The sequence below is a fragment of the Coloeus monedula genome (genome assembly GCF_965178545.1).
Source record: "Coloeus monedula genome assembly, chromosome: 6".
NCBI classification, from domain to species: domain Eukaryota; kingdom Metazoa; phylum Chordata; class Aves; order Passeriformes; family Corvidae; genus Coloeus; species Coloeus monedula.
The window spans coordinates 61,067,288-61,138,497 of record NC_138786.1 but is presented as its reverse complement, the minus strand read 5'-3'; the positions used below and the strand labels follow the sequence as shown (position 1 = coordinate 61,138,497).

The window sequence follows — 71,210 nt, the reverse complement described above, 5'->3', positions numbered from 1 at the left end:
GAGCTGCCATTCCGGAGTTCACACCCACCACCATCCCACCAGGGCACTGATGGCCACTGGCCAACATCTTGGAGGGCAGTGGCCACAGTGGGAATGCCATGGCTTCAGTGGCACCAAGGTTCTAGAGGTGTCAAGTATTTAATTGGAATTTGCACCCCTGAAGTCTCTGAACTTGTCCAAACACAGTAAATTTCCCAATACAGAAAAGCAGGCAGCGGTGTGACCAGGACCACTGCCCAGCTGGCAGTGCCAGAGCAGCTGCCTCTTTGTTAGCTCTGATTTCTGCCTCCTCTTTGGTTGGTGCTCAGAGCCAGCACTGTCATGGATCTGCAACGCTGCTGTGCCCAAGGCCAGCTCTTGATCAAATTTTCCACATCTCGTCCTGACCTTGGTCACATTCCCTCACTCCTTCCACATCCCCACTTGGCTCCATGTCTTGGACACAGGCACAGCTACAGGAGATAATTCCTGCTGAGTGATATCTCCTCTGATTTGAATTGCTGTTGGTGGCAAAACACCATCTTTTGGAAGTGAAAGAAAGAACCTGCTGAATTGGAGGTATTTCTCCATCCATTTGCGAGATTTCAGGGAGTTAATTCAAATGCATGGCTCCCGTGGCTGCCATGACAAAATCAGAGCCTTGTAGATGGCCAAGGAATTCCCATTTGTAGGGATTTTTGATCCCCTGAGGGATGCTCAGCTGCTGCTAAGGACACAAGCCACGTAAGGGGTTTAGATAGCTGCTCTCTCCTCCTCCAACACCATCAGACTCACAAACTCATTTTCATTTACTTCAAAGTGTTTTCCTACTGTTTTCCCAAAATAACACAGCCCCACAAGGTCTGGGGCTCACTACCCAGCATCCTAGATTTTATTTTTAATTTTTTTTCTCTTCCTTCTTTGGTGACTTTGCTCATGGACTGGTGCACGATGTTTGCCTGGCTTAACAGTTATGTCCTGAAGATATCTGAAGGCAAAAGGGTCTTTTCATTCTGAAAACTGAGCCTCTTGAGTGAAAGTCCCTGTTGCTTGATTTTTGTGGTGCTGGAATAGTAGGCCAAAGGACCTGCAGCAGCTCGAGGCTGCTGTGTTGAAAGCAGCATTACAACTTATGTCCATACCAGGAAGGGCTGCCTGAACTGTGTGACAGGGTGGGAAATGCCAAATCATAGAATCACAGTGTCCCAGACTGGTTTGGGTTGGAAGGGCCCTTAAAGATCACCTTGTTCCATCCCCCTGCCGTGCACAGGGACACCTTCCACTAGGCCAGCTTGCTCCAAACCCTGTCCAACCTGGCCTGGAAAGCTTCCAGGGATGGGGCAATCACTTTATTCCACATTTCCCTGAAAGTATGTGAAAATCAAACTTCTGGCACTTTTTCTGATCCATCTGCCTCTTTCTCCACTCTTTCTTCTCTAGGCTTTACACAGCAGATTTAAGCCCTGAATGAAGGAGGCTCTGCCAGACTGAGGGGGCTTTCATGCTCTTTGGGACATTTATCCCCTTTGGGACCTTCATTCCACTTTGCCTTTCCCCACAAAGCACCACCTTCATTTTGGCCCTGGAGCAGAGGCCACACGACCACTCCAAACAGACAAGGCCCTGTGCCACACACCAGCCACCTTTGGGCACCTGCCTGAAAGACCTGTCACAACTTTTGACTATGGAAAGACAGGGAAGGAGGGGAATTGCTTGTCTTTACTGTAGGGACAGTCTGGACCCACTTGGACCTGAATTCCTTCCAGGTCCCCCCCCTTATGGCTTTTCTTCTACTCTTCCTACATGTCCTGCCTGGGTCTTGGACTGTGCCAGCCCTCTCCAATGCCACTGAGATGAGGCTGACGGGGAGTGACTTGCAGTGGTGGTGGAAATGTTTGAACACTGCCCACTCCCTGTCCCCTCAGCAATACATCCCTCCTGCAGGACCCTGGCTATAAGGAACGGAGCGGAAATTCTGCTAATCCCATGCAGCCGTAGAGAGCTTTTCTCCCATTTGCTGGATGTATGAAATCCATATGTCATCAATCTCTTTCTGGTGGCTGGAGCCTGCTCATGAAGCTTAAATCTCTGGCATGTGGCTGGGAGCATGAGGGCCAAGTCCTGGTGCCTGCCAGCGCAAGCTTCCACCTCCCGCTTCTCCTGCTGCCCTCTCGTCTCCCTCCCCTGGCAGCCAGCACCCCCTGCAGCGACTCTTGGATCCATTTCAGGGGAGCCAAATGGTTCCTGTGTAAAGCTGGTGGTGGAGCAGCCCAGATGTGCTGTTGGAGCAAGGAGGAGGCAGAGCTGGGCAGCTGGCTGTGTGCTTTCCCCCGGGAGGGCATCACCAGTGCTCCAAAGTCTGCTTCCCAAATCACCTGGTAGCCCCCAAACCCCCAAATAAGCAATTAAATGAGCTGCAGCAGGGTCAGCTGCCTGGCCTCCACCAGTGTTGGAGAGCTGAGGCTGCTTAAAAATGACGGCTTTGCCAAATTTGGGGGCAAAAAATCAGCCCTTTGTCGATATTGTCTTTGCTTCAGTGCCTGGCTTGGGCTTTCCAAATTCCTCTCCAGAGGATGGGCAAAGGAAATGGGCAAAGGGGGCTGGTCTGGGAAACAGCCCAGCCCTCCACAGCGGGAATGTGTGGCTGAGGAGGTCCTGCAGTTGGCAAGGAGGAGCTGGCAGAGGCTGGGCACCATGGAGAGGTGACAAACCCGCTGGTGGGGACCAGGGTGCCAGGAACGCTGCCCCAGCACTGCCAAGCTGCCCCGGAGCCCCAGCACTGGTCAGGCACAGAGCAGATGTGGGAGGATGGGGAATGCTGCCACAGAGAGGTGCACAAGAACAGGGAATGAAGCCCAGGAACAGCACAGGGTTGGGATGAGGGGAGAATTCACATGGGGTCAGAGCCCTTCTCCCTTTATCTTTGGGAGATTTGGGTAGCTTACTTTATTTTAGTCCCTTGCAATACATTTACATAAAGCTGCTTTGGGCTGAGTGCTTCTTAGTGCTGGTCTCTGCTCTATTTAAACATAAATGTTTTAAAGTGCACAGATAGGTTTTTAACAGGGAAAAAATTGCATGTGAATTACATTTATTTCTTGTTTACCCACACGGCTCCAGCTGACACTTATCGACAGATTAACTTTCACTAAACTTTCTATGTAATATGTTTTAAAAACCCACTTCAAGTACAGATTCTATTAGTTCCTGACCTTATGTTTTAAGAGGAAGAAAGTGGCTTTACACTCCATGAAATGTGTTAATGCATGGATAGAAGTCCTCTTATCCTCCTGCTTACATTAGGTCCAATCAGGAGAATGGATTATGTTTTTAATAATCTGACATTAGTATTAAAAGTAATATTTAAGGCATTAGGATCCATAACTGGTGCAGTGTGTTCAGAGCTTTCTCTTTGTGTGTGTGTGCACACACGGCTGGGCTAAAACATATGTTTATGAAACAATGCATTAGCCCAAAACCTCCCCAAATATATGGGGATAAATTGGGGCAGCAGATTACTGCTGACATCACTTTTTCAATTAGAGGCAGAGGGAAGATTTGATGGCCATTTTAAAACTGATTATGGAGGGCAGGGATTAGAGGCTGTTAGGAACAGGAGGTCTTGCTCTCCTCTCAGCCTTGGCCTCCTGGAGCTCTTGTGGACTTCAGGACTGGGTGCTGCTTTGGGGGGGTGGAATAAGGCCAGAGGCACTGGTGGCACTGGTTTTATGTACAGGTCATCTGTCCATGGGGCTGGACCTCTCTGTCTGTCTTAGTCCCTTGGAAACATTGCATGGGACAGGGGAAGAAATTTGGAGTCTTTATCCCTAAGATGAATGTTTTAGGGGAAAGCCAAGACTTCCCAGCTGGTCTGGGTGGGTAAACATTGAACCCTGCTAGACTGGATCTCTTCTCTCTGTCTTCACTCATGGTTTGAGGGACATTTGAGTCATCTAAAGCCCTGATGTCCCCTGCATCCCCTGGAAAAGACAAAAGGGAGCTGGAAAAGAAACAGGGAACACCAAGAGGAGAAAGTGGTATGTGTGGCCATCACCATGCAGAGGAGTGGACTAGGATCTGCCATCCCACACAGATTTCTCCAGTGTTTAATTCCCTCCACTCAGAACCGTACTTCTAGGTGTAGTTTGTCTAATTGCAGCTTTTAGCACTTCAGGCTCACTTCAGCTTCATCGGCTCAATTAATCATCCTTCCAGTATCAGAAATCTTCTCCTCATGGGGCAGTCACAGCCCACGGCCACGTCACTGCCCACCCTCCTCTCTGCTAAGCTGTAGATTGCTAAATGGAATTACAGAAGGGGGTTTTGCACCCCTACTGGTGCTTACAGCAAATTTTAGACCTCTCCTATGTTTTAAGAAGCCTCCTTGGGAAGCCTAACCTGAACCTAACACTCCAGACAGTGCTGGATGCAGATATAACTCCACAACTGCTATTTCCTGTTGGCAGGAATTTGAGATCAAAGTGCTTCAACTTCCATTCCTCAGCTGCCGGGAGAGCATCCTCCCTTGTTTTCACACACACACACCCCTCTCTTTCTCTCTCACATCTCTTTGGACAGCAGGACTCCCGAATTGCAGGGAGCCTCCAGCTTTTCCCCCTCCAACGGCAAACAAGGCTTTATCTTCGCAACATATGTGCAGCAACTGTTGTTTGGTGGCAGAAGGGAAATCCACAAGCTATCCAGCCACTGCACCTGCCTGCTTGGACCGAATTCCCCTACTCATGTTTGCTCACTGGAGTTAAGCAGGTCCTGGGCTGGGAGACCAGCTGGGAAATCCAGTGATTACAGGCACAAACAAACGAGCGAGGGGCGGGGATGGGCAGCCGCTCCTGTTTGACCACCACCGAGGGAATCTGGCAATGCACCATCCTGACTCTTCCTTTTAATTCCAGTCGGGGGAAATTCGAGCGAGCCAAAGGAGGTGGGAGACGGGGTATCCCCCACCCTCCAATCTGGACTGGTGACACACCTTGTCTGGAGTGCAGGGGGAGCGTGGTGGTTCGAGGTGAAAACCCTGGGGTTCACAGACTGTCCTGCCTTCCTCCTGCTCTGCCACGGCTTTTCTTACTCTGAGCAGGTGTCTGAGCAGAGCCTCTTTGTCTCCAGCTTCCAGACACAACAGCTGTTTCAGAGGGCCCTCCTGGCAGCCTCTCACAGGTGTGGTTTTGGCCAGCACAGGGGTAGAAAGTGGAGGGTGAAGGGATGGGTTATGCAAAGCTCGTGGTGTTTAGCTGAAAACTTCCCTCCCCAGAAATACTGCAACAGCTGGGTCATTTCTGGGTAGATAAGAGATGAGACCCCACAGATGTCTCCATGCTTGGTGTCTCCCAGAAAATAACAGGAGTGACTCCTTGAACTCAGCACCCAACGGATTTCATCCATGTGTACAAAAACTGAATTAATTTTAAAGGTTTTTCTTAGTGTTCCTGGTGTTCTTTCCAGTTGGTCAGCTACAGTGTACAAAATACCAGCCCAGATAAACTGATATTCCTGAATACCGATGGATATTATTCTGCAAAAGCTTTGTTCGGGAAGGTCAAGTTGGACGGCATTATCTCATATTTGTGACTGAAAAAATCCACAAGGTTCCTAAAACACAGGGAAAAAGGCTGCAATTGCCTCCTATATTGCAGAAGAATTATCTGTGCTGATTAAGCTGTCGCTCGTTAGCTCACCAGGCTTATCAAGGCACCAACCCACAAAGCCTTTGACCCCAGCAGGAATGATAGTACAGAACATTTGGACCACCTTGGGCCACCATGCACCCATTTTGCATTTTTTTCCCGCTAATATCATGTGTAAATATATGCACAGCTGACCCTGCTGGAGAGAGAGTCCCCTGTCCCCTGCAAGAGGCTTCAGTTCCCCTGTGCTTCCCTTTGCAGTGTAAGTTCAGCCAGATTTGTGGAAAGCAGGAGATTTTGTTTGCGCCTAAATCTTTGTGTAGTATTTTCCTTAAAGGCCCTAATGCCGTGGAAAAACATCGAGAGGCAAATTCTGCTTTGGGTTACACCAAAAGGGGAGTAAATCAGCTGAAGGTGGTGAGGGAAGCTGGATTTATCCCAGGGAAGGCAGAAGCAGAGCTCAGCCCCTTGCACTTTGCTATTTTCTGCACCAGCAGTTCTGGCCTTTGAAAAATGAGATGCATTTTTCTTGTAGCTAGAGAGGAGCCTGCAAATGCCAGGTGACAGAAAGCAGAGGAGAAGTCTGAGGCTCCTAAATTAGAAGCTGTGGCAACTTCAGGCACTGTTCTATAGAAGCTGCCCTTGGCTGTATGTTAAATGTTGTTTTCTTGTGATTGCCAGCATTTGGTGTTAAAAAGATGCTCAGGGAAGGCTCATTCTACCTCAAATCCATGAGGTAGTGCAGTGCCAGATTGGAAGATTTCTCTATTTATGGGATGGGGTTTGGATCAGCTTGGCCTAGTGGAAGGTGTCCCTGCCCCTGGCAGAGGGTGGAACGAGATGGGATTTAAGGTGTCTTCCAACCCAAACCATTCCCTGATGATTTTGGGGTCCTTCCCACAACATTTCCCACAAGGCAGCTGGTTTGGGCATGGACTTCTCATGGAGTGCTCTGCCCACATGGGTGCTGAGCAACCGGTGATGTGAACAGGCAAGCCAGGTCTGGGAATACGCCAGGATTTAATCTGGATTTAATGTAATCCATTTAATCTGTTTCCTAGCCCGGCCTTCCACAGGAAATGGGAGATGGAGCCAAAGCATCCTGATTCTGTTTTTGTGCTTGCTGACCTCTAAGGAGAACAACTGCAGGACCTGTGCAGACCTTGAAACAAGGGGATGCAGCATGTTCAGGAGATTTGCCTGAATGTGTGGAGGGTAAAATTCCATCTGAGCTCTGGGGATGCTGCTGAGCTGGGACATGCTCCTGTCAGCCACCAGCACGCTGAAGGAAACGTGCCTGAGGCTTGGCAAAGACAAGTTTTTTGAAGCTATGGAGAATCCCACTGTCCCAGCCTGAGTTTTATGTGAGGTTTATGCCTAAATGGTTCAGCCATTACTGCAAGTGCAAGAGAAGAATATTGTGTTCTGTTCCTGTGTAATAAAAATGCCAGCTCTGGGACTGCCACCCACTGGGACAGGGACTAAGGGGGCTGAGCCACAGATCAGCCTGGGAAAAGCAAACCAGCCCACTCAGCCTAACTCAAATCCAACTCAATTCCATGGATTAACCTCCCAACTCCCTCCCCTCCAAAACTTGGATTTATTACTCTGGAGCTCTCCAGGTAACATGAACCATCCACAAAATGGAATGTCCTGTGTGCTGGCACACCTCTAGCAGAGGTTAGAGGGCCATCAGCAGGGCTGCTTGGATACAGGGAAATGGGAATCATGGAGTCACAGAATAGTTTGGGTTGGAAGGGACCTTAAAGATCATCTTTTTCCACCCCATGCCATGGCAGGGACACCTTCCACTATCCCAGGTTGCTCCAAGCCTTTTCCAACCTGGACTTGGACACTTCCAGGGATGGGGCAAGTCTACTATCTCTCCTCTGTTCCAACACTGCCTGCTGCTCAGCATCTTCACCAGTTCATTTTGGCCATGTATCAACCACAGTCCTTGTCTGTAACCTCATCTGTGCCGAACAGCTTGGAGGAGAAAAGGTTCCTATTATAATCTTACCAGAGTGAGATGAACGCAAAAACCTTGTGGGAGAACACAGGTTTTTGGACTGACTCTGGAGCTGCATCAATTTCCAACTGGAATAAAAGACAATGTGGGGTAGCTTAACCACCAGTAGCAGCACCAAGGACTTATTCAATGGAGGAACACAACAAAGTATGGCAGGGGCAGGTAGTAAAACACAGGTTAAACCAGGTAAAGAGAGCAATTTTGGAGGGTACAATTCCTGTCCTGCTTGACAACCTTTGTGCAAATTCCCCGAGCAGCATCCTCAGCTGACACAATTCTGATTGAAGCTTAAAAAAATAGGAGTGAAACAGAGACAACTGATGGAATGTGAACAATTCTTACCTAAATGAGTTCCTTGATGAGTTTTACTGGGCCTCTGAGCACAGGTGAAGAAACGAGAGTTTTAAACCCTAGAGGCCCCTGAACTGCTGGTGCAGATTTTCAGCCAAGTGCTGTGTGAAGGCATTTCTTGGGCCAGGCTGGGAGTTTGGCCACCAAGGTATGAGCTGGAAATTCATGTCCTACACTTCTAATTAAAAGAAAGATGAAAATGTGTAAATTGGTAAAAAATGTTCCGTTTTTCCAAACGCTTACCAGAGAGTAATGGAGAAGCCCAGGGATGAAGGGAACAAGGCCCTGACGTGGTACAGCAGCCAGAGAAGATGGTCTGTGAGATGGTGGTGGAGACACTGTGCAGATCAGACACCAGACCTGAGTCTGCCAATAAGGCATGAGGATAAATAAATAACATTAGTCTATGGAAATCAAGTGTGAAAACATAGAGACGATTGTCAGAGTTCTGGGAAAACCAGCTGAGACAAATGGGATCTGTGACTGCTCAGTGTGACAGAAAATCAGCTGGGAGGCCACTGAGACTGGGGGAGGAAAGATTGGAGTCTTCTACAAGTCAATAAAGCCTTCCTGACAAAGGTGAAAAACTGTGGGAAGCAAGATCTGCATGGGGCAATTAGCTCAGTCCATTTTCCTATTTGGGGAATAAAACAAAGCCGAGCTCTGAAATAAAGAGCAAGCTGTCCTGACAGCAGTGGAACCAAGTCTCTTTTCCCATGGAACTGAGCCCCTGTACTCTCCCAGACCTCTGACCCCTTCTCACCTGGGAGATCTTTACCTTTCTTTTGAATTTTGAGGGGTTCACAAGGCGGATGTGCAGTGTGTGAATCCCTTGGATGGCCAGTGAGAGCACAAGGAGCCAGCACAGAGGTCCCCACGTGCTTTGGGTGACCAGCTACATTCAAGCATGTCCTTGATGGCTGGATGTACCTTGAAAATGTGCTTTTGCAGGATGGGGCAGAGGGAAACCCATGGCCAAGCAGAACAGGATGCTCCCTGGGCTGGGTGTGCTTTTATTCCACATTATTCCCTGTGGAAGCTCCCTCTGCACCACATCTACTGCAGCCATGTTGCTGTAACTGGGATATGGGAGCCTGGTCTTGCCCTCCTCAACAAGCAAGTCACAAAAAGCAGCTTATTCAAGCAACTTAAGAACAAATAAAAGCAGCATAACCTCTTTTCTTGTGCTTTGTGGGCAGCCATGTATATACATATATATATATATATATATACATATATATATAATCAGTGGAAATTCTGCCAAACTTCTTGTTTAAATATTGGAGCTGTGCTTATTTGTATTGTTGGTGGTCCCCACAAGGACCTGCTCTCCTTGCACGGGGATATTGTTTAGAATGAAGCCCAGGCTGGCTACTTTGCCATTAAAATTCTGTGCCAGCCTAGAGCTGACAGTATTGAAGCTTTGCTAAATGTGTGTACGTGTAAGTTCATTAAATGGGTGCTGACTGTTGTTACACAAGTACAGCAGTTGAGTGCTTTCTGTATTAACCTTATCACCTGATGGGCAAAAGAAAAGGTTTAACTAAAGCTTAGGACTAATTGAACAGTATTTCAGCATTTTCTTATGTAAAACTGGTTCTGGTCTATTGTTTTTATTTATTTGCAATAACTGTGCTCATTCAAGTTTGTAATGACACTGCCATGGGTGAATAGAATTTGCTTTAAGTATTATTCTCCCTTTTCCTATCTCCTGCCTTCTCTAAACTGTGTCTCTCAGGAGAAAATCTGCAACAGAGCCTGGTAAAAAGACAACTCTCTAAGTACACAGTCATTTTGGGGAGATACGTTCCCAAGCTGTGTTTTTAAAATTACTTTCAGCAGTTCCTGTTTATTTTCTCGGCCTGCCTTGGGTATTTCCTGTCGGGATGAGCACTGAGCGTGGAGCTGGAGGAGATAGGAGAGAAAAAGCCTCCCGAGGAAAGGTGGGAGGCGTCTTATCATCAAGACACGGCACAAACCAGAGCACTTTCTTTGCTCGGTTGCCACTAGAGTATGCTCTCGTGCTACAAGTTCCAGGGATTTTTTAAAAATAAATCACTGTGTAGCACGAGGCCGTCTTTCAGATGCTTTCCACTTGCCCCAGTGTTTTTTTTTTCCTAAGTAATACTTTTTGTTTAATTGCTGTTGAGCACGTACTCAAAGCTTTGAGAAAGCGTGGAGGGTCGCTCTGTGGTGAGGTGAATCTACCTTGGGTTTGGACAACTCCCAGCTTCCAGAGCGTGGGTGAAAACGGCCAAAAAATATCTTACCTGTGTCTAAAAATCCACAAAAAAGGAGGTTTGCACGTCCTTCCTGTCTTGGTTGGACCCCTGGGTCATGGCTGATGAAGAAAGGGGAGGCAAATCTCACGAATTAATAGGTTTCTGCTTACAGAAGAAACATGTAAATTCCCCTTTTCAACATAAAGTGTGCCTGTAATCCCAGCCTTTGAAATGGTGGTAGTTATTCAGTAAGATAAAGGCTGCTGTGAGCCTGCCCTACCACATTACAGCAAAGTACTTTGTCACTGGCACCCTAAAAGTTCCAGTTTCTGCATGACAAAGATATAAAACAACTTGCAGGACAATTAAAGAACAGTTTGTCCTCACCCTATTATTACCAGCCATTCTTCCACGTTTCGATATTTGCCTGTAAATTGCTACCTCCCCCATCAATATAATTGTAATCAGCCATGGTTAACATTTGTCTTTGGATGCCTTTTCCAAGGGAAACACAAAGAAGGAAAAATACGGCAAAGAAAAAAGCCACGCTCCGGATAAAGAGCCTCGCCACCAGCCTGCTTTCACACACAGGCTGCGCACTTTGCTGCTAAAATTACATTTTAGGAGCCCCAACGGGCACGGGAACAATGACCCCGCGCATTTCCATAGTGACAATGGCTGGCGGAGGATTGGAACATGTCTTTTTCCTCTCTCCGATGAACCTCAGCCAACAACGGCAGAAACCCGCCAAGGAGTTGAGTCCGTGGAAGCTCTTGGTCAGCACGGAGCTGGGAGGTTCCCTCAGGGATGGGAGGCAGCTGCTGGGCCCAGCCGTTCTCCAGGTGGTGTTCACACCTTCAAGCACCAGTTCCTTCAGGCAGCCCCAGTGACTTCTGAGTGGGTTGAAACTTCAGCTTTCCTGCACAGCCCGGCTGAGTGCACAGAGCTTCCCTAAATTCATAAAATCGTAGGTGGTTTGGGGTGGAAGGGACCTTAAATCCTGTCTCATTCCACTGCCATGGTTGGGAGACCTTCCACTAGCCCAGGCTGATCAAAGCCCTGTCCAACCTGGCCTTGGACACTTCCAGGGATGGGGCAGCCACAGCTTCTGTGGGCACCCTGTGCCAGGGCTTTTCCACCCTCCCAGGGAAGAACTTCTTCCCAATACCTCACCCAAACCTACTCTCTTTTAGTTTGGAGCCGTTCCCTCTTGTCCTATCACTCCATGCTCCTGTAGAAAGTCCCTCTCCAGCTCCCTTGGAGCCCCTTCAGGTACTGTAAGGCCACAGTGAGGTCACCCCAAAGCCTCCTCTTTTCCAGGCTGAACAACCCCAACTCTCTCAGCCTTTCCTCACAGCACAGGGGCTCCATCCCTCAAATCATCTCCTCTGGACTTGCTTCAACAGGTTGATGGCCCTCCTGTGCTGGGGGCCTCGGAATTCCCTTAATGCCTTCCTTGGTTTCATCTTTCAGGGGTTTTGTGCCGCTGTTTCAGCAGGGCCCTTCGGCAGCAGCTTCTCCAGCCCCCAGAACACGACGTGTGTTTCCTCAGTTGTGTCAGCCCTTAATCCTGCTCTTTTTTCCTTAATAAATGCAAACCTAATTTTCTAACGTCTCCACTTAGATCTAATCCATGAGGCTGTTTATTATCCTCGTTACCCTCTTCTATACCTTTTTCATTTGTATTCAAAACCCTCTCTTTAATCTGTCTCAATTCTCCAGGTATGGCCTCGCCGCTCTTTCGTACAATCCCATAATGATTTCCACGGATGTGTTTTAGTCCTCTATCGATAGGTCTCGGGATGTTATTTGCCTTCCTTAACTACTTCCCGCAGCGGGAATCGCTGCTTTTAATATTCTGTGTGCTGACACCTTCAATCTTTTCCTTCACCAGCATCTTTTGCCACCCCATCCTGGGGTTAAATATTTATTATCTGTGTACGAGCACACTGGGGCTGCGGTGGGGGGCTGCAGCCTGCACCCAGCACTGTCCGAGGAGGGGTTTGATGCGACAGAGAGCGGCCAGAAGGTGCTGATCCTTAAAAAACCTCGTCCAAAGGGACGATCCCAGGAGCGAGGAAGAGGCACGACGCGCTCCGGTCCCCTCCTCCCCCCCGCCTCTCCGCGGTGGTTTCGCCCCGTCCCCCCCCACAGGCGTTGGTCCCGCCCGGCCGCCCGGCCGCACTCACTGTCCGCCACGCCCCCTCCGGCTGTACCAACTCCTTTCATCAGGGGAGGATAGAAGAGAGCGGGAGGCCGCCCTGAATCGCCTCACCGGGGTTGCGGCTCTCTCTGTTCTCTGTCTGAGAGCTGTAGATAAGGAAAGTCCCCAGAAGGCGGTTTGGGGAGAGAGAGGAGGCGAGCGGGACAGGCATGCACCCCCCGCGAGGCGGTGGATGGCACAGCCCGCCCGCCCCGTGCGGCCGAACCCGGAAGGTGGCGGTGCACATGGGCGCAGGGGCCGGGACAGGGACCGGGACCGGGATCGGGATCGGGACCGGGATCGGGATCGGGATAGGAAACGGGGCGGGAGGAGCCGCCGGGGCGCTGGGCACTGCCGTGGCTGCTCTCTACACGGCCACGCTGCCGCCCGCCCTGCCCGGCGGGGATGCGGGTAACGTACCGGGTCGCCCCAGCGGCGAGGGTGGGGACCCTCGGCCCGTAGCGGCCGCTGCATCGCCGTCAGCCTTCGGCGGGCGGGGTGGGGGGATGAGCCCTTAGGGACTGGTGCATTCCTGTCACCCCATGGGGTTGCTGTCACGCCATAGGAACTCGTGCATCAGTGTCACCGCTATAGGGTTGCTCACCCCGGAAGAGCTGGTGCACTGATATCACCCCTGGAGGGTTGGTGTCACGCCATAGGGTTGTCGTCCCAGAGAGTTGCTCACTCCGGAGGGACCGGTGCATTGTTATCACCCCATAGGGTTGCTGTCATCCCATAGGGATGCTTATGCTATAGAGATTGGTGCATTGCTGTCACCCTTGGAGGATTGCTGTCACCCTGTAGGGTTGTTGTTACCCCATAGGGTTGCTCACTCCAGAGGGGCTGGTGCATTGCTGTCACCCCATTAGGTTGGCGGTCATCCCATAGGAATGCTCATCCTGTAGGGGCTGGTACTTCATTGTCACCCCATACGGTTGCTGTTACCCTATAGGGACTGGGGCATCAGTGTCCCTGCAGGGCGTTGCTGTCACCCCGTAAGGATGCTCATCCTATAGGGACTGGTGCATTGCTGTCACCCCCATATGATTGCTGTCACACCTTAGGGTTTCTCCCCCTTAGGGATGGGTGCACTGCTGTCACCCCATAGGGCTGCTGCTCCCATTAAGTCCTCGTAGTCACTGATGCAGTACAGCCACTTTTGGGGTGCTCCCCCCATTGGGGTTGGTGCACTTAAAGCTCCCTGTAGGGGCACTGGCCCCACAGATGGGTGCAGCAGGGACACCCTGCATTGGGATGTGCACCCCTTGGGGCCAGGGCAAGTGCCCAGTGGGGTCAGCACAGCAAGGTCCCCCCTGGGGCTGGTGCCCTTGGGCCACCCCATAATAGTTTGCCTGTATTTGAGCCTTTCAGCAAAGGATTTAGCCGGGGGCCCTGGGGACAGCTGGTGACTTTAGGAGACAGATGTGCCATCCTGCCAGATGTGCTGTCACTGCTTGTGCCATCGCTTTCCCTGGCCTGTGCAGCAGGGAAATCTTTGGATCTGCCTGTCTCGAAGTGCAGCTTCCTGACAGTGTCAGACTCTGAATTTTTGTGTTTGGCACTGCTGATCCCACAGCTGGGACAAAGTTCTCCTGTTTGGTCCTGCTGTGCTTTTACTGGTTTCATCGGTTCTTGCTTAAAAAATACTTTGGTTCTGCGTGTGTGGTTTGGGGATAGGAGGGCTTGGATTTTCTTGGGAACGTGTTGGTAATTTTTTTGGCATGGAACAAGCATCCAGGATACTTGTCATCCCAGAGCAGTGTTCAGTGGCTCTGTTTAACTCTGTGCCTCCTGGCCATCGGTGGTTTCAAGTCCAAGCTGTGCATGAAATTCCTTCTCAATAAACGCCCTTTTAATGAATGCATGTATTTTACAGGCTCAGGATGTGTGGAGAGAGACACTGGCCAGGCTGGGTGTATCAATTAATATGTCATGATTGATATATTTACAGTTGTTACCTTTTGTCTTTTATTATAATTTTTGCCCTTTTTTTGTCTGTGGAAAGTACCCCATGCTCTGAGCTGTTCATGCTGCACAAAGCCTCAGGAACCTGGTTTTTAATTGTGCTTGAGCCTAGGTTTTCCCTCTGGGATGCAACCATTAGCAGCCTTTGCAGAGAGGGATGCAGGTTCTCCTGATGATGTGATGGATGAATGCTGGGATTCACTTTCTGTTTGATGTGGATTATCCCAGTAGTCAGAGCGAGCAACCAAACAGCACATGGGTTCACCCCACTCTCCGTAGGTTATTGAGGTTGTTTTATCCCATTTTGGAAGCAGGGAGGGGGTTGGTCCTTGCTTAATTTCCAAAGGCATCCTTGCTTAATTTCCAAAGGCACCCCTCCTCTGCCAGTGACTTTGGCCAGAGATATTGAGGACACCAGCTGGGGCTGTGCCACAAACGGGGGTGCAAGCGGAGAGAGGCCCCAGGAGTGGGGTCTGGGTGCTTTAACAGGCTCCCAGCAGCCCATGTTAGAGGGAATTCTGTTAGAGGGAATCTCTCAGGACAGTGTCCCCCGACCATCCCTGTGACCTCACTCCTTGTCTCTCCTTATTTATTTATTTTTTGGAAATTTCTTCTAGATCTGCTGCCTGGCTTCCATGTGTTTACTGGCACTGTGCAGAGACAGGCTCATCCCTGCTGTCCCCTTGTGCCTGTCCCAGCCAGCATTGTGTCCCATCACATTGTGTCAGGACTTTTTTTGGCATTATTCCCCTGGTTTCTCATGGCTTTAGCATGGAATGCTCCAGCTGGAGTCTCTGGAATGTCTGTGCATGGCTCTGCTCGAGGTGTTTGATTTGCCTGTGCCTGAGCATGGAGCTCAGACTTGTGCCACCGAAAAACCTGAGACTACTTGTGTGGGTGAAGAGCTGCTTAAGGATTTGCTGTATCTGCTTTCAGGCAGGGAGCCTAGTATTTTATTTTATTTTTTAAGCTATCTGTATTTTTAATTGTTCCTGAAGTTTGCAGTGATCTGAAAGTGTCAAAGGCAGTCGGTATTTCCACTGCCAGCTTGCTCATGTTGCTTAGTGTTAGAATAAAGAAATGATTGAGAGAATAACAGGGGGAGAATGAATTATACGTCAGAAACATCCACAGATGTTAAAACAGCTTAAAAAGGGATCAAATAAAGTTAAAAAAAAAGAAACCAGCCAAATGTTCCCTGTGATGTTTCAAACATCAGCTCTGAATGTTGCTGGGGATAAATTAGAGTTCAGGCAGCATTGGGCCTGTTGCCTGAGCACCTTTGTGAGGGAGTCAGGTTGGGCAGTCAGAAACTTGTTTACATCAGGAGTCGTAGAATAGTCTGAGTTAAAAGGGACCCACGAGGATCACTGAGTCCAACTCCTGGCCCTGTGGAGTTGGAGGGAATGAACTCTTCAGTTGGAGCCAGTGTCTGAAGATGTCACAGGTCATTCTGTCTTACAAGAAATACATTAAAACCAAGTTTCTGGGTGCTGTAGTTCTTCCTCTGTGTGTTTTGTTATTTAATATTGGTGTTCCTCACTCCTCCAGCCCGTGGAGGCTGTAAGGGATGCTCAGGTGTGTGGGTGGGAGATGGAGAATTAACCTTCTCCAGAGCAGTGGGTGTTGTGTACTTATTTTGATTTTCCCAATGGAATTCAACAGGCCTGCACCCTGGGAGCTTACTTTTTGCAGGTCTTTTTGTTTAGTTTTTTTTCCTTAATTCTTACAAGGCAAAGTTGTGCTGGTGTATTTCAGAGCTTGGCAGTGGCCTCCACCAGTGTTTTATTTATATTATTTTTGCAGCTTCCTGTTTGATTTGTGGCTGTATTTCTTTGGGGTTATTCTTGCCCTTGATATGAATGTCACAGCAATGTGAATGAACTTTCATTTTTGCTGTTTTAGATACACATATTTCTGTGTCCCAGAAGGGCTTTAGTGGAGGTGAATCCATGCCTGGCTTGGGAGCAGCATCCCTGGGATGTGATGGGTCATGGGCATCACCAGCTGCTGCACACTGGGGAACCCCCACAATGCCAAATTTAGGGTTTCCTTTATTATCATCGTCCTTTGCTGCATGCAGGAGGATTGGTCCCTTCCCAGCCTCACCATGCCCTGGAAATGTTGGAGCTGCTGAACACTGAAGGGCTCAGAATTGGGATGTGTGGTTTTCTCATTGAATCTGCTGTTGGGGGGCTGCCTTGCAATAGGGTGAAATTTTCCTAAAATAAAAATAGCCAGTGTTTGCAAGTGCAGGAAACTCCATATGTGAGAGATTTTGGTGCAGGAAGTGGCAGGTTTGGTCCCAGTCATTGCCAGGCCACAGCTCTAATTCTGCAGCAGTTGCCATGGGTTGACTTGCATCTTCCTTTTAAAATGCACCATTTACTGGTGGTGTCAGGATTTAAAGGTGCCATTTGTACAACCCCCCTCCTTTGCATGGTGTGGTGAGGACGTGATTGTACAGAAATTTAAAATATTGTTAATTTAGCTTTTAAAGCCACCGGCTCCCTTTGTTTGAGTCTTTCCCATCTAATGATGGGACAAAGCTGCCACGACCTTGGCACTTGCAAAATTAGCAGGACCAGTAAAATTGGATTATGGAATTTGAGGGAAAGAAGGGAAACCAGCTGTAATTTTTAATTTTTGTTCATCCCTGAATGTGTTGTGCTTATTGAATATATTCAATGTATGTTCAGGAGTGGTTGCTGCTAAATGCTCCAGTGTCAAGTGCTCTAAAAATGCCAACTGTTCTGCTAACTGGGTCTTTGTGTGGCAGTTATTTGTCCTGGCATAAAATACAAACAAAATGCAAAATCTAAATGGTGTTTCTAATGGGAACTTGGTGCAGCATTCACTGACAGGTAAAGGAGTTACTTGTGAAGCAGAATTGCTTTAACATCAAGGGAGAGCAGCATTCCCAGATAAATGGATGCAGATTTGCACGATCAGTGATTTTATTTTTCCTCTTTAAAAACGGTAAAGCTCTGGTTTTGTGTTGGGGGTTTTTTTGTTGTTTTTTTTTTGGTTCTTTTTTTTTATGAGAAGCAACTGGGTTGTTGAGCAGACAATGCAGCTTAGGCGTTGCAAACTGCAGTGCTTGAAAGTTATTGAGTCAGATGGTTTTAAATTAAAAATACACACACACAAACGTCTGCATTTTGAATATCTCAGGCCATTCTTTGCCCGAGCCTACCTATATTTTCATTTATCTGTTCATAAAAGTCTCGCGAAAACATACAAAAGATATTTTGTGCAATGACATCAGAGGGAGAAAATATTCTTAGAAAATTTCATGCTGTTAAATCTCCACAGATTTACAGTTTTATCCAGTCAAATTAATGCAAAACCCCAATGCAAGCATTTGGATTTTGAAAACTTTGGAGGAGTGTCATTTCCTAATAGTAATTATTGGTTTTACATTATTTTTTCACAGGGGAGCTGATCACAGCCGCATATGAGCTTGGAGTAAGTATTAGTTTTATTGTTTAATCAATGCTCTCATTAACAGTTTTAGGAATTAAGGAAGTTTAATTAAGCATGGAGTAAAGTAGATTAATTTATTTTCAAACCACAGTTTTTACTAACTTATAAGTACAGCACGCGACAATTTACTTCAAGTTTTAAATCCAATTAAACTAAATTATAAAGCAAAGGCTTTACTGTATATACAGTAGCTGGCTTATTATCAACCCAAATTTTGTATAAGCTGGGGAGAATGAAATAAATCGGGTTAACAATTTTAATAAGTTTTATTATTTAATAAACTTTATTATGGTGCATGATCCCTTTAGGCAAGACCTTAGGACTGTCAGCGCGGTGGTAATCCGATAGCAGTGTGGTCTTTCAACTTGCTAACCAATAAAATAGTTGAGAAGCTGCTTTTTTTTAAAAAAAAAAAAAAAAAGGAAAAAAAAAAATAAAAACAACAGCCTTTTGAATGACCCTAATATACTGTGAACCCAAACAAGGAGCCCTTTAAGGCACGCTAATGAAACGTGGCACCTCCTTTTCCTCGCCGCCTCATTATTATGGGCGAGGCGTGGGGCCAGGTCCACGGAGAAGGAGGAGGAGGAGAAGGAGGAGGAGGAGGAAGAAATCTTTGCGGGGCTGGGATGGGTACCGAGGGTGGCTCGGCGAGAGGAGCCGCTCGGGGCTGCCCCGGCTGCGCTGCTCCTCTCCCATCCCCAGCCTTTTTTCCCCCCTTTCCAACCCCGTCTCGCTCTGTCCGTAGGTCGCCCACCCTCCCGGCTACCCACTGTTCACGCTGCTAGCCAAAGTGGCCACGGGGCTGCCCGGCGGCTCCCCCGCTTTCCGAGTCAATCTCCTCTGCGGCTTGGTGGGAGCAGCTGCCGCCTCTTTGCTTTTTTACACGGTTTTCAGGTAAAGTCCTCGGGGGTGCTTTTTCCTTGGCTTCGTGGTGCTTCCCCGGCGGCTCGGGACGTTCCCGAAGGCTCCCTCTGCTCCCCGCTGGCCTTCGGACCGGCGTTTCCACCCCCCCCTTCCCTAATTAGTTCCTCTGATTAACCTAACAGCAACTTAATCTGAATTTGACCTTCTTTCCCGCACAAAAGCCTCCCCCTCTTTATTTTTTCCCCTTTCTTTTCTGTTAAATAATAATAATAGCAATAATAAAAAGTGCGCCCTTTCCCTTGCGCAGCCGTGACAGGTTGTTCAGGCTCATTATCACAAATCACCGCTCGGTTTAACTAACCAGAACTAATGAAGTTTGTCGTTCTCGAAAGATGCAGATGGTCTGTTTAAATTAACAGGATGAGCTTCACCTATCGGGAAACCGTGAACTTGGTTTAATTGCAGCTCCCGGCGGAGGCGGATGGGCAGTTGCCTGCCCGTGGTACCCAAGGACCAGGGAGAGCATCCCTGCCTTTCCCTGGAGTGGCTCCGGGCTGGGGGGGATGTCCGGAGCCTTCTCTCCAGACCTCTAACCTTGGGAGGACCGGGAACAATCGGGATGTGCACGTGGTTGTGGGGTTTTATTAACCCTGCTCGTCTTTGATGTGCAAGTTCTGGCTGCTCTTAACCTCAGCCTGACCCATATTTGAGGGGATTATGGCAACCCATATAAACAATTTCTGATGTTCTTTTGCAGGGAAAATAGGGCACGTTTTGAGGCTGCGAATGGTATCAGGGCGTTTCGGGATGAGACGGGGCGCTTCCTGACCGGGATTATTTTGACAGAAGCCCTTTTCTCCCACATGTTTCCAGGGCCACCCCTCAGGAAAACCTTCCAGGGAGTGAAAGCAGCCTAGAAATAAGAGCAGGAATAAATGGGGAGGTGGCAGGGGAGCAGATTCTGCAGAGCCTGAGAGCCCTGAGCTCACTTAAGCTTTGTTCCATGGGGTTCATCTGCCCAGGTGCATCTTCCTCTGCTGAAGAGGAGTTGCTTTTTGCACATCACCTTGCACATAGCATCAGCTCCAAAGCACACCTACTGGAACTGCTTGACTAGTTCCTGAGTATTTCTGTAGGCATTTAAAGTGATTGCTTTCACTGGTGGGTAATATATGTGATTAAGTCAGCGTTATTTAATTTAATATCCTGTATTTCACAGCCTATTTGGGGAGCTGGAAGTGGCGCTGCCCTCCCGTGCACAGCGCCCAGCGCAGCGTCAGAGTACAACTCCACTCTGTGAAAAACTCCTGCAAGGAGCTGCTAAAGGTTTTCAATATTGGGTTCTGATTTCTTTTTTAATGATGGTTATTCCCGTTATTGCAGTTACTGGGAAGGTCTTCCCCAGTTTTTAGTTGGAACCACGGTGTGACAGTTACTTGGGTGCCCGCTTTGTGCTTTGGAAATGATGCAATCGTTCCTTTCGAGAAATAGGGATACAGGAGAGAAATGACAGGCTAAATTTGAGAATTATTTTGGGAATTACTTTAGCACTTCTGAAGGTTTAGGTGTTTTGTTGTTGTTTAATTGGATTTGGAAGACAGCGCTTCTGTCAAATTTAAAATTTGCACGAAGGAATGGAAGACCTGGAAGCGAGAGATGATAAAAAACTATTAGGGCTTACAGAAATTATTTCATAGATACTGGCAGGATCAATTATTCAGCCTAGCAGCAATTGATTTTTTTTTTTTTTTAAATAATTGTAAGGTCAGTTTTATTTCCAAATGACAGTGTTACATTTTTCCTTTCAAGCATCTTAAAACTGGTTTATTTTTTGTGATGTTCATTTGGGAAAAGCAAAAAAAAATTGCTTTTTAATTTACTTTTAAAAGAAAAAAAATTAGGAAGTGTTCACTGGCGCTGTCTGCTTGAAGCTGTGGCTGTCTGGGGGTGATGTGGTGTGTTTTAAACCGGGCTTGTCCGTCCTCACAGAGAGACTAAACGGGTCTATCAAATCCCCCCTTACTTTTGCGTTTAAATAAAATTATCTGATGGGGTGACCCCTACGAAGTACCAGCGGAAAAATCAGCACCTGCTCCTCTCGCCGTGCGAAACGTGGATGTTAATATGAAAATATGTAGATGTTAGGAGTACAAATAATTGATGAAGTACACATCCTTCGGGAGCAACACGGTTCAAGTGGCAAATCTGCCTGCTCAAACAATAGCCACCCTTCAGCGGGGAGGAAGCCATCTCTATGGAAATGGGGCTGACGCTGCCCTATTGATCGAGTGAAGAAGACATTATACAATGTCAGTTGGGTTGTTACAATTTCATTTGTCGTCTGACCTGAACTTAACCTCTAAAACCTTTCTTTTCTCCCCGCCAGCCAGGCAGGGTTGCTGTTTACCCTCGCACGGGGTTTTGCCGTGCCTCCCTCCCTCCCAGCATCCCCATACAGTAAATCTCTCCCTTTTTTTTTTTTTTTTTTTTTTTTTTATTAATTTCCCCATTGATTCTTTTTGTTTGAGTCATTTCCCGAAGTTTATTCCTCGGCAGGTTGGGACAATTTCATTGCTTAATGAAAAGAGTCGTGGTTCCCTCCGTGGTGTTTGGGATGTTGTGGCACGTGCGGGATTAGGGTGGAATTTATTCCTTGAGCAGATTTCTCCTTTGCCAGGTGATGGCTGGCGGGATGCTCCGCGCAGGCAGCGCTGGGGTCGAGAGGAAGCAGCCGCTGCATCGTGTCTGTTTGTTAGTTTTATTATATTATAATATATGAAATTATTCATTTAATTACAGTATTTTTTTAAAGCCCTGGATTGTTCTTCTTGAAGCAAAATTGTGTCGAAGCACATTGGTGCAGAAAGCCCTTTTGTCAGTAATCCAGACTATCGCTGAACGAGCCATTTGCTCCTTTGAGTTACTTCTCGAGTATGGATTTTTTCCCCCCCTCTGCACAGTCTTAATAAATTGCTTGTAATTATCGTAAAATGCCATTTACAAAGAGTTTTCTCGGACTGCTTGTAACTGAGGCAAATAATTCATCTTTGCTTTGAAGGAGGGGGGAGCTGCTTTATGTTTTTAGGACTCAGCGAGTGCGGCTGTAGGATTGTTTCTTTAAACAACTATTTATTTGTTTTACTGTGGGAGGCAAAGCATAGCAAGTTTACAAAGTAAACCAATTATCTTCTTATAATATGATTGCCAAAGTGTCATTTTCTGCGCAGGGGATGCATTCTTTGCATTCTCTGCTGCAAAGAGAAATAGGAAGCTTTCCCCTGCTCTAAGTGCATTTTTTTTTTTTCAGTGTATACCTTTCGTTGTTTGGCTGTTTTGGGGTTTCTAAATACACGAAGCTGTTTTATTGCAGGGGCAATAGCAGAGTAGATGGTGTCATTATCCAAGTATTTGTAGGAAGTTTTTGCCAGTTTCATTCTGGCTGACTTGGACACAGGGTTTTGAAAAGGGCAAAGATGTTGCATTAAATTAAGCAGTTCACATCTCTTTGGTTTGCAGTTGTGGGTGTCATATTGACTTTGGGACTAATACATTATACACCTATCTATTTTTATATGTTACATATTTTTTTTTATACATATATGTATTCCCTGCCCAATAAACCTTCCAAGCAACAAACTGTGGATGTATATAAAACCCAGAGCCAACTCTTCTCCCACCGCCAACAAAAAGGAGAATTAGGCATGTTGGATAATGAAAGCATCAAAATGATTCCATCCTTTTGAAATCCTCGGGATGTTTTGGAAATGGCACCTGACCCTCTTGATGGCACTGAGCTTTCTGGCTCCCAGGATGTGTGTCCTGGAGCTCTCGTGGGAAGGTCTCTAAGGAGGACCAGGAGGATGGGTGACCTTCATGGCCATCCCAGAGGGACCTCATGGCTGATGCTCCCTTAAAACTGACCGGTGCTGGGGAGAGTTTGCAGCCCCTGATGAGTGAGGAAATGCTCCATGTCCCTGGAGTACATGAGTTTGCCAAAACAGGATTCATCCCCAAGCAGTTTGACCCCCTTTTTTTGTGGACATGGTTTGGGGAAGATGGAGGGATGAGAGAAGAGCCACTGCCCACTCAACCAGAGTGGGAAATTGAGAAATTGGGCTTGGGGGAAGGAGGAATCTCCTTACAGGGCATGTTTGGATTTTTCCAGATTACAGATTATCGTAGATTATCTCTATTGTGGCACAGCAGGAATGTCTTGGGGGTTTGGAAAGCAGCTGTGCTTAGTGAGAAGTAGTTACAAAGTTTTAGGAGGGAGAGAAGAAAGGAATGTACTCAGGTACTAATTTGCTTTTAGAAAATCTACCATGACCTCTGGCTAATTGATCACATATCAATTTTTATTTTTTTCCCACTTGTCCCCAGAATAAACTGGCACTGAGTTCAGTCTGTTTGAAGATGCTGCCAAATCTGTTCATTTGCATTTGGCTCTAAAGCAGGCACACGAGGCTGCAGTAACTCTGCTTCATTTTGAAAAGGGGTGGGGGGGGGGGAAAGCAGGGCAAAAAAACTCTTTTTTTTTTTTTTAGAAGACTGAAGAGTCTTTTCTGACAGCTAGTCAGAGTTAGAATTAGTTCAAGGAAATGTTAATAATGCACTGCCTGGCTTAATCCCTTTGATATCACCAGGTATCCTCCTGTTCATGGGTTAATTGCTTTAAAAGCGGAGGCAATATTCTGAGCGGTGGGCCGCTTCACCTTTTCACAGCTGTTACCATTGAGTGACAACTAAATCCCATGTGTAAGATGAGGAAGAGCTCAATCTCCAATTGGGAGAAAATTTATGTAAACCGCAATCCCTTCAGAATGTGCGGAAGTCACAGACTTTCTTGATTTACTCTGCTTTTCCCAGAAAGCTCCATTGTTCCCTTCCCTAAGTCCCATCAACCCTTTGTAGCAGAATATCACAGCGGCGGCAGATAGCTTGAAATATATAAATGCTATCATAGCTCTGATTAATAGCGGCGCTTATGAGTCAAGTCTGATAACGGAGCAGCTCTCCACTCAATTTCAGATACCGCTAATGGAATCTGTCTCCTGCAATTGTAATGTGAGAAGGGCTAATTTGCCATGGAGCTTGGAGCTGTCACCAGCCGGGGATTGGGGGGTCAGATGGGAGCTGCCAGGTTTTTGCCCTGCAGCTTGTATCTCTCGCTTTGAATAGCGCAGCCCCCTGCCTGCCAGGGAGCTGATAGGCCGCCGGGGGGTTTATGCCACTTGTACAATAGCGAAGGGCTGCATGGGCTGACTTGGTAATTGTGAAGCCAGCTCATTTTTATTTTATTTTATATTTTATTCTATTTTTTTTTTTACTCAACTCCTTCCTTCCCCCCCCCCCCTTCCTTTTTTTTCTTTTCTTTTTTTTTTTTTTTTTCTGCGGCTGCATAATTTCTAATAAGGGGTTTTAACAAATGTCAGATTAGGAAAAGTTTCTGCAATTACCAAAAAAAAAAAAAAAGCCAACTTATAAAACATTTAAATAGCTCAAGTCGGCTCCTACTGCGGGTTGGGGTTTTTTGGCTGCTGGAAGCAGGCGCCGGTTATTACAGGAGCCTGGGATAAAGGTGTATCTATTTTCCAAGGATTGTGAATCAAATAATGGGTCGAACTAATACACCCTTTGCAGTTGCAAAGACACCAGGAGAGAAGTTCTCATTTGTAATGGCTGGAAGCACAGTTTGTACAACTCAAGTGTGAGTATGGGGTGAGATTTCTTAAAGCAGCGCAGCCCTGTGTGCATTTTATGGATCTTCCATGAGCTGTTCCACTCGTTGAGCTGCTCTGGAAGAGCTTGGCATGGAGCTGTTTAATTTAAATACCCGACTTTCTTGGGAAGGGGTGCCTGCAGGCAGGCTCTGCTCCGATGGTGATGGACATCCTGGAGCATGTGAGATTTGAGGTTGGGATGTCTCATTCCTCGCTCCCCTGACGAGTTGTCACGAGGGGCTCTTCCCATCCCTGGTGTCCAGACCCCTGGTGGGTCCACTCAGGTCCTTGCTGCCATCCCAGAGCAGTTTGATCTTCCCATCAAGAGGATCCAAGTAAGCTGACCTCAGGACACAAGGAATGGGGTGCAAGATGCCTCTTTGCATGTTCTGGGGACCTTCACAGGTCCACATTTCCAAAGGGATGGGCAGAGACAATATCCTTCAGAGGTGGTGTCCTAACTGGACACCTCTGGTCCAGGAGGATGCATGTAAGAGGGTGCAAGGACCAGTTCAAAATCCTCACTGGCTCAGCACTCCTTAACCACCCTGGACCATACCCTCTCCAGCCAATATCCAATATTGGATATTGTAGCGTTCCAATAAAATAACTAAAAGCCAGGAAGTGGAGGCAGTCCCTGGCTGGGTGTGAGGGGAGTGCCATTCCATGCATGTGGTGGGAGGTGAGGGTGCTGCCTGCTCACCCCCATCCCAGAAATCACGTGTCTGTGGGAATGCTGAAGCTGTGGGATGCTGAAGTTCCTTTTGACACGAAGGACAGCAGTTGGTTATAACCAGACTGGTTTGGTTTTATTTTATGGTGGCCCCGCCTCTTTGCTCCGTCTCTCTTCCCTTCACTCCTTGTGACGGTGGAACTCAACCAAGAGAGATGAGCCAAGCCGTGCTCTCCTTCCTCCTCCTCCTGCTGCAGGCAGGGCTTAAGTGGCTATTGAGCTCCAGGTCCTTGAGGAAGAATAAAATCTGGTTTGCTATTCCCTGTAGTACCTGAGCTGGCTCTTCAGCGCTGAGAGCAAGAGAAACTGCCTTTTGTCCTGGAGTGTTTGTGGCTAAGAGGCAGGCAAACCCAGAGGGATTGGGTTTTTGGGGATAATTATTGTTACTTAAGCCCTAAACTCGTGTTTGGATTTTCATTTTTAAACAATTCTTCTATTTCAGCACTGATGCTCATGCACACTTAAAATTTATCTGTGGGAAGCTTGGTTGTTGAGTCTTCTATGTCCCTTTCTGTTTAGCCTGCATAAAAAAAATAGTTGGGTTTTTTAAATTGATTGACTAACAAGCAAAACCTCTTAAATTCAAAATGTTAACTCTTTAGTGCACTGCCTTGAAATAAAAATACATTCAAGGGATGTATCTTTGCTACTGCAAAGCCACGGAATTGCAGAGGCAGAAGTTGCTGGTGATGTACCTGGAGTCTGTGGAAGTAAACAGGGAACCACTGACATCAGGGTCGTCATCTGCAGGTGTAGGGAGAGACTGAAATTAAAAAAACCAAATCCATTAATTAGTTAATCAGTGGGGATTTTAAAAATCAGGAGAGTTTTTTCTTATTCCACTACCTAAAAAAAAAAAAAAAAAGATACAAGGCTAAGATCTGCTGCCTGTAAAGTTTTGGAGGGAAGAGAAGGTAGAAATAATCAGCTTATTTCACTAGGTACAGATAGGTGTTGCCAGTGTTAAATACATCAGCTTCAAATATAAACCATTCCAATTATCTTACTTTTCTTAATGAACCTGGTGCACTGGAGATTGCATTTAACGAAAACATTTTAATTAAATTCCAATTCCCATCCATGTGTAGCTTTATGCTGATCATTTAATACGTTTTGGGGAATTATTAAATATAAAACATCTGCCATTATTTTCAAAATAAAAAGTAAAAACGCTGGTGGAGTTTTTTTGTTAAATGCATGTGACTTGTAACCTTGGCTGAAGGAAAGTTTTATGAAACTTAGAGGAAAGGCTAAATTTTAAATTTAGCAAACTTGCGTGTTTTAGCGATTTTCAGCAAATGAGAAGCAAAAAACTATAATTGCAAAAAACCCTCAGGTTAAAATATTTAATTTCAGTTTTCCCAAATGTTCCCCCAAACCCTTAATAAAACCTGCAGGTAAAATAGTTCTGATTAAGGCAAATTCCTACTGGCTTCATCCTTGGAGCTGAGGCCCAGCCACACATTCTTTCACTTGTGTGCTTGAAAAGGAAAACAAAATCATAATTTTTTTTTTTTTTAGTCTTTTCCTTTTATGTTTAGGGATGCCATGGGAAAATATTTCTCACAAAGGACTGTGTGATCTCTCCTTTGCTGACTCTTTCTGTCCCTCTGAGTGCATTTTCAGATGATGGTCATGAAGACTTTCCCACTTTTGCCGTGGTTTCAATTCTTTTCTTCTTCCATGGGCTGACTCCTGTGTGCTGGGCTATTCTTTCTCATACTGGGCCCAAAGACTGGGGAAACAAGCTGGATTTGGGGGAGCAGCTGTCTACCCTCCCTTCTCACCAGAATCATTGGGATAAAGCCCTCCTAGATGTTGCTTTTCCATGAGGCCAGTTGAGGATTCAGCTGTTGTGTGTCTTTGCTGTGTTTTGTAGCACCTCGACTCTATTTGAAAAATGTGTTCAAAGACAGAGTAGAATTTGAGTGAGGATAAATCTCTGCTGCTCTCTGCTCTTCGGTCCTGATGTGCTGTCAAAAGGAAAGACAGTGTTAAGCAACTAGAAGGTATTTCCAGGAAAAAACCCAAATGTTTCCTCCTCCCAACCATGGCACACCTGGGAAGCCTCCAGCCAGTGTGGATGGCAGAGTGTGGGTCTCCAGGATGGGTGGCTGAGCCCAAAGACTCTGTGATTCTTCTTGTCCAGCAGGGCTTCACTGCAGGAAATATTTGCATTGTCAGTGCCAGGCCTGGTGTTTGATTTTGGTGAGGGAAGTGACTGTTTGCCATGAAAAACTTCTTAACTTCCGCACAACAAGTGGCCTCTTGGTCTCGTTCCCTCTCTGTCTCCACTTTGGTCACTGGGTTGTTGAGCTCTTACTGGAGTTATGCACCTTTAGCTCTTGCATTAACCTTCTTCCACAAAATACTCTGTGTTAACCACAAGAATTCTCTCTGTGCCTGTAAGTAAAGCAGTCGTTATCTTCTGGCTCCCTAATGTCCTGCTTCCTTATGTAACTTGTCAGCAACATCTTCAGCTGTAGATTGCACTGCCCTCCTTTGCAAAACTTTTCATGCTTTTTAGAGAATCATGGAATCCCAGGATGGTTTGGGTTGGAAAGGACCTTAAAGATCATCCTGTTCCACCCTGCTGCCATGGGTAGGGATGCCTTTCACTAGGCCAGGCTGCTCCAATCCCCATCCAACCTGGCATGGAGCACTTCCAGGGATGGGGAAAAAAGTTCTTGGCTTTGAGCTTCTTGACCTCAGTTTCAAAGCTCTGCCCCATCCCTTTGCTTTTTCTGTTTTTTCCCATCTCTATTTTACTCTCAGGTTTTGTGCCTTTTCTGGAGAGTTCCTTCATCTCATTCTGCCTTGCATCACTGAACACCCACCAGTGTCTTTTCCACATTGAGGTTGGTCTATGGTCCAAAGTGGTGTAGGTGGCTGAGCTGTCCATGCCTGAGGTTTATTGGCACCTCCTTGGACAATGTATGCATTTGAGGTTGATGCCTTAGGATTCAGCTTTTATGTTGTTCACATCCTGTACTGCTTTAGTGTGTAACTCTAAAACTCCATAGCCTGTTAGCTACTGTTCTCCCATTCTGGTTAGACATAATGAATCTTCTCTAGGCCTGAGTCTCAAGCACACCTTGTTGTCCCAGGCCCTGAAATATGTAAACTAAGCCTCTAAAAAGGGGGAACAAACTTGGGGTATTGACATCATTACCTGAAATTGTAATTGGAGAATTAACCCTGATATGCAAATGGACCAAACCTGTAAAAGTGTGAAAAACCTGTGACCCGTCGTCTATTTTGGGTGTAGCCCTAGGGCTCTGTCTGCCCATAAGTGCACCTTATCAAAGGCCCTTCAATAAATACCTGCTTTTATTCTCTTAATTTTGTCTAGCCTCTGTTTTCAGTTAGCCCCATCAAGGTCATCTTGGCTTTGAGGCAGGGGACATGTGGCACATTGTCACTCTGTGCCAGAGAATCCCTAGAGGCTGCAAGATGGCAGAGGAGCATGGAGACCCTCATGTTGGTCAAAATGAGCTGTATAACCATGTTACCCCAGCTGCAGGCTGGATTGATTTAATTTGCCCCAAAATCATGCTGGCAATTGCATGGCATTAATTTCTACTCATCCTGCTGGTGCTGCTTTGCACTGTGGATTGTTGAGTTTCTTCTGCCAGGTGCTCTTCATCCTCCTTTGGAGATACCTGCTCTGTTTGCTTCCACTTTTGAGGGTTTTCCTCTGAATCAACAAACTCACAAATCCATAATTTCCATTGCTGGTAACAGAACCTGCTGGTCTCCAGCTTGCACTTCCCAAAGCTGTTTTCCTGATGTTCTTCAAGAATGCAACATGTTCCCATTTGGTTTTTTGGCATCTGTTGTGCTTAGATGCAGTCACAAAGTGGGCTCAGCAGCCTGGCTTTCTGGGAAAGCTGTTCGGCCTGGAGAAGATTCCAGGGAGACTTTAGAGCCCCTTCCAAAACCTAAAACGGCTCCAAGAGAGATGAAGAGAGACTTGGACAAGGGCTTGGAGTGACGGGACAAGGGGGAATGGCTTCCCATGCCAGAGGGCAGGGTTAGATGGGATATTGGGAGGGAATTCTTCCCTGTGAGGGTGGGGAGGCCCTGGCACAGGTTGCCCAGAGAAGCTGTGGCTGCCCCTGGATCCCTGGAAGTGTCCCAGGCCAGGTTGGATGGGGGCTTGGGGCAACTTGGGCTAGCGGGAGGTGTCTCTGCCCATGGCAGGGGTTGGAACTGGATGATCTTTAAGGTCCCTTCCAACCTAAGCCATTCTATGATTGTTTCTGTGATTCTGTGGACAAACAGGTCTGTGGGCTGTGCTTGGTTTGGGATCCTGACCCTGCACTGCTTGGTGAGCAAGATGTCTTCTCTCCCACGTAGCTGGGATAAATCTTTAAACTTTGAGTTGAGTGACTTTTGCTTAAGCCTTATTTCATAAAACTCGATGCACAGGTTTGAGACTTGATTTTATCAAGAGGATGGGATTTCTTTCATCTCATTTGAACTCCCATGATACACTTGAGTCTTTCCTGGGAAAGACAAGGAGAGTTGGTGAATGATTGGGTCGTTTGCCTAAAATGCTGCTTTTCAGAAGATTTTTGGAAAAGTTGCTTCACCATTTTTTTACCTAATTTCCCTGCAAGAATTTCAAAGGAGTTGATGAAGTTGCTTCGTTATAACTAAAAGTTTGAACTGTTTAAATGGTTTAGTCAAAACATAGCAACGTTATAAAGTGGATTTGCGTATTGGGGATCTACTGGTTTTTAGTTACACACAGTCCTGCTGCCCTTTCCTGGTATTTTTCTTTAGGTTTTTTCCTAATTCCATTGATTTTTTTTTGAGATTTCTTCCCACATTCTTGATGTTGAACTCTCTGTGTCACCCTGAGCTTGGCCTGGAACACCTCAGAGTTGTTGCCTTTTTTCCCAATGTTAACTCCACCCTTCTCACCCTTCGGCTACATCCTGCGGGTGCAGATCTCAAAATACTTCACAAAAGAGATAAAAATCATCAGTCCTATTTTCCAGATAGCTTCAGATACTCTGGCAAACCAAAGAGAGGAGCCCTTGTAGAGAGTGCTCTATCAGGAGCTTCCTCATCTCACATGGAAATCACACGAGTAGCTCGATGAAGAAGTTGGGTAGCTTATAATTTTTTGCTTAAACCTTCTGGAATTGTCAGGACTAAATGGAATTGTGCCTGTCTGGGGTGGAATTAGAAAAATACCCAGTATGTGGTAGAGACTAGCTGAGTCTTACAGGGGAATGGTGACTTTCTGGAGAGGAGCTTTGACCACAGCCACAGCTATTGGTGTCTTTGGATAAGGCTTAATTGAGCATGTTGTGGTGCCCTACACAGTGTCTTTTCAGGGTGACTTCCTAAAGGGTAGAGCTTCCAGACAGGCAGAGCCAGAGCTGCTCCCAGTGAGACTGGGTGGGAAGAGCCACTGTGGTGGAATGGGTTTCCTGGGCTGAGTTCCACCTCGTGGGCTCCCTGTGCTGGCTGCAGCTTCCAGCTGAGTTGGTGGCTCTGTGGGGAGTGTGTGCCATAATCCCATCTGGGAGTCACAGAACCTCTTGGGCTCACAGCCATCCCAACAGTGGGTGCTTCACCCTCTCCCTCCCTCTTGCTGGAGCTGGCACCCATTTCCCACACTCCTGACCATGGTGGGCACCTCTCCCTGCTGGGACTGTGGGTACTGCAATCCCCACCCACCCCCAGGACACCAAACACCCTCCAGGAAAGCCCTGCTAATGCTGTCCATCCTGAATAGCTCTAATCCACTCTTAATTCAGCTCCTTCATGAATTGAAGGCTGCACCCTTGCTGGCATCTCCTCCAGAGCATCCCATTAGAGCCGTGACTCCCTGGCTCCGTGCATCATGACCCGCTGGGCCATCACTCCTCGGGATTTCTGAACCAAATTCAATCCTGGAAGTTTTCATGGCGAGAAGAAGCAGATCCTCTGGTGTTGGGTGGCTGGCAAACAGTCTCTGCTCTTCCCAATCCTTTGCAGAGAAATTATTAGGGAGATCTTAACCATATAATGTTTTGGCAGGGTGCTGGGTGGCACTCATTGCTGCTGCTACTGTATGTTCTAAAAAAAAAAAAAATTAAAAAAGGAAGGACAATAAAGTAAGCTTTTTTTTTGTTGGAAAAGGAGATTTCATGTTATCTGTGTTTGCAGGCTTTCTGGCTCGTATGCTGGAGGAATCCTTGCTGCGGGGGTGTTTTCATTTTCTCGTCTAACATGGCAGTGGTCCATCACGGCGGAGGTTTTCAGCCTAAACAATCTGTTTGTGGGGCTGCTGATGGCTCTCACTGCTCATTTTGAAGAGGCATCCACTGCAAAAGAGAGATCAAAGGTAAAACATCTCAAGCAAAGTGAATAGTTCTTTATTTTTTTTTTTTCTAAATGGGTTATCACCTGTCTGTTTAATCTCCTGTTCATTTACTGCTGATTTAGTTGTGTTTAAATAAAAAGGCCAAATTTTGGGACTTGGTTCAGCACCTGTGCTGGGTGGGGTCCATCCCTGACCTGCCTGGATGTTCAGAAGTGACAAACACTGAAAAAAACCTGCTCACTTTGTTTAAGGATTGAGTTGGGACCTGTTGGATGGGTTTGGGGTGGGTTTATTTAATACCCACAGGGTGGAAGCAGGAAAAGCAAAATGATTTTCATCTAAATGTTTTGTTCATTCTGCATCAAAGACACAATCTAGGCTGTGGGTGTTAAAGGTTTTGTTTTAAGAACTGGTATTTTTCTTTGGGATAAATAGATTTATTTTACAGAAAACGTCGTCTAATCAGAAACCCAGGTTTCTACTCAAAAAACGGGAACAAGCAAATTTTCAATCAGTTTTTCTTTTGAAATTAAATGTGCCCCTAAAATAATAGCATTGTTAAATACAGAGACTTTAAATTTCATGCTGTATTTGCTACTTTTTAAACAGACTAGGCAGCCAAATGATATTTTTGCTCAGCAGTCTTGTTCTTTCTACTTTTGTTTGCCCGAACATCTGATCTCTTTTCCTCCGATAGACTTGCCTGCTGTGACTCCTGTAAATTGTGTGAATAAAGGGATTTTTGTCGGGCTAGCCTAGAATTTCAGGAGTCTGCAGTGGTAGTTTACTCAGCTTCGTGAGTTCTCAAATAACATGTTTTGTCAATGGCTACAGAGACCTTTTTTCACCACTGGATTTTTATCTTTTTTTAAATTTTGTAATGAGCACTGTCCCAAGATCCCCACAACCTCAATTCCACAGACATGGAGTTGGGCATTTTCCAACCTTCTCCCATGTTTCACATGCCTGGTTTCCAATGGGATTTTCAAAATTAGATTTTCAGAAGCAGTTAAGGAGCTTGTTCCAATGGTTTTTGGAATGTCTGGCATCCCACGCCTGGAAGAAGCCAGGCTGCCAACAGCAAGCTTGCAGTGCTTTTCTTAAATCAGATGTACAAACATCATGTTGGAGTTCACCAATGTACTTAAAAAATTACTGAAGTGGTTCTGAGTCCTGCTCCCTTTGAGGGCAGCTCTGAAACCCTCAAAGGCTTTTCTGAACCTATGGGAAGGTGTTTCTGTGGCAAGGCAGTGTCCAGCATGGAATGCTAAGCAGTTAATCAAAAATTACAAGGTGATCCCATCACTACACCAAGGCAAGCGTTTGCATCTCACACACACCACCCTCACCAGTGGATGAAACAAGCAGGGGAGGTTTAGCTTTGATATCAGGAAAAGGTTCTTCTCCAGAGGGTGGTTGGGCACTGGAACAGCCTGGAGCTTTTAGATTAACGAGGGGTATTTAATTCCCTTAGCTTAGGAAGTTTGTGCAGCCCTGACTTTAGCCCCATGTGCCTTACAAAGAGGAAAAAAATCATTCCTGTTATAAAAAACGAAATTTCTGTGGATAATGGCTTTATTTTAGGGCATTTCTGAAAAATCATTCAGAGTGACCTGCTGGGCAGCCTCTCCTTTGGAGCTGGGGTTCAGGAATTGGACTCTTCACATCATTAGCATGTGATGATGCTACGTGGGATCTCTGTATGCATGGAGGCATGGCTGTTCAGCTGGACACTTCTTAAAGAATGTTTTCTGTTAAACAGTTGAAATCTCCCTGTAACTAACAAAAAAGCACCCCATGTTCTGTGTTACAACTGACCAGTGCTCATTGGTGGATTTGCCTTTCTCCTGTAAGGATGCTGTGCTGAATCTTTTTGATCTCTGGATATTTTTGCAAACTTGTAAATAGTAATTGTGAATTTTTATTTATTTTTTCCCCCCTTTCAGATCTCTAAATTGGGAGCTTTTTGCTGTGGGCTCAGTCTGTGCAATCAGCACACGATAGTGCTTTATGTTGCCTGTGTTGTCCCCTGGGTTCTCTCACAGCTTTTCAGAAAGAGGGTACGTATTTACTGACCCACATCTCTGTTTTCATAAGGCTGTGATTAATTCTTCTCCCCCAGCACTTGTGCTGCTTCTAAGCTGATGTACATGATAGCCATAACCCACTGGAGTTACAGTCTGACACCACTGATCTCAAGGGGCCTGATTTAAGGAGGGTCTCCAAGAAGGCTTTTGGCAAGGGCATGGAGTGACAGGACAAGGGGAGTGGCTTTAAACTGATAGAGGGCAGGGTTAGATTTAGATATTAGGGAGAAATTCTTCCCTGTGAGGCTGCTGAGGCCCTGGCACAGGCTTCCCACAAAAGCTGTGGCTGCCCCATCCCTGGCAGTGTTCCATGCCAGGTTGGACAGGGCTTGGAGCAACCTGGGATAGTGGAAGGTATCCCTGCCCATGGCAGGGGTTGGAGCTGGATGATCTCTAAGTTCCCTTCCAACCCAAACCTTTATGATTCTGTGATCACAATTTAGGGCCTTTGCTCATGCCGGTGATCTGCAACCCCCTTGCATCCCCTGGCAGAGGAGTGCTCTGCCCCAGCTGCTTGCAAAAACCCTGTGAGCTAAAATAATATTTGGAACTAAAAACTCTGGCTTCCTCATGCCATCAGCTCGCCTGAAGATGAGTTTCTGTGTGTTGGCTCCCTGGTGGTAACCAGCAAAAGCCACGTCCACTCATGGCAGGGCATGTTCTGCCTGCAAACCTCTGATCCCTTCCAGTACATCCCCTTCTCAAGATATCCCTCCTTTTTCACCTCTTGTAATGAAGACAAAGACACATTTTTGCGTGCCTGGTGTATGGAGGTGGTATGTACCCACCTGGATGAGGCTCCTGGGTGCCTTTTGGAGGCCCTGCCATGCTCTTTTCTGCTGTTGCTGGTCTTCTGTGGGTCAGTGCATCAGAGGATGCAGAGGTGTTGTAGGAATTCTACTTTGAGCAGAAAACAGCAGCAATCTCAGCGATGCAGATGCTCTGATGATTTTGCAGGTGGCTCTGGGAAGCCTCCATCACTCTCCCCTCTCTCTGTTGTCCCTGTGAAGGTGACACTTGGCCAGGTCGCTGCCAGGCCAGTCCTGCCTGTATTTTTCCACCCTTTTCCAGATAAATCCTGTGTGGTTCTCAGCCGTGGCACAGGGCATAGCTAAGCCTGGGTGAAGCACATGAGCTGCAAGAGACGTGTTGCAACTCAGACAAGCTTGATCCAAAATCTGTTCATCATCCCCAACAACCCCCTTTCTGGCCATATATTTCCATGAACACAATGAAGACTCATTTCTGCAATATATTTGTGTCCTTTAAACAGAATTTTATTTTTTTTAAGCAGGGAGATCCAGAGAGACCTCAGTGATTTCCAGCAAGGGCAATGCTGTGCCAATATAATAATCCTGGGAAATACTTTCGACAGCCCAGTAGTGCCTGCTGCAGGAAACCACTGAATAAGATGGGTAATTGATGGAAAACTGCCCTTTTAAAGTACAAATGAGCCATTTTTCTTCTGAAGGAGCTCTGACCACCACCATTATCGGGCTCCTTTCTCTGCTCCATAGATCATCACTCCCAGTAACCCCAAATGCTGAGGAAGTGCTTTGATTGACAGGGCAGTGGCTAACGACAAAGCAAGCGTGCAATATTCTAGGGTGGGATTTTCCAAAGCACTTAAAGGAGTTAGGCACAGAAGTCCCTTTGAAAGTCTTGTCTCCCTGACCCCTTAGGCAGTCTTGAAAATCCCACCCCAAAAGTTGGCCTATCCAATTTAGCCAGCGTAATCACGATCAAGTAAATGGCAAAACTGACTCCTGATGATGGTGGTGATGTGTGTAGTTGTACTAGAGCAGCATTTATGTGGGGTTTTTTTTTTTTGCCAGATGGAAAACCAGCCAACTCTTAATCGCTGCAAAGTGGGTTATCTCAGCCTTGCAGTGCTTCAGCCATCTATGCATGTCATGCCATGATTTAAATGTGAAAGATGCAATGAGTATGATACTCATGAGTCCTAGCTAATATTATTTGCTTCACTTAAATTTCACCCTGCCATGCAAAGGAGATCAGTTTGATGCAGTTTCCTAGTAATCCACAAAATCGTAAGGTTTAACATAGCATTTTGTAGGGACTTACTATAAATTGAGAGATCAGCTCTGTGTAAATATATTTGATGTTTTTTCTTTATCTGTTCTTGAAGTTCCAGCGTGATTAAACTAAAATAAACATTGTTATGCAATATGACATATTTTGGTGCAGGAATTGTCCCCAGGCCATTTGCTGAAGTTGGGTTTATGCTTCTTGGCTGGTTTGCTGCCTTATCTCTATCTGCCGGCTTCGTCCTACCTCAATCGAGCCCGCTGGACATGGGGAGACCAGACGACTTTTCAAGGATTTTTGACCCACTTTCTGAGGGAAGAATATGGGACATTCAATCTGGTAAACAAGGGTCATTGCCTAAATTACTTTCTTTCCACTTATGCAACAGCAGAACTGTTCTGTTTGTGACGATTAAGGGCTTGCAGGGAAGGAAATTGAAAATGTTTCATTTTTTAAAGCATTTATTTCTGATTTTGACCTCCTGACCTGTCAGGTTTTCTGGGAGTGGATCACGTGGCTGGGAAAGCAAAGAGATAATTCTCTTTTCTTTATGGGATGAGCCCTATTATTTCCTGGGAGCTGTGTGGGTGTCTTATGTGTGTAGGAGTCCAAATAGCAAACTGTGCTAGAGGAAGTTGGTGACATCAATTTTGTGGTATTTTTGAGATTAATATTGTCTTATTTTTCTATTTTCAACTCAGACATTTAAAGAGATCACAAGCAGTTTTAATTTAAAAGCTATTCCTCTTTAACTTACTAATGTTGATTGAGTGGTTGGTTTGAGGGTTCTAAATTATTCCTCCTAACTTATTAATGTTGAATTTAAGTGAATTGTTGGTTTGAAGGTTCTCAGGAGCCTCTGATCTGAGTGATTGAGGTCTCTGCTCTTGCCAAGGGAGGGAAGTATCCATGGTTGCTTGCTGAGCTTGCTGCCTCCTCCAGCCCTGACTTGGATGTTGGGCTCTGGCCACCCAAGGAAATCACCAGCCCATCAACCCAATTTCTGTCCTGCTTCAAAGATTTCAGGGCAGAGGGCTGGGAAATCACACCACTGGGAGGAAAACGATAAAAAGGTGTGGTGTACATGTTCTGTCACTCCTTGGGGTCCTGGAGCCCCACATCCTCAGAAATTACCCCTCACATGCAGCCAGTGTGACACAGCATCACTGTCACTGTGCCATTCCACCCTTCTCCGAGAGCTGTGTGGCTGTAGGATGTGTGTCAAAAGACATGATAATTCCTGCTGCTGCCACTGAATCTGTCCAAAAATTCCTACAGAGATCAGGTCCACCCTCTGAAGGACTTGTGTGACTTCCCCTGTTGTCCTGTTCCCAGCTGTCTCCTGAGAATCAGCCTCCACTGGGCAGAGCAATACCAAGGCATGCAAATCCCTTAACTCCTCTCTCCATCAAATGTGATGAATTCAAGTTGATGTTCAGGAGGCTTAGGGATGGACTGCGTGTAATCCTACACCACAAATCACATTTAGGATGAACTTGTCTGAAGCAGGAGCAATAAATACAGCAAAATCCAAACGTTTGGTCCTGGTGCCAGTTGGGATAATGCCAGAGCACTGCTGGATGGACAGACAGCCCTTGCATTCCATAGCTCTGTTTTAAGGGCAGGCAGGGTCAAAAAAAAGCCCAGGAAATATTTTGGAGAGGGTTCTACCTATAAGCCATAGACCAGAAATGTCATTTCTGCAAAGGATGTGTCTGGGGCCATCAGCTGCCAGCAAGGTGGGGCTTCAGGAGCTCTGAGCTGGCTCTGCATCCTCTGACACTTATTTTTTTAATCAAATCCTGAATGCAATGAACTATTCCATTTTTATTGAGATTAAATACTCCTTCCAGACCTCCTGAACCCGTTTACCTTACCTTTTCTCTGGTAGCCACCACTTTTCCAACAAGCAGCAGTGAAGGTAATTCCTCACCTCCACACAGCATGTCTTTTTTTTCCAGACTTGTGCTATGGATTGCAGATCACTGCAATAAGAATTCTCATGTATCTTATATAAATCTCATAGCTCTGCATTTGGCAGGGCAGAGGAGACAGGGGCAAGTCTGGTAATCAAGGAGGAATTGAGCTCATCTTAGGCTCTGGGGAGATGTCCCAAAAAATAATTCTGCCATGAAGATAGAGGACATGGCCTCAGGTTGTGCCAGGAGAGGTTTACACTGTATATTAGGAAAAAAAAAAATCACAGAAAGAATGGTCAGGCATTGGAATAGGCTGTCCAGGACAGTGGTGGAATCACCATCCCTGGAGGGATTTAGAAGATGTGTGGATGTGGCACTTGGGGACACGGGTTAGTGATGGGTTAATGGTTGGACTTGATGATCTTAGAGGGGTTTTCCAACCTTAATGATTCCATGATATAGCAGAGATCATTATTAAACCAGATGACATGCTCTAATCACAGGGTAATGAGTTGTCAGCACCTTAGAAAAATATTTATCCAGGGGGTAAATCCTTCAGTGGCATCACATAAAACAGGAATGTGGGAGAACATCCTGCAGTGAAGGTTTGAGTAGAGGTTGCTGCCTTGCTTGCAGACAGAAAATGAGAAGACTTCCCTTGCCCCAGTGATACCCAATCAGTGTGTGGGTTTCTCATGGGTGTCCTTTGTTTTTATTTCAGGCCAAGTCTGAGACAGGATCCAGTATGAGAGAGATGCTGCTGTGAGTAACACCTGGGCTGTGCCTTTCATGGAGAGAAACGTGTTGCTGCTGCTGTCCTTTGGGCTCCTGTCCTGCCTTTCCTCATCCTGTCCAGAGCTGGGGCCCTGTGTGTCCAGCACAGGGACAGCATTCATACCCTCTGTCTTCCTCACTGATGGAAAAAATCTGGATCCCCCTCCCCAGTGATCTTTCCTTCAAAATTCTGCCATATAACCTCCCCTCGTCCCCATTTCTGGTAGACTTAATCCCAGCAGAATGGGAATATGTTCTGTTGTGCATGTTCCCTGTTACTCCTGATAGTTTAATTGAGTGCAGGGGGTGATTTGGGGGTAACACATCCACAGTTTAATTTCTCCACAGTTTCCAGCTGGCACAGATGAAGTCAGAGCTCTCCCTTCCTGTCCTTGCCCTGGCGCTCGTGGCCTGTGTGAGCACGGCACTGCCGTAAGTTGGACAATATTTGCTTCAATGTGCATTTTTTGCACATTTCTCTTACTGCCTGCATGGGCAGCTTGCTTTGCCTTCTGCTTGCTGCTGCAGAAATTGCAGCAATTGGCTGTGGTCATCTATTATTAAGAGCAAAATATCCCTTACTCCTGGTTAACCCCGTGGCTTGGTAGATGGCAAGCTTAAAACTCCTGAAATCCTGATGTTTTTGTGCTTTTAAAACAGAAGTTTCATAAATGGTGAGGGTAAAGAAAGGCTCATCAGCTCCCTGTGTTAAATGCATTTAGGTATGCAAGGAGTTCAAGCACATAAAATTTTTGCTTCATTTTTCATCATGTCTCAGGAGTGATACATCTTTTTTTCTATAGGTCAAAGCAGCAGAAATCAGCTGTGATCTGGCTCTTCACTGGAATGCTCTGCCTTTATTCCCTTTTCTTTGCTTGGAGAGCAAATTTGGATGTTACAAAGCCTTTGTTTCTAGGCGTGGTAAGTTGCACTCCAAAAGTTGCACTGGCATGTTAATTTTTGAGAGAAACATTCAAAACCTTAAAACCATCTGACCAGGAGCAGGCACTTGTCTTGAAGCTGCAGAAGGTGCCAAAGTACAGCTCCAAGGCCAGTTTGGATGGAGCTTGGAGCAACTGGGATGGTGGAAGGTGTGAAATATGGGGTGGAATGGGATGATCTTTAGGGTCCCTTCCAACCCAACCCCAGTTCTGGGATTCTCTCCTAGGTGGAGCGGTTCTGGCTGCAGAGCAGTGCCGTGGTGGCCGTGCTGGCAGGGCTGGGGCTGGCCACACTGGCCAACTTTGGAAGGAGCACTGTGCTGGAGGGCAGCCGGCTGCTGCCCTGGCTGGAGTGGCTTCCTGCTCTTGCCCTCGTTGCTTCTCAACTTTGGGCAAATTACAGGTGAGAAATTCCCTTGGTGCTGCCTCACAGGGTGGGTTGGGGTGCTCCTGGGGTTTCTGTCCTTGTCTGGGAGTGGGAAAGGCACTTTCCACACCCCACCTAAGCTTGCCTGGTCACAGCCTGCAGGACTCCCTGGTTTGATGTCCCTCAGAGTCACCAGCTCCAGGCTGTAACTCCAGGGGGTGTCATGTAGGTTGAAGGAAAAAAACTCTGTAGATGCATAAACTTCTAATACAAAACCCTTGTAAATCTGTGCTTTATCTCCTAAGGAGGTTTGCAGAATTCATTTGGCCTTTGCTTTCCTTCAGGTTACCTTGGGCCCTGAGGTTTTTTTCTTTTTTTTTTTTTTTTGAAGACTTAAATCTGTAGTTTGGGGCTTCCCTATCCCATAACCACGTGCAGTCACTTGGATAGGAATCAGTGCACTCGTAGGGATGCTCAGGTAGAGGTTGACCAAGGAAGTGTAGATTTCATCCTCAGAAATCCTTTTCTTGGCACACCTTTTCCAAAGGCTTGTCCACAGGTGAGCCACTCATAGCTCCTGTCCTGGAGTGTCACCTGAGTCTGTACCTGGAGTACATGCATGTAACTGTAATGAAAAGGATCCAGTCTCAGTTGATGTAAATCTGCTTCTGCCTGATACTACAAAAACTTGGCTTTTTCAATCTTAATTGAAACATTAAAGGATGAGGAGGATTTCAAATGCTCTACAGAGCCATCATTGTACTGGCACTTCCAGCACCAACCAGTAAGTATGTAGATTTAGCCCAAGAAGAAACCAGAATTAAGGTGAAGGTGTGCAGTGAGTGTGTGTTTTGGCAAAACTGTTGTGGTTTATGGATCTGGTGCTGCTTTCTGAGGGCCTGTGCTCTAAATGCTTTGTTTCTGTATCTCACTTTCTCTGGAAATGGAGATACTAAGTTGTTGTAGTGATTAAATTGTTGACACTCTCCACCACTGGAAGTTCCAGGCCAGGTTGGATGAGGCTTGGAGCAACCTGGGATGGTGGAAGGTGTCCCTGCCATGGCAGGGGGTTGGAATGAGATGTTCTTTAAAGTCCCTTCCAACCCAAACCTTTCTGGGATTCTGTGATGTTTTCAACCTGACCAGCGTGGATTTCCCCTGTGGATCCCCAGTGCATAAAATTGTTCTGAAATTCTGCAAAGCCATGCAAATACCTGGTTTTAAGATTCTGTTTTTCATCTGTTCTCTTCAGCACCTGTGATCAGAGCAACAACTACGTTGTTGATAAGTTTGCAAAGAACCTGCTGTCCTCTATGCCAACGGGGGCAGTGATCCTGCTGAGAGGAGACTTGCCTGGGAATGCTCTTCGTTACCTTCATTATTGTGAGGGGATGAGGCCAGATATCACCTTAGTGGACCAGGAGGTACATTCAGAAAGTGCTATTTAGAAAGGCAGATTTAAACATGGGCGGCAAAAGTTCAGTTGTTCCTTGATCTCCTTGAGAGGGTCTCTCTGTCCAATAAAACTCATGATGTGGAAATAAATAAAACTGATTTTTTTTTTTTTGAGACTTGTGGGTAGCCCTGGGATGGAGTGTGGTGTGCATGTTCCTTTTTCACTGAGAAATGGGAAAAGAGAAAAAAAAAGTTACAGGATGGGTCACCCACACTTCCACTGCCACACTTGGCTTTGCAACAAGAGTCTGTTGTAGGAGCCCAGAGTGCTGAGAATATTTCTCTGCCTGTTTTTAAGGGTTCTTACCCCCCTGAACAACACTGTTTTAGCCTCAAACCTTGGAAAAAATTACCAACGGTCAGACAAGAACTAGAAAATACAGTGGTGTGAATTAGGTGATAGACTACGATGTAAGATTGTCACAGGGTGAAAAATTTAGAGGTTTTGGGCTTCTCTTTGTAGTAAATAGATAAGAGTAAAAAATATCAAAATGGAGGATTGTTGTTGTTCTCTAAACCTTCTTCTCCTTCTTCTACTACTCCATGTTCTGCACTAAAAGTAGTTTGGAATGATTGGATAGAAAATTCTGCAGTTCCTAGTCGTGTTACTGAATAATTGGTAGGAAAGTGAAAATAATGTACGTTTTTAGTAACTATTGGTTAAAATATCTTTAAAAGGCTGTGTAAATTTGATAGAGAGGCCTCACTCCTGCTTTTCTGTGCTCTATGCTGTACCTGGGTCACGCTAGTAGCTCTGTTCCTCTGATAAGACTTAATAAACAACTATCTGGAAGCATTGAAACTCGAGGAAAAGTCTTGGTTTATCTTTGAAACTCCTTGCAAGGACTTTCAGCAAATTCTCTCGCATCCAGAGGGACTTGATTTACGGCACAGTTCAGTGTCAGTCTGTGACTTGTTGGCAAACCCCAAACCCAATTCCTTGTGTTTAACCAAACCAGATCCCTGTTGTGGGTCTTACCAGCAGTGGCTGTTTTGTTGTTGGAGTGAGAACCATGTGCCTCTGATCAGAAGGCACTGGTGACCCAGTCTGGTGCTGTGGGCTGACCACAGTGACCTGGTCTGGTGGTGTGGGCTGACCACAGTGACCTGGTCTGGTGGTGTGGTGTGACTGTGGTGACCCAGTCTGGTGGCATGGGCTGACCACAGTGACCCAGTCTGGTGCTGTGGCTTTGTGTCACTGCTGACTTGGGGGGTGACTTCCTGGAGCAAATGGTTATTATTCCTGCAGAAACCATTTCTTCTGGATGTAAATCTTCTGATTCTTGTCTTCATGGTGATAATATCTTTTATTCTAGATGATGACTTATGAATGGTATTTACCCAAGCTGGCCAAGCATTTACCTGGCGTTTATTTTCCCGGGAACCGGTGGAATCCTGTGGAAGGAGTATTACCCGACGGGACACTTGCCTTTAATCTCCATCGTTTCCTCAAAGTAAATAAACAGTAAGCATTCCTTTCATATGTAACAGCTTTCCTAAAATCTCCGACCCTTTTTTTACTCCTGAAATTTTTTATGGATCAGCTTGGTACTGCATCCAAAAGACCAATTTTCTCCACTGACTTCCTCCCCGGTGGCGAGATTATTTTTGCAATTAAAGCAAAATACCTCTGGAGAAGTAACTCCATCTGGATATAATATTGCCTCTTGTTTTGAGGTTGGTTTGGTTTTTCAGGAAGGAGGGGGAAAAAAGGTGATCTGCAGAGTTTTTACTGATGATTTTTTGTTGTTGATGGTACAATTCATCACAGAGAAAAGGAACATTCCCGTGTACTCAGAACGACGATGGTTGGAGAGCAAATTGCTGCTGCTTCTCCTTTGTGAACATTGTGGCCAACTGATTAGCATAGAATGAATGTATTCCAGGAATAATCATCATATAAAAATAGCTTAGTAAGAGTGGAGAAAGGATTAGATACTCACATGAATAAGAATAGCATCTGCATTTAGACTAGCTGGGGTGAGCCCTGTGAGGGTGGGGAGGCACAGGAGCAGAGCCAGGTGCCAGTGGGGAGAAATGGCCTTCTCCTACAGCTTCTGGCCTGTTTGGGAGGTCCAGGAAGGGGGACAGGATGTGCCACCTGTGCTGGCAGGACAGATGGGCAATGCCAGATGGGGAATTCATCTGTTTTCCAGACTGCCCCAGAAGGTGCCTGTGCTGATGGGAGATTGCTGGATGGGCGTGTTTGCTGCACAGTGTGCTGTGTGTGGTTTGGTTTGCTCAGGGACACGGGGTAACCCATGGTCTCTGGGGTGGCTTCACCATGGCTCTCTCTGTTGGTTTTTTTGGCAGTAAGGAAGTGTTTGTCTGCATAGGCCTTCATGAAGGGGACTCGACCTGGAGAAGGAGCCACTCGCTCTGGCCCTGGGGTACATGTGAAAAGTTGGTTCCTTCTGGAGCTGTGTTTGACCCAGGAGAGTGGATTCGTCTCACAAGGAACCTCTATAACTGGACTGAAGACTATGGCAGGTACGAGGCAGAGGAGCCTCTGCTCCTTCCTGCTCATCATTTCCTGCCAGCAGCATTGCCACACCTGCTGCAGGGTTAGAGGAATTAAACAAGAGCCATAATCTCAATGTTTTGTGTTCTGGATAGACAGCAGGAAGAAATTCTTCCCTGTGAGGGGGATGAGACACAGGCACGGCCCAGAGGAGCTGTGGCTGCCCCATCCCTGGCAGTGTTCCAGGCCAGGCTGGATGGGGCTTGGAGCAACCTGGGGGAGTGGAAGGTGTCCCTGCCCATGGCAGGGAGTTAAAATTAGATGGTCTTTAAGCTCCCTTTCAACCCAAACCATTCCATGAGCCATGATTTTTAATAGTGTAAAAAATAGCAAGGACATCTCTAGTCAAGTATTAGGTCCAAATCTGACCTTAAAACTTGATCAGGAGCTAATATTATTGAGACATCCATAGGTCTAAATGTCATAGATTGACCTGCAATGGCAAAAAACATCTCTGGCTTTGAGAACTGGGATGCTGTGAAACATCTGATATACCAGAGGCTCCTTCTATGGAGAGGGAGGAATAAAGTTTTTTAAATGACAGAGGATCAGCTGAATTCCCTGCTGTCAGAGCCACAGGCTTCATGCCAGGTTTTCTTCTGCCTGGGAGGTCTGTAACTGCCTGGGTTGGAAGGGTTGTGGTGGGTGAAACCCAGCAAGGTGGATCTGATGGCTGAATTTTATTTCCATTCCCATTTAGTTTCAGTCCCTCTTCCTGGGAAGCTGTCGCCAACGAGGAGATGTGGCAAGCCAGGTAATTTTCCTTTGATCTCTTCCAACAGCCAGTGGGCACTGCCAGCTCACTGGTGTGGAAACACACACCAAAGCAGGCAGCTTGATGGGCCATGGCCTTTTTGGGTCTACATGTGCCAACCTTTAGAAGGAAAAGGCTGGCAGGATGAGATGAAGCGTGCAAGGCCTCCAGCAAAGCCTTCAGGAAAGTGGCTGTTTTGTTCCCCAAAAGGTCCTGCTCAAAGTCTCTCAAAGGTAGTTGGGTTGTAAGGTGAGGAAATGTATTACAGGGGGAAATTCATATCACTGGTGACTGAAATGAAAATCCTGTGTGTTGTCCCACATGTGGATCTGTTGATGTGAGCTGGTTGCATTAAGCAGTTACCACATGGAAGTTTTTCTTGTTTTCCTAGGATGAAAACAGCTTTCTTCATCTTTGACCTTGCAGAAACAGCCAGTGTGACTGCAGAAATGAAATCACAACTTTACACATTTGCATACACTGTAAGTCCTGGATTTGGGTTAGGAATGCTCCCTGCAGCCTCCATCGTGGATTTTTTTTTCCCCCTTTTCTTTTAAATTTCTGGAGTCCATGGAAATACAGTGTTTCCATACAGGCCCTGTAATCTGCATTCCCCTTGTTTATCCAAACTGGGAGCGTAGCCGATTCAAAGAGATTTGTTCAGGGATTTTATCCATTCCTACTTGCCCCCTCGGTCACGGAGGATGCCAAAAGCAAACCAGTCAACACCCTGCTTTTGCTATAATTATGTTGTCTGTGCTGGGCTCCAAACCCATGCCAAGAGATTGCTTGTCCTGAAGTCCCCTCTATGCACTTGTCCCCTCTGTCATTACACAGTCGTGCGTCTGAGCCAGCAAGTGTAAAATCCGACAGTCTTCTCACTGCAAATTAATTCTGCTGCATTTCACACCAAAGAATAACACCCATAAGCTGGTGTAGGTATCTCTGGAAATACTGGACTGCCTGAGATGCCAACAGATGCACAAAGTGATCAGTGTGTGTCAGCAGAGAGGAGCAGTATTTCATACTCCAGCAGAGAATCAACAAATAGTTTCCTTCATTCTTGCCCGTTTTGCTGGGATTTTTGCTATTCTGCAAAGTTCCCAGGCACGTGCCTGCTGTTGAGCTTATGAATATTCCCACTCAAGTCAACACACTGCTTAAGTCCTGTGGAAGACATCCTGATCTCCTGAAATATTGAGTAAATGTCTAGCAGGCACGACAGTTAAATCTCTTTTTTCCCCCAGCTTGGTGTAACACCTCTCTGGGGGAAGCACATAATGTGCCGTGGGGTTATCACCATCATCTGTAATGTTTCTAAACAAACAGCTGCTGTTGGAAGGGAAACGTTTCAGCCCCCCTTGGATTTCTGATTCATGCTGCTGAATGGCAAACACAGAGTGAATTACAGAAATACTCCAGCTCTGGACTTGGACATCTAAATAGCATCTGTTTCTTTCCAGGCAGTTTTGAAGCACTGGTTAAAGCTGTTGCTCCCCCTTCGTTCAATTAATTTGCTGCCCCCTCCTTCTTTTTTTTTTTCCTTTTCTTTTTGTTCCTTTAACAGTCATACAAAGAAATTGTCAACTCCCATCCCAATCACCCGGTGAACTGGCACAAAAACTACGCCATCGCCTGCGAGAGGATGCTGCGCCTGCGCCGGGGGGACGTGGATCCCGAAACGCTGCTCTCCGAAACCGTGAAACATTTCCTGCTCTACACAGAGAAAGCAGAGGATGATCCCCAGCGCCAGGACATCCTGCAGGCTGTGCAGCACCTCAGGGAAGGGCTGCAGGGGCTGAGGAGAAGGAAGGCGGAGCTGAGGCGGGGAGCTGGGTAGCACCCGCTGCTGCTGAAATGTTGAAGTCGAGGCTTAAAATCTGAGTTAGTCCTTGGCAATGTGAGAATGGTTTTAAAAGGTGACAGAAATGGCAGCAGAGAGGAAATCAAGTGTGATTGTCTCTGCAGGGACGTAGTGGTGTTTGTTTGGTCTTTGATTGCTGTTGTCAAATGAACTTTTTTGGGGGGAGAAGCTCATCACTAAATAAAACAGTGGGTTTCAAAAAACAGTTTTCTTTTGCAAGAAAACTATGAGCTTGTTGTACTGTGAATATCTTTTTTTTTTTATATGAATGTAGCATCCATTCTAGATGTTAAAATGTCTTTAGCATTTAGTTGTTTCCTCTGTTGCTGAGCCAAGAGGTTTCCTAAAGCCATTTTTCATTAGCTGTGCTGTGTCTATGTGTTTTTTATGGTGGGTTTCCAGCAGGACAAGCTGTGGGAGGGTGCCCTCCCAGGAGCCTGGTCCTTCACTGTTTTGGATGTGCTCTGGGACCTGGCTGTGCCTGTGCCCAAGGGCACTGCAGAATCATAATCACACAATCCCAGAATGGTTTGGTTTGGAAGGGACCTTAAATCCAATCCCATTCCACCCCCTGCCATGGGCAGGGACAACTTCCACTGTCCCAGGTTGCTCCAAGCCCCATCCAACCTGGCCTGGAACTCTTCCAGGGATCCAGGGGCAGCCACAGCTTCTCTGGGCACCCTGTGCCAGGGCCCCCCCACCCTCCCAGGGAAGAACTTCTTCCTAACATCCCATCTAACCCTGCCCTCCTTCACTTTGAAGCCTTCCCCCCTTGTCCTGCCACTCCATGCCTGTGTAAACAGTCTCTCTCCAGCTCTCTGTAGCCCATTTAGGTACTGGAAGAAGAGGATGTCCTGCTGGAATGGAATGGATAGAGACCAACCCATTTTTTCTGCTTCCTTTGCTTTGCAGGGATGGCTGCTTTCATTCCACTGGGATTTTATGATGGGATGGTCTTTATTGCTTAGTGTTCCAACAGTGAGCAAGCAACTCAGGTATTTTCCCTTGCAGAGGGACTCTGCTGGCAGCAGTGAGCATGTCCTGCACTGGGGTGGAGGGACCGTGGTCCTGAGACCCCACATGCAGCTCCCCTGGGATGCTGCTCTCCCCAGGGCTCATGGCATCTGTGCTGTGGCTGATGCCTTTTCCTGGTCTTAAAATCAAGAGTCAAACACTGTTAGAAGGGAAAAAGGGATTTTACCTTGGTGTTTATTTTAAGGATCCTTAGGTACACACATCCAGGTCGTATGCATTGAAATGCACCCCGCTGAGTATGCCCCCAAAGATTAGGTATAACATTATAGGTTTTACTAATTAGCACATCTATCAAAAATTCCCCAATGAGAGGCTCGAATGAGCCCCCCCTCCCCAAGGAGCTTTCCCCTGGATGGTTCTATCTTAGTTTACAAAATGTGTTCTGGAGAGGACCTTGGGGTCTGGGGCACACTGATCCCTACCTACGAAGCTTCTAAAATGTTTTGTCTCTTAGCTTGACAAACAAGTCCAAGAATGTAGGGGAAAAGCACTAGGAATACAGAAGTTGTAAAAAGGTATAACAGGGGTATATAAAAAAAAGGCAAAAATCTTCATGGCATCATGGCCTTTTTCCATGAGAGCCCAGAATCCTCATCTGCTTTGCCACATACTCATGGCTCCTGGGGATGCCAGAACTGCAGTTTCAGAGAAGTCAGGGCCTTTAACCAAAAGAACAGGGTGTGAATTCACCCTGCTTTTCAATCTGCTGCAACAGCAAAGTGACTTCATTAACAAGAATTCAGCTGCTTGTTTAAAAAAAAGAATAAAAAGACATAAAATGTCATGTTTTTCAACATGTTGTCAGTTAAAAGCACTTCAAATGCTTAAAACAGTCCCAAAACTCTGGTGGTGTTCCTGTAAAGCTCTGTTCATCTAAAGCTTCATACTTTATTCTATGGTCTGTGGTATCTCAGCCCAGTGTTTTGCAGGAGACAAATTGCTGCCAGGCCAGGATTTCTTTTGGATTGGTAAAATTATCAGAGAAGGAAGAAGTAAAGTTCACATTATCAAACAGCATCTCTGGAGCAGACTGGGATGTGGGCAGGAGCGAGGGCTGTTGCAGGTGGGTGCTCTGCTGCTCTGGAGTTGGAGGTGTGTGTAGGGACACGTGGCCACTATTCCTGATAGATCCTTTTAACAGCAGACCACTTCTCTCTTTCTCTCCAAGTGCTGATTTTCCCAACTTTCATGGAATGTTTCCCATATAAAAATCAAGCTGCTGTCTAGGAATCTCTAACTCCAGCTGCAAAATAACACCTTTTACTTTTCACCCTCTCACTCCTGATTTATTTTTGTAGTATATGATTTCCATGGCAGTTCTCCATTAATTCCTATGAGCCATTCCTTTATGAATGGCAGATGAGGAATGAGCAATAAAAAGATGGAAAACTGCGGCTTCTGGCTTGCAAAGCCACAAAGCAGAAGGGTGAGAGGGAAGAGGAGCTGTTCAGGGGTGTCATTTTAGCTCTTTGTGTTGTAATTGACTACATTTCAGGTCAGCCGTGCCTCACTTAAATCTCTTCCTTCCTCTCAATCCCTGCAGAAGTGTTTGTACAGAGAGAGGGAATATCACACATTCCTCCGTGCAGCTTTCTCAGGGCTGGCTTTCTCCTTCCCTTCTCCAAACCAGTCCTCCAGCCCCAGCAGAAAAGCATTAGGAATCCAATTTTTGAATGCTTTTGTTACCTGCATTATTGCAAATCCATTCAACCAAATATACTGAGCCGAGGGTGTTCTTTATCTTGATTAGATGCCCCTCCTTAGCTGCATAGTCTTGAAATAATTGGAAGCTTTTGTGGATCCCACTATCTGCTTGGGAGAAAAGAGGGGCTGTGCTGAGTAAAGTATCATCCTGTATTGTAATAAACAGTGGCTACAAAAAGAACTTTCCCAGGGCTAAAGCCTTCCCAGGTGTGAAGAGCAGTGGGAAGGTGATGCTTTCTTAGGGAGAAAATCAGAACCATGTTGATGTGCTCCATGTCCATATAAATCCTGTGCACATGAGAATGCAGGGCTCTGTGCTGGGTGTTCAGCAGAAGATATACCACGGAGGGGGAAATACCTAGCACTGATGGAACTTCCAAAATTCCTCCCCCTGAACCTGTTCAAATGAGATTTGCTGGTACTCACAGACGGAGCCGCTGCGTGGATGTTGCTGAGCCTGTTGGCTAAAAGGCGGTGTGGAGGGATGCTGGCAGAGTTTAATTTTTATCAGCTCCTCTTAGGTGGCACCCTGAAGTTTATCAAACAAGCAAAGCTGATTTGCTCTTCGTTAGTCTCAGTTGCATGAATCGGTTGCCAAGTAAACAGGATTTTGCATTTTCCTAATTACTTTCATATTTGTGTTTTACCTCTATTTGTTCTCTTGCAAAACGGGTCCTAATAATTAGTCAGGCTCCTGCTGCCTTTTTTTTTTTTTTTTTTTTTTTAAAAAGGGTGGGGGGGAAAGGGAAAAAAAGACTTCTGAGGGTTTTTTCTCCCTTATAAATTCATTTTTGTTACAAGCATCTTTTATACATATTACTAAAGGGAGCACACTAAGAAATGCAAATAATAGTTCTTTATTTTATTATGACAGTTAATTAATAGCAACCTGTTTTAATGAATAAAGTCACTCAGAGTCCTTCAGCACTTCCTAAGTAGAGGCCAGAATCTGTAGGGATTCTTTTTTCCCCCCCCATTGTATAGCTCCAAGACTCGGCGCACTATATAGGGGCTGTATAGAAATGCTCGCTAATGAAGAGGGAGGGTGAGGAACTTGTCTGCATTCAAAGATCACTGGTGAGTCATTCAGCGAGAAAAGGCCCCTTGCTAGGAATAGTCACAGTTCCGCGGCATTGTGCTAGCAAAAGGGTTTGATCAAAGGTCTCCTGCCGAGCTTGCATGGTTTCCTTTCATACGACGACCATAATTAAAACCACTAATTCTCTTTTAAAATGCTGCAGGATGCCATGTAGGCATCTGTCTGGAGTGTCCTTTGTGCTGTCGGGAGCTGTTAAGGACCAGCGCCGAGGGCTTTTCAGCGACATGCCAGTCAGGAAGGTGATTCGACATAAGGGTGCCTCTGAAGGCTTGACAGGGCCTTGACTACACAATTCCAGCTGAATTTGCCCCTTGTCAGCTGCCAGTAAATAAATCTCAAAGAAGAAGGAGGAGGGGGGAAAAGCTGAAGTTTCATTACCTGATCCCCGGGGCTTTGTTGGTTTTGGCATCGCCCAGGGGGAAGCCCTCGCCCCTCAGGGCCGGGAGCTGGAGTTGGCCATTGGAGACCCCGGCGCCCGGCGTTTGAAGACCGTCAATACTTGTAACAGTTCAGCTGTTAGGAAGACAAATAAATGGAAGAGCCCATTAATCCCCTTTGGGTACTCGGTGCCTTTTGCCCTTTTATCGCAGCCTTATTAGGTTCCTACTCATCTTGAACCAGGAGGGATGAATTGAAGTTGTTGAGCGCTAATTGGCAAAGACTTTTCATTGCGGGCCAAGAACTTTCACTGACTTGAAAGTAACTTCGCCACGGGGAGGATCAGCAAATTTTTGCCTCGCCATTAAAACAAAACCCCCAAAATCTCGTTGGGATTCGATGTGGTGTTTTAAAAAAATTAGAAAAATAAAAAAAAGAGGGAACTGCTAAATTGTTGGGCTTATCCTTCATGAGGATGTTGGCAACTTGTGTTTGCTCTTTAAAAGAGAGTGATGGAGGCAGATGTGGCACAGGCAGATCTACCCTGAAATGCAGCTGGAATTCACGTGTCTTATGTGTGTTCACGTGCATTACCCAAACCTACTCATGGGACAGGCTCCCCAAAAGCAGTGGGAGATGGTTTGTGAGGGGGCAGCACTGTTCTGAGCAGTTTGCAACCACTCCAGGGTCAGACAGAGCAGTGCTGAGATTTCCATATGCCAGGAGAGAATTCTGGCTGCCCTACAGTCACCCCTGGGTTTATTGGTGGGATTTATAAATGGGAAGTATTTCAGTGGGTGTTCTCATGTGAATTGGTTTTTAATGTTGATTTTGGTAAGTGCTGCATGAATTTGAAGGTACTTAATGCCCTCTCTCCCCGTGTCCCTCCATCGCGTATTTTAAATGAAGACGAAAACTTTTGCAAAGTTGTGAAAGCATCTTGTACATGAAAAGTGACAGTGTCACAGGCAACCTCCACCTGGAAGACATTGAGTTGGGGGTTTTAGAGAACAAAATCCCCCTGATGTGTCCCCCAGCCTCTGCATTTGGGGGACTCATGAACCAAGGTGCCCACACTAAAGACAGCATCTCCCACTGGGATGCTAATGCTTGAACCCTGCCAAACCCTCACCATTTTTCCAGGGACTTCCAGGCCTGGGAGCTTGGTGTGGCGCTACCTGAGCAAACAGGCAGCTGAAGTTCTCCCATCACACAGCGGGGAATGAAGACATCATTGTCAGTACCCTTGGAAAGGCTGTTTGGTTTGGATCTGCCTCATGGAGCCGGAGCGCTGCCCCTGCCAGGTGGCTGTGGGACACTGCCCTGCTCCACAGCCACCAAGGGCCACACAGAGAGGTTGGAGAGTGCTGGTGGCATCACATTGTCCCTTCTACAGGAGCATTTGAGTGTTCTTGGGTGTTCTAGAGTTGTAACACATCACTGCTGGTCAGATAGAGCAGCAGCTAGCTGAAATTTGGGGAAAAAGCATGTGAGTTTGGGTGGTTTTGGGGGTCTTTCCTGTCATGTTCTTTGATTTAGTAGAAGAGCCACTTAAAAAAAAAATCTGAAGGACTCCTCTGCTCATGAAGTCCAAGGAGGATCTGCTGACCTGCTTCATATGCCTGCCCAAATTTTTTCCTAAAATTTATTATTTTTCCCTGCTGCCTCTTGACACTCCTGTTATAGTCAAAGTTGAACTTCTCGATAAAGGGTTTTTTTGAAACAGAGTGAAAACAAAGAATGAGTATAAATTGGAATCCCTTCATTCACATGAGTGGAGCTGGGGGAATTTGTGCTGGTGGAGTGCTGGTTGGAGAGGGTGCTGTGATGGACAGCATCCATCCATCCATCCATCCATCCATCCATCCATTCATCCATCCATCCATCCCATCCATCCTTCACAGCCTGCTTCTAACAAACTGGAGATTTTGCCTTTTGTGGGGTTGAACAAACCCAAGGCAAACATACTCGTTCCCAGTGAGTTTTATCAGTAAATCCTTGATGGTGCCATTCAAAACTGGGCTTTGCTGGTGAGTGAAGAAGAGACACAGTGGCCTTGAGGAAGATGAAGGTCAGCCCAGACACCTGGTGTACACGAGGGTTGCCATTACTGGAGAAAGCTAAGTTCTTTGTAAGTGATTATTTCCAGCATCTGGGAGAGAACAAGTCAGAATTTACTACTCAGTTACAAGCTGTGGTTTGGCATCGATAAAATGAGATTCTTTTAGAAATCCACAATCATAATTTTGATCTTTAAACTTAATTGAACTAATTCAATTAGACCGTGCCAGTCTTGCATTTGATTGAAGACTGCAGCTTGGTTTTGCTAGAAGGTAAGAGTGAACCATGGATAATTCTGACTAGATATGAAAGAGGATTTTTCTCTCTTGTGGGGGCCCAGGAGGGAGGTCGGAGCCTCCTTTGGCTCAGTCTATCAGCTTATGCTGATATTTGATCAATACACTCTGCTCACCCATCACATTGACTCTCCTCCAGACCTACTGAGACCTGTTTTCTGTCACATAAAAATTGGAATCTGTGACATGACATGAAGAGGATTCAGCTTCTTCACTTGCTGTTTTTTAGGACCGTTTGGGCAACGGTCACCTTCAATAAACTTATTTGCAGAAAACATGAGAAATGTGGTCAGTATGGGCTACATGTTTTGTCCTCAATTTCTGAAGGCAGTGTCCTATCGAGGTCCCTGGCACATGAGTGACCTCAAATATCATTGAAAATGTTTGGGTTCATTGTGCTTTTAAATTCAGTGACATCATTCATAACACTTTAATTCTTCCAGTTGTCCCTGGTGCTAAAAGCAACCAGTTTGAAGAAACCCCGGGGACCCCTAAATACCCCCTTTTTTTTCCTCTCCCAACTGGGATCTAGCTTTTTACCATTTCCTTAATGTTTGCAGCTAGAAATACAGCTTAAGTGGCATTATGCTAAGTAATTATTCTTACAGGATGTGAAATGAAACAAATTTTGCACAGCATGAAATTATTCCTGCCATGGATGGCGTTCAGTGGCAGATTTCTCCGTTTGGACCATAAACAAGGCTCGGTGGCAGTGACACAACGTGGAGCCGGAGGAGGGGGGGTGAGCGGGCAGGAAAACACTACCAAAGGTAAGTCCTTGTAGCAAAAAACCATTTTTTTGGCTGGATCAAATATTAAACCTGCTACTACAAATTTCACGCTTTGCATTCCTAACGCAGATGCCAAGGGATGATGCCAAAAATTAATTGGAAATAATATTCCTTGCCTTTGTGTGCTGCATCCAGCAGAGGGCACAACGGATAAGTGATGGGTGCGACGGCGGATCCGCCACTGCTGATAAGGCTGTTCGGAATTTTTTTCTGCAAAAAATATGTAGCAACATGCTTTGGTGCCTATTTCCATTCGGGGATGTGGTCTGGAATGGAGGGTTTAGATTTATAACTCTTCCTCTCTCCCCATCCCCATCCATATGTAGGAGACTCCAGTGTTTTGCCCATTTTATGTTTCGTTAAAGCGCTGGGGTTGGTTTGTTGAAGTGTGGGGGAGCTGGTTTGGTCTTTGGGTGATAACTTCAATTAAAAATTCAGATTTTGGCTGCTGATAGGGAGAGGATGTATCTTGTGGTGGCACGTTCTTCCAGCAGTATTTTTATGTGGGTTTCTGTGGGTAAATAAAAATGTTACCGAGTGAAAAAAACCCAAACCCCAAAGCAAAATGGGTTGAAGACAATTATAAGGAGGGGAATATTGTCCCTTTTATTTATGGAAAAACGTGAGTCACTGGCTTATATATAACAAGAAGAGAAAGTTTCCCATTAGTTTCACGCACTATACAATAAATCCTGTGATTGCACTAAGCAGAAGATAGGTGGGGAGAAGATGTGAGAGAAGCCTAAACCAACAGATTTTTAAAGAAATTTGCTATTATTTGCCTTCAGTGAACTATGCAATTAGAAAAGTGGACCGCAACAGTGCTTTCACTAGTGCAGAGAGGAGAGATATTCCTAAGTACAGCCAATATTCAGAAACACATCCCCCAGGAACAAGCACAACCCTTAAATCAGCCTCTTTGTTTAGGGGAGAATTTTTTTCATAAATAATACAGATCAGAAAAAAAACCCTGTTAACATGTTCTTCCCACCCATCCTCGTTTAGAAAGCCTGATTCTTCAAATTATTCCCCCTGCTTCCAGCCCCCTTTGCACTAGTGGGATGAAGTGGGAAGGAAGGAAGAGAGGGAAACGTGTGCGAGGAGAAATACAACAGCACAGTCTTTCTCAAACAACTGAAAAATGTATTTCACGCTGGTTCCTTCCAGTTTCACAACATCTAAATAGATGCTGCCTTGGAACAAGTCAACATTTGATGCAAACAACCTCAGAGCTCAATCTGTGCAAGAAAAAAAAGGAGTCTGTTTTCATGTTCTAGTCTCTCCCTATCTTGTTTCAGGGTTTTTGTTTAAATCAACACTTTCCAACTGTGTAGATTTTAGCTGGAGGTTTTTTCTCTTGCTTGTTTGTTTTGGAGAGGAGGGGGGTTGTAATTTCCCAACGTATGGGAGATAAATGAGATGTTTAAAGCGCCTCAGTGGAGTGGCATAAAAGCTGGGAAATCAGAGAGATTGTAAAGCTATGTTTGTTTTAGAAATAAAATAAAATAAATCAAGCAAGAGCAGGTTAGAGCTGCTAATACTGAGCTGATTAAGAGCAGCAGTTACATAAAAAGCAGCTAGAGTCCATATTGTAAGTAAGTATTATTGCAGCCATGAGAAATGCAGCTCCAGAGCTTTTAAGGGCTGGTGTGAGTTGGTTTTTTTTTAATGTGAATTAAGTGCTGATGAAAGGTAGGGGATTGACAGCTCTGCAAACTCAGTGTTGCTGTTTAATCACATAACCCGGGGTAGTGCCTACAAGACCTGCAGGGGCAAGTTGTCCCAGACCTCTGTTGGCTCTGTTTTTAGGGACAGAGATCACTGAGTCCCCAGTTCAGGCTAGGAGGGTCCGGGATCCATTTCTAGATCTCTACAAGAAAAAAGCATCCACAAATTTGTGAAGCTGGGAAGTGGTGGAGTCCCCATCCCTGGAGGGATTTAAAAGCTGTGTGGACGTGGCACTTGGGGACATGGGTTAGTGGTGGGTTTGGCAGTGCTCAGTGATAGTTGAACTCAATGATCTGAGAGGGCTTTTCCAACCTAAACAATCCGTGATTCCAACTCTTGCAATCCAAAGCCACCGTGCAACCAGCTGAGCTGTCCCAAATGCCTCCCACACCTCTGCCAAGCTTGGGGCTGGTGAGAAGTGGAAACCCCCAGCTCCAACGAGGCAGGAAAGCAAAGGATGCTGCTGTTCTGGTGGGACTGAACCAAAACACCCCTGGGAACTGGATGTGCAGGATCTGAGGAGGAGGGAAGGCTGCTCTTCCCCTGGGTTTCACCCAGTATGTTGGAAATGTGCAGCAGCCCTGGCAGGTAATTGCTTTTCCCTTTAGAGGGAGTAAAAGCCACGAGGATTGGCTGAACCCATTGAGGAAAGTTTGGTGTCTGCTTCCTTTGGTAGGAACAGGGTGGCTGCTCTCCACGAGCTCATGGCAGGTTGATGGTAGTGGATATTTCTACGACTCACAAGGCAATGGTAAGCAGGAATTCCCACGGGGAATTATGAAAATTATTAGAAGTCAGTTTAGATTAGAATAAGTCACTTTTTTTCTGCTATTGAAGCATTTCTTTGCGATGCTCCACTCACCTGCAGTGGAATAATTTGCCCTGTTTGGAGCATTATTTAAACCTTTTGGTTTCAAAGGCTTCTTCATAGAACCATTTCAAAATGGAAACTGTCTGTGTTCAAAATGAGAAGTAGTACATTTTGTTTTTAAAAAAACCCCAAAAACTTAACCCCTGAATTTTCAGTCCTAAAGTCTGAAAACATAAAATCATGATAAACATATGCTTGGTAGAAAAAAAAAAACCACATCTCTGCAGGTTCCACTGGAACTTCCTACAGTTCCCTCTGTTTCCTCTGCTTCACTGATGTCTCCTGGAAAACAGGACATATCCTGCCCTCCAATTCCCCCTTGCATGATCCCCTTTGCATCTCAGCCTTTCCCAGGGAAGACTCTCCTGGAAGGGCTGCATCCCAGCCAGGGCAGCACCAGGTGATCCATCCCATCCTAAGGCAGCAATCCTGGAGGAATCAAGGGGATGGGGTGAGTGCTTGGGGGTCCCCTTCTGTCAGTCCATGCTGGAGGAAGCCCAGGTTGGCAGCTCAGGCATTGGCATCCACAGTGTGGGAAAGCCCACATGAGGTGGCAAAACCTTCTGCAGCTGGAATTTGCATTTTCTGACTGCAAACAAGGAAACAACTCCTTTTAGCTCTCTTGGTGTACAAGGTTTTGAAAAAAAACAGGATTTATACAGATGTGTAAAAGCTAAATATTGAAATATGACTGAAACAACGTTTTAGAGCTCAGGCCCACTGGTATATTCCATTCCAAGCAAATGTGCAGCACCAACTGGCAGCTGCCTGGAAGAAAAGATATGAATAGAGACTGCAGGAATAAGTTGCAATGGGCCAATTGAGCTGTTTTTAAGAGGAGAAAATAAGGGCAATTGCTGATTTCTTTGGCCTTGCTCTCAAGTGCTCTGTGCCACAGCGAAGACTTGTGATGAATTTGCATGGGCTTAGCTGTTATGTAAGGAAAAGAAATGGATCTTCCACTGTTTCATTTTGTTTTATTTGCAGGAAAAATCCACCTCTCCTGTGCAAGATGGTGCTAAAGGATAGAAGAAAGAGGAGAGTGATGTCCCTGAGCACTGCTACGAGCAGCCAGAGCAGGGAGTGAGTGGGATGGGAGGGATGCAGAACCCAGGGAGGGAAAGCCTTGTCTATTGCACAGGAAAAGTGATATGTGGTCAGTGGTGAGGCAAAGGCAACTTCTGTGAGTCCCTCCTGTCACACACCCCTGATCCTGGTCCCCCTGAGGAAGGCTTGGTGTGTTGAGAGCTGTCCAGGGTCACTCAGCTCAGGGTCCCTGGGAGAAGTGAGGGGTGTGTCTGGATGCGTCACAGTGGCTGATGAGGAGAAGCTCCGGGCTGGGTGTGTAAATGTGTAAATGCTCAGGTGGTCTCTTCTGGAGCTCAGGCTTTACCATTGGACAAGGAGCATTTTCCACTGTGGCACGTTGCTTTCCATTGAGGTGTGGTGCCACAGCATTATCCTGGAGGAAGTTCCTCAGCTATCCCTGCAGGTGCAGAGGATGTCCAAAGATTCAAGGATGGAGCAGAGCTTTGCCTGTGAGTGGTGCTCATGAGGTGGGTGCCACCTCCAGGTGACAGAAGGTGTGTAAGGATAAGCTACACCGAAATCCACTCTGGAAGGTCTCTCCACACCTTTGTGCATGATTCCCAGGCATTCCTCACTCAGCTGCCTGTTTGGCATGTTCCTGTGGCTGCATGGTGACAGTCTCCCTGGGCTCTCCAGGGTTTGAGTGTCTCTGAGGTGACATTGCCACACATGTCAGAAATGTCATGGAGCCAAACTATAGAGGGGATGGTCCCAAATGCAGCATCCTGGATCAAGGCATCCCTAAAGCCCTGATTGCTGGATGCAGAGGGATGTGGTGGGGAAGGCTGCTCTGTGCTTCTTCCCTTAGCTCATTTCCAGAGTGTTGCTGGTGCTGGAGATGGAAGAGTACACCTACTGGACCCAGAACTGGCCCTGCAGAGATGTCAGCCTGTCCTTACCACCGATGTCACCTTTCTTTGGTCCAGGCTCCAGGCTCAGACTTCCCTATGGCTCTGCCTGTCCCTTGTGCTTTGACCTGTGGCAGGGGACAACTCCCACCTTTCCCCAAGCAGACGAGGGGATGGTGAAGCTGTGCCTCCCGTGAGGGCAAACACCTTCAATTCCAAACGGGACTGGACCAGATTGGAAGAGCCATAAACTCATCCATCTCTCTCAAACCTTTTTGGCCAAGTCCTGGCCAGCTTGGCCACATGCACTGGAACCCCTTGAGCGAGGGGATGCCCGCTCTCCTTTCTCTGACACGGCCAGTGCTCTTTGGGGTGAGAGGAAGGGCTGGAGCCGGGCAGAAAGCACGCACTGGCACTGCACGCATTCCTTCTGCTCCCGTCTCTAAGTCCCTGACACATAATCTTGGTCCTGATTTGGTCTCCACCTCATCTGGCTTGTGTAAGCTGCTTCCCGTGACCTTTCCTCAGCGAAGGGAAGGAGGGGGAGGGATGGGGGGCATGTTAACAGAGCCAGACCCTCCTGCCAGCGGGCAGAGGGTGCTCTTGCCTTGCATATCCCGCTCCCTCCGGATAGCCGAGGCTGTTCCCCTATAAACCAGCCCTTCCCAGACGCTCGGGCCCAGGGATGCCCGAGCATCCCCGCTGGCGCAGCGCTCCGGCGACGGATCTGCTTCATTAATATTCCTGCTCGGATGGGCGGGTGGAGGGAGCGCTGTGTCTAACCTACTTTATTCAAATAGCAAATGTGTGTGGTGGAGTGAGAGGGAGATACAGGCTCTGCCATAATTCCAGGTTTAATTGGAAATTTAGTAAATCTGCTAAAATATTTAGTGGTTTCAGTTTTTTCCCCTCTTCTGTAAGAAACAAAGGATCCCGGTTTATCGTGTGTCTTTCAACAACTTTAATTTCATTTGTAGATTAAGGATGGAAGTAGCATTTCCACTCGATTGCATACTGGACATTAAGGAGACAAAAACGTTCATTGTTTGCCCGAAGTCAGAGGGGTTTGTGCAGGCATTAAGCTGTAGGTGGCATTCTTTATACCTGACATCAGGAGCTTTTGTCAGCCCTTCAGCTGACAGGATTCTCTGCTGACCCCTCGAAGGTGTGTGAAGCAGTAAAAACAACCAAACCATTTCTGCCAGGTGATGAGGACTCAGGAGGAAGTGGGACAGTCTTATCCCAACCTACTGGCAGCAGTGCTTGGAAAAATCGGTAATTCCATTTTTTTTTTTGGAGAGAGCATCTGAGAGAATTAAAGAGCCAAGAGTTGGTGGCCTTTCCTGTAACATAGTCAATAGCAACCGTGGCTCAAGAAGTGAGCATGAAACCCTCGGGCATATAAAAACTCATATTCATGGGTTTGGAGCAAAAACTGTCCCATTGAGCACTTCTTGGGGCCAGAGCTGAGGTTAGAGGGTGGGATCCTGGGCTTCAGACCCTAGAGAGTCACTGGTTTGTGGGTAAAACCAGCCTCAGGCTCATTTCAGGGTGATATTTGTACCCATCCAGGACAGGGGGTGACTGCAGATAACAAAAGTTGTATTTCCATGTATGATTACACAGGTACGATCCTGTTTTGGCCTTAATTGTCCAGCTTGGTCTTAAATGTCCACCATGCATGAAAGTGATATCCCAGCCAAAGATGTTTTTGGGGCTCTCTTGCAAGTTTTGTGTTGTTTGTTTCCCAACAATGACCATTGCTCCCATGAAAATTAGTGGGAGTTTGGCCCTCAGCTCAGATGGGTGGAGGGTGCCTTTTTTAATCCAGTCTCTTCAGTTTTATTATTTTTTTTTTTTAATAATCCTTTGTTTGTATTTTCTCTCAAAAACTCAGCCCAGCCCCTTCTGAAGCCATCCTTCTGTAATTCCCTTAACTACTGTAATGCAAACTCACCACAAAAGCTCCTCGAGAAATCAAGGTTTTTGTGAACATCAGGCATGAGGAAGAAAATTGTCACCTAACCTTTCAGCCATCCTCATTTTCAGGGGAGCAAAGGACAATCTCTGGAGACATAGCTGGGGTTTTTTTTTACCTGTGGTGGTTAAATCAGATTTATTAACATGCCACATTATGAAGGTGGGAAGTAACATTTGTTTTCCTGGGTCTTTAGGGAATTTATCCTGCCATCATTAAACTGGATTTTAAACCACCATTTAATGTTTTGTTATTTTTCTCAGGTGGTTGGTTTTTTTGTTTTGTTTTGTTTTTTAATTTTTTTTTCATCCAGTGTTAATCCTGCAATTGGAAACCACAGTGGATGGAAGTACTGTGTAACTTGCTTCCAGAACAAATAAGGTACAGCAGCTAATTTTAGTTTCAGGTTTCAAGGAGGGGGAGAGGAAGGGGGTAAGGCAGCACCTTCCCTTTATGCTGTGAGACAGCCTTCAAGTGCGAACGCAGAAATTCCCAAGCTGAGATCTGGTGAATGTAGAAAAGGTTCATTTTCAAAATTGCAACAGCCTGTACTTAGGTGATATTAGAAGACACCATGACAGTAAAGTAGTTTTATGCATAGCGGCTTAGCTAACATTTTGAGAACTAGTTTAGTGAAGCTATCAGGTTTAAAAATACCAAGCCACAAAGTTTTAATGAAACTATGCTTGGATCAAAGTACCATAAAGAGCATCCAAGAACTGCTTAAAAGATCCTTGAGTGGAAATTAGAATGGATCTTCAGGATTTATTCTGTAAAGCCTGTCTATTTTGACCTTTTTTCAGTCTCATATTAAGGCAGCTGAAAGTGTGTTTTGTTTGGCTAATGCTGGGGACTCGCTGGAGCTATTAGGTCTGTTAAACTGAGGCTGCCACTAAAGTTTTAGTATGCATTAATTGACTGATAAGGACTTGGGAATCAAATGGCTGAAGGAAAGGGCTATCATAGATTTCTTTTTTCCCCCCTTTCCTTTGCTTTATTTCTCTTTGCACTTCATTTACATCCTGAGCCCTATTGGTGATCCAGATTTGAATAAAGCCACAGCTTAAGCAGCGATTAGATCTCAATAGCTTGGATTTTCAATGAAATTGTGGCATCGTTTTTTTTGCCACGCGTATTTAGCGGGAAGTGTGAAAATTGACACCTGGTGCAACTTTATCTTTGCAAACACTGCCTCGTTTTATGCACAGACGTCCCCACGTGCACAAAACATTTGCAGATGCGCATAGATAGATATGTGTATAAAATCCTCCTGAAATTAGGGTATTAGTTGATAGGCCTTTGACTCTGTCAATGTCAGGGGTTAGTGGGAAACAAAGACAGAGCTAAGCAAAGCTTTGCAAGAATGGAGAGAGATAAGAAGACCTCCCTCTTCTCCAGGTTAATTTTTTTAAGCATGTCATCCAAATGTTCAAAGCAGTGATCCTGTAAATGCTATTAGAAGAAGAAAGCCATCAGGAATATATAATGCAGTAAGGGGGGTTTATTTTTTACATTCTGATAATATTATTATTGTTGTTGTTATTATTATTATTATTATTATTATTATTATTATTATTTGGAAGCAATATGTTTAAAGTTCACCTGCTAATCCTTAAGCTGTTGATACGACAATGTCAAAAATGATGGGATTTGGTGATTCTCATTATTGTTATGTATTGTTCTTCTCTAACATTCCAAATTAATATTTATAAATGCCAGGAAAAGTAGTCTTTTTATAGACATGAGAGCTCCCCAACTCCATTTTTATTTTCTTTTTAACAAGTAAACATTGTATCCAATATAGATGATTGCATTTAGGAATGAAAATTATTTCCCAAGCAATCCACTTGACGCTGATTGGAGGTTTTTTTAAGCTTATTTTTCTGCCAGCAAGATGACAACCTGTAGATGTGATCTTCCCTTACCACCATTCTCAACAATTTTGTCCAAATTCAAATAAATACTGATTGCAATGAGCATGAGCAAACTGGCACAAATACTGCCATGGGTTTGGAATTCTACCAAAAGACTCTTCAAGCAGCAGTGAAATAAAACCAATGGCTGGGAAGGAATTTTGATGCTTGGTCACCTTCTTAATTTGAAGCCCTTCATTTCTAGGGGAGTCCTGTTTTTCTCCTGTGTGATTTGTCCCAAGGACGCAGCCCTGAGGACCAGCTCCCTGCAGACACAACCATAGAATGTGGAATTTGTGGACAATCCCAAACTGGAAAGGACCCACAAGGATCATCAATTGCAACTCCTGACCCTGCACAGAACACCCCAACAATCCCACCACATACCTGAGAGCATTGTCTACCAAAGGAGACTGACTATCCTCTGGCTGCTTTTAGCCAAAAGAGGAATTATTATGCTGTTACTCCAAGGTGAGGAATGGGATTGGTTGGTGGGAGAGACACGGGCACACACAACCTTGGTGAACAGTTTTGAACTTGCCTGGAAGTGCTGAGGGAAGCACATTCACCCCTGCAGTGGGTTTACATAGCTATTTTTAACCAGTGCCTCCAACTCAACAACAAATGAAGAGGAAAAGAAGAAGAAAAAAAAATAGAAGAAACTCCAGTTCCTGCTGACCTGCACAGCTGGCTTATTTGGAGCTTTATATCCAGTGGGGGAAAAAACCAGCGTGCCCCAATTACCAGGCGAGCAACCCAGATCCAGACTGCTTGTGAAACTCATTTCCAAAACATGTGCAGTGAGAGCAGCGATCACCTGGCCCAGCTTAGGAGAGGTTCCCAAAATTACCTGCACTGTATGCAGAGGAAACATTCTGCAAAGGATGAACATCTTCAAGGTTGCATTGGTCTGGTGTAACTGTCCCAGCATCTGGAGGTTTTGTGGACATCTGTCCACCCCAACTTCATCTCTGCAGTGAAGGACATGATCTCATTCTTGCATCACTCTCTGCTTTTTGGGATAAATCTTTGCATGAGCTCCTTCAGGGCAACGTTTGTGTTTGTGACTGGGGACATCTGATGGGAACAGGAATAGGGGACTGGTTTAAATTCAGACAGGAAAGAAGGGAGGAGATGGGCACAGCCAGGATGATTTATCCTGGCTTGATGTGTGCTGAAGGCTGCTGGCTGTGCAGAGACTGACTGTGGGAGGGCTGAGGCTGCCGAGCTTTGTTGGACCGTGCTGCTGCAAATACAGAGAGACGGGAACTGATGGAGAATATATTCAGGCTGGATATCAGAAGGGAGTTTGAGACTCTCAGACAACAGAGATTTGGGAATGGCCTTGGGGCAAATGCTCCAGTTCATTTGAAGCTGAGGCTTGTTCAGCCTGTGAAATGGGATTGTATGACTTGGTTGCCGGGGAATGTGACGGGAAGGACTTGGTGATTAAAGGGGGCCCTTCTTGTCCTCAAATGGGTTTTAGGATGTTTTAGTTTCCTCTTTGGTGCTGGAGGTGCTTCCCAGAAAGTCCTGGAGCTGCTGTCATGTTTTGATGACCATGGCAATTGACACCGCTTTTCAGGTTTTTGGCACATTCTGACAGACGTGGCTGAAGTGAGTGTGCCCTGGCCGAAGTGTGTGTGCCCTGGCTGAAGAAATACCTGCCTTTTAAGGGTTGGCACACTCTGCTTGTAGAATGAAGGGCTGTGGTTTTGGTAAAATTAAAAATTCCATCTTGACTTCTCAGTGGTCTCTGCTGCTTTCATATCCTCAACAGACATGAAACTCCTTCCCTTGAAGGTCTCTAATGTAACATCACATGCACTGCACTTTAGCACTTTCAGCATTTTAAATGTTGTATTTGAAGCAGCCAGTCCAATGGCTGCCTATTCTGCTTTCTACAATACAAACTTGGCACTTGGTTGGAGGAAGGGAACACATGACACAAGTCTGGATCAGGAGTCTGGATTCGATAACTCAAACTGCTTGGTACTCATTTTCTGCTGCAGCCTTGTAGGAAGAAACTCATTCCTTTTTCCTCTCAGCTGCTCCCCAGCCACTCACTCCTGGGATCTTACAGACCTTTTGTATCCTAAAGACTCTGGGTTCTCTCAGAGGCTTGTATCCTACAGTTTACTATATACAGACACATAGATACTCTAAGCAAGAAATATTTCTTTCTGAAGTTGTTTCCCTCTTCTTTAGACATCTGTAAAATCAGTGCCATGGGAAGAAATAATGCGTCAATCAACGCCAGGCAAGTAGATAAATTGCACTGAAGACTTGAACAAAGTGGGACTTACCCTGTGAACTGGGGCTGCTGTCGGTGTGCAATGAAAATTTGGGGCTAAACTCATCTCTGAAATGGTGAAACCTTTTCCAAGAACCTGTACAAAGTTATTTTTCCCTTGGATATTAACAAATAAGGACACTCTTGGAAAGAAAAGTGGTGCTTTGCCGAGGGACACGCTGTTGGCAGGCACTGCAGGATCAGACAGGATCAGATCATCTATTATCAGCTTTTCCCCATGTCAGGGACCCCCCTTGCACCCCAAAACTTCGAGTGTCCTTGGGACAGATCTTCCACGTGTTACTGATGGCAGATGCAGTGAAACCACTGAAAAGCAGCAGCACCAGCAGGTGATTTGCCTCACTGTGGGAGGACAGCAAAGTCATTTCATTGCAGGAGATCCATTTTACCACCTCCTTTCCAGAAAAGGAATTCTTTTATTCACTCCAGCCTGCTCCTGGAACTCGTTCCCCAGCCCAGCGAGCAGCTTTGTGGCAGGTATTGCCCTTCTCCTCCTCGCTGCTCTGCTGCCTGTGAAGGGTGGTTTGTAGCACAGAAAGGACATCACAACTCACAAGCATTTCTCAGGAAATCATTGAGGATCTCCTGCCAGTGATTTTCTTGCAAGGTACGCTTCTGCCACTGCTCTGCTAAGGGAGGAGTTTTGGAAGTCAGCCCAGCCACCTTGTCATTGCTCATGACAAGTGTGTTGCAAGGCTGAGATGAAGGACATGTGCAAAGGAAGGGGAAAAAAATGGGATGGAGGGAACTGATGTCCAGGCTGCTCAGCAGAAGGCTCATTCCCATCAGAGCAGGGCAGAGGGGAAGCGGAGGGCTTGGAAAACCTTTCCCACGAGGAAAACTGATGCCTCCTTTGGACAACTTTCCTTCTTTCTTTCTGTGCTTATCATTTGTTCCGCCTATTCACGGGAGAGACTCAAGCAAAACACGGGGCTTTGTGTTCCTCCTCCGTGCCCTAACGAGGGGGGAGTTTCGGGGCTGCCACTGGGGAGTGTGTGCTCACACACCATGGAGAGGGGACCTGCCCCACCAGGCTGCAGCAGCAGGGCCCAACCTCCCACCAGAGTGGGGACAAGCAGAAAACTGAGGGATAAAAGAAAAAGGGGGAATTTTATGGCCAATCCGCACCTTCTGAAATGGGAGTTTCTTAAAGATGTTTTTGGGAAATACTTTCTGCTTGTGGAGGTGTAGATACCCTGAGTCAGCTCAAATGCTCATGGGTTCCTCTTTCATCAGAGGGTCTGTGCAGCATCTCCCAGGGATGCTCTGGACACCTTTGTGCCTCACAGGGGGCCAGTCCCCTTCAATCCTACCAATTTATGGCCAGCATGTCCATAAATCCTAAAGGCACAGATTGCCAGATGCAGGAAGCACAAATACATATTTATTATCTTCTTTTCCTTGGCATCCCCGTCCATGGTGGGGGGTTGGAATGAGATGATCCTTAAGGTCCCTTCCAACCCAAACCATTCTAGGATTCTGTTTGGTTCTATGATTCTATAAATAGTGGCCAAAGTCATAGGTCTGGCCATCCATTGCCTGATCCAGAATGGTTGCTACGAAATATTTCAGGCCAGCAGTCTTAGCAAATAAATTGTTTGAAAGCAGAATCACTCTGGGTGCAGGTAGAGTTGACAATTCTATACCAGGGCATCTTTAATGTGTCCTACCAGAAGACCAGCATGGGGTTTTTTTCCCTGCCAGTGCTTCAGACTTGTGTGGGTTGGATGTTTGCCTTGCTCATTTTGCTCCTGCTGCTGACAATGGACATTTCAAAGAAAACAATGATGATTCCTTGGAATAAAATGTGCTTGTAAAGAGAAAAAAAATCTCAGAGCCGTTTGCTGAGCTTTTATCATTGCTCTTGGGAGCAGAAAGGAAATTGGCCGTGTGCTGCCTGTGAACAAAGTGCTTTTCACGCCCTCCTTGAAATCCACCCATGTTTGGCCAAGTTATCAGTCGAATGCATGTTCTTTAGAAGTTTGTTGAAATTTGGCTGCTTCATTTCTCTGAAGACATGGTCTGCCCAAGGCTGTTGAATGGGAGAGGGACTTTTTTCCCCAAAACGTGCCTGACTTAACTCCCTGTGTTGATTGAGCACATCTAAGGGGAGCCAGTATGCGAGCCAGCAAGAGCCCAACACTTTGTTCCATGTGAACGAACCACTCCATTTTTTTTTTATTTTTTATGATATAAATGATGCCTCAGGTTTTAACTTTTATATTTTTCAAATCCTGCACTGCCTGGTGTGTAACTCTGGAGTTTCTTGTAGCCTGTTAATTTCTGTCCTCTCATGCCAGGCAGACACAACAAAGCCTCTCCAGGCCTGCTCTCCAAGGACACCCAGACCGTTCTAGGCCCAAAAAGTATAAACCAAAGAGCCTCTAAGGGGCGTAAGCTGAGGGGAATTACATCATTAAAGGGAAGCTTTAATTGGAGAATTAACCCTGCTGTGCAAATGAACCAAACCTATAAAAGGGTGAAGAACTCGTGACCTGGGGTCCATCTTGGGGTCCATCTTGGCAGTGGCCTCTGGCTCCCCAGGGCTACCTTTGAAGGCCTTTCCGATAAATCCCTGCCTTATTCCCTTACTCCTGTCCAGTCTCTGCTTCCAGGAGGCTTCTTCAGAAATCGGTTCTTTGGCACCATACAAAACCCTGGTATCTTGGATAAAATCTCACTGATTACAAATCTGGGTTATGAACAAACTTAAAATGAATGATAAAGTTGCAATATTCAGTGGCTGAGGAGCTCTCAGAACTCATGCTATCTCTGCAGGCTAATTTGCCTTCCTACTGCCTATGGCTTATGATAATTTTTAATTACCCAATCACACGATATCTTTTCCCACAGGATGCTTGCTCTTTTGCCACACAGGATGGACAAAGATCTCTTCACAGGTACCCAGTTGGTTTTTCTTTTCATGCGTATCCATCATATTGTCCAAAGCCAGATCTAAATATGGATCTACTAATAAAAACCACACAGATTTTAAATGGCATAACAATTTTACTTCTGATTTATTCCATAATGTAAACATGGCCCATCATGGAAGCAGGGAAGAGAGGAGGCACCTGTAAAATCTGACTTTGACCAGTCTTAGCAATCATTTTTACCTCCTCAATGCTGTTTGCCTTCAATAATTTAACTTTTTATAAAAATGGAATGACAATACAGCACTATCTGTCTGGAAAAAGTCAACCTCTTTATTGCTTGAGAAGTGTTGCAATACAACGGTGATGGGGTCCTGTATAAACCAAGATAGGCAGCAAAACTCCATATTTAATACATGCCCAGCACACAAATAAAATGTGAAAAATGTTTCATTTTGGTCTTTAAGCAAGAGAAGGAGCTGAGGAGGAGGTAGCAGGAAGCTTAGAATTGGAAAGTGATAGCTTTGGCAATGCAGTGCAATGATTGAAAATGACATCTTCCACACACCCAATTAAAATTCATACCTTTTAACCTCCACAGCCATCTGAGATCTGTATCATTAAGACTGATTCAACAAGATGCCTTGATATTCTAAATTATTTGTATGCCTGGTATTCCAAATAAACATTTGTGAAATTCATTTCAAAAGATGTTAACACTCGTGAAACCCATGTGCCCCAGAGGGATTATATAAATTTCCATGTCAAATATTTGAAGCAAAGCACTTGTACAGAAACAGTGTTTTTTGTGTTTTGATGCCTTTCATTTCCATAAACTAGATTACTTTCTGAAATTACTTTCACACAGAGAACAGTTTCTATTGAATTCCAGTCAGTGAGCTCCTTGGAGTGTGATGTGAATAAAATATGACTGGGTTATGTAGCTTCCAGGATGCATATGCATCTGTGCTGTACAAGCAGGGAAAACCAAGTTTGGATTTTATCTTGAAGTGGGTTCATATATGGAGATTTACTGTCTTAAAGTAATTGCTAAACAACTCCTTCGTTTATAGCCTAACAAGGAAGCTGTCTAGATTCCCAAATGCAGCCCCTCTACCTGGCTAACAATGACATGATCTCCCTCAGTAAGCAGAGATTTGCTGGCAGGCAGCAATTCCTGCCTGTCCGTGGCTCTTCAACAGAAAAGTTTTATCTGCTTCTTGCAAACACTGATTCTGCCAAAAATTCGCATGCACATATACACACAAAAATAGATCTGAGCAAACATTGCCTCCATTGTGCTTGTTTTGCCAGCCCCGTGAAATGATCAAATACCAGGTATTTAAACGGGAGATGGAAGGAAAAATTTTTCCCAGGGTGTAGGGGAGGGAAGCAGCTGTGAGATTAAGTGTTTTTACATAAACCACACACACACAATCTCCATTGTTATATAATATCCCCCACGCGGGTGTCTTAGGTCAGCTTCTGGAATTGCTTCTGGAAAAGAGGGTGAAATGCCAGCTTTGGTGAAAAATTCAGGGTTCAGCCCTGAATCCTGCAGCAATTCCTCTGAGTACTGCTTGGTAAGAGCACAGCTAGAGCTGGGTGAGCTCCCTGAGCACCCTGGAGAACCACCTTGCTGCTCAGATCTGCATTTTTTTTGCAGTTGTTCAGAACCTGGAGCTCCCCCATTTACATCAGAAGAAATTTCACATGTGGGAATTGAGGAGTCAGGTCACTGCAGCCAAGACTGAGCGCTGGGTCCGAGCTGTTCTCTCCTGCTGTGGCAGCTGTCCCTCTGCCCAAAAAGCAGATGCCTGCCCCGGTTGGGGTATGTAAAGATTCATTTGCAGCCCAGTTAGCATTTGGTTTGCTTTGCCTCGTGGCAGTCCTGGGGTCAGATCTTCTAACCAAGAAAGAGATTCCCTTACTTTAGCCTGGAAGTGCTGAACTGTTTTGAGTGGCTATCAGGGGTGCAAATGCCGTGGCTGAACTAAGCCCGCTGCTTTGAGCTCAGGTGGATGTGGGTACTCCTGGGAGATGAAATTTGCTTTCACATGGTGAGAGGTGTGAGGTTTTTCATGTTTTTCTCTGGGGCTCATACCAGCACTGTCCAGAGGGGATGAGGGAAGGAGTGAGTTCCAGGACAGGCAGAGATGTGGTGATGGGAGACACTGAACCAGTCACAGCTCTCCTGCAGCTGTGGTTACCCAGTATCAAAGGATAGGCTGCTGGGTTTTCTCTCTTCTTATTTTATAGCCAACCAGAAACCTCCTGATGTCCTTTACAAAGCCAAAACTAGTAGGAAGAATGTCTTTCTCTGTCTTTTAATGACTTATCCTTCTCTCTATTGCCTCACTGTTCAGGGACACCGGCTCCAGACCAGCACTGGCTCAGGACAGCAGCATCTTATTTCCCCACTTGTCACCTGCTGTTTTCTGTTCCCCAATGTTTGGACAGATCCTTGATAAGGAGAAGGGAAATGAGTGAATGCATCCCACAACTGAAGTCAGGAGAATACAATGTTCCTGGTTTTAGGATGTTTCACACATTTTGTTAAATACGGCTTCTGTGTAGCAAAAAACACCCTGCAAATGTTGAAGGAAAAGGGAAGGAAAAACCTGAAACCAGTGATGCTGAAGTTGAGCCTCGTAAAAATGTCCCAGAAGATTTCAGGCTTGATTCCCTTCTGAAGTGGCTGGTTCAAAGCAGTGCTGAGGATGCCCAAAGCCTGCCCCAGGCACAAGCCAAGGGGGTGTTGCACCCGCAGAGAGGAACAAGATGCCCATGGCTCTGCTGTGGCTGGCGTGGGCAGGGGCTGCTGAGGGAGGGTGAGAACAGCAAAGAGGAGCAGGAAATGCAGCTCCCAGGTGTCTCCTGGTTCTGCTCCTCCTCCTGCTCCTCCCCATGGCTGCAGTCCTTTGGCTCTGGTAGCAAAACCTGTTTTGCCTGCGAGGCAGCAAAGCTCGTATTGCACCGAGGCACATCTGCCAGAACGTCACTGCCGGCTCCTGTGCCTGGAGCTCAGGCAGGGCAGGTGGAGGGATGTGCCACTGCACCACAGTTCCCTTGAGGGGGCCAGGTGGAAGCCCCTGCTCTACACACAGCCCCCAAGGCATTCTGCAGCCACCTGGCTTCTGTCCTTTTCAGGCTGCAAGAATTCCTTACCTCATACTTTTCCACAGCAAAAGACATCTGACTGGATCAGGAGAAGACCAGCTCTGCTCCCACTCAAACATCAGTCCACAACCTCTCCAGTAATCATTCCTCATTACCCAAGGCTGGCAATACAGGGAGCAGAGTGTAGGAATAAGGGGAACAGAGTTGTGAAGTAGGAATACATTAAATACAGCCTCCCTACCTTTTCACATATCCACCAGTTCCCACTGGCACAGCTCACCTGAAGGAGCTGCAGCAAGAGGATTTTTTTCACTGGTTAGTGAAAGATAAAAAGCTGATTTCCAGCAATTGCCAAAGAACATCAAGCTAAGAACTAAACAGGGTAAAAAGAAATGGGCTGCAATATATGTTCAGTCTTTGGTACATTTCTTTAATGCCAGTCTTTAGGGGCAGACTTTGCAAAAATCCCCAATTATTTTAGCTGGTTAATCTGGTCCAAAGTAGGCTGTTGGCCAGCCTATATGCTCTGCGTATGATCTGGCTTAGCTAATCTGATAAATTCCAGTTTATTCTCTGGGTAGGTCCTGCAAATCCAGGACTATTTTAATTAGAGAAGCCAGGCAGCGACAGTTTATTGGGCAGTGGAGGTAAATTCGCAAGTCCTTGGGTCAGCGCTCGCCAGAGCTGCAGGTCATTTGGGTTAATGAGTTGCCACTGCCCTAAATGATGGCTTTTCCTTCATCTCACTGCTGTGAGGCTTCTTTTAGCCTGTTTTTACAGATGAGCAGGCCCCAGAATATTACTGGCTCCAGTCTTGGGCTGTGGTTCAAGCACTATGCACTTCCTGCTCAGTCCTTTC

The 71,210-nt window shown here is 46.0% G+C and overlaps 1 protein-coding gene across 2 annotated transcripts; it reads left to right on the top strand.

The window, feature by feature from the left end:
* Window positions 1-12,674: 12,674 nt before the first annotated feature.
* TMEM260 (transmembrane protein 260) lies at window positions 12,675-46,411 on the top strand (the record flags this gene model as incomplete). Of its 2 annotated transcripts, XM_082283240.1 has the most annotated exons (16): window positions 12,675-12,840; window positions 17,831-17,862; window positions 18,629-18,777; window positions 31,366-31,543; window positions 33,469-33,582; window positions 35,818-35,997; window positions 38,299-38,339; window positions 38,700-38,783; window positions 39,155-39,272; window positions 39,520-39,695; window positions 40,912-41,083; window positions 42,431-42,579; window positions 43,428-43,604; window positions 44,336-44,389; window positions 44,781-44,871; window positions 45,957-46,411. In XM_082283240.1, the coding sequence occupies 16 exons, from the start codon at window positions 12,675-12,677 to the stop codon at window positions 46,227-46,229; spliced, it is 2,154 nt and encodes a 717-aa protein (XP_082139366.1). In that variant the 3' UTR covers window positions 46,230-46,411. The 2 variants fall into 2 exon arrangements, with proteins under 2 accessions (XP_082139366.1, XP_082139367.1); XM_082283241.1 differs by lacking the exon at window positions 18,629-18,777 and having other exon boundaries at window positions 12,724-12,840.
* Window positions 46,412-71,210: the final 24,799 nt, after the last annotated feature.